This window comes from Martes martes (assembly GCF_963455335.1).
Source record: "Martes martes genome assembly, chromosome: 16".
Taxonomy (NCBI): domain Eukaryota; kingdom Metazoa; phylum Chordata; class Mammalia; order Carnivora; family Mustelidae; genus Martes; species Martes martes.
This window is the reverse complement of record NC_137904.1, coordinates 40,116,855-40,179,014: the sequence shown is the minus strand read 5'-3', so window position 1 is coordinate 40,179,014 and position 62,160 is coordinate 40,116,855. Positions and strand designations below refer to the sequence as shown.

At 47.3% G+C, this 62,160-nt stretch overlaps 1 protein-coding gene across 3 annotated transcripts; it reads left to right on the top strand.

Moving 5' to 3' along the window:
• Positions 1–5,337: 5,337 nt before the first annotated feature.
• On the top strand, positions 5,338–40,042 carry KAT7 (lysine acetyltransferase 7). Of its 3 annotated transcripts, none has more exons than XM_080825325.1 (15): positions 5,338–5,738; positions 8,120–8,362; positions 10,871–11,047; positions 13,891–14,130; positions 18,488–18,570; positions 21,825–21,911; positions 23,352–23,450; positions 26,529–26,639; positions 28,276–28,467; positions 31,228–31,317; positions 31,537–31,677; positions 32,764–32,857; positions 35,391–35,537; positions 36,167–36,273; positions 37,307–39,033. In XM_080825325.1, the coding sequence occupies exons 1-15, from the start codon at positions 5,444–5,446 to the stop codon at positions 37,406–37,408; spliced, it is 2,208 nt and encodes a 735-aa protein (XP_080681451.1). In that variant the 5' UTR covers positions 5,338–5,443; the 3' UTR covers positions 37,409–39,033. The 3 variants fall into 3 exon arrangements, with proteins under 3 accessions (XP_080681451.1, XP_080681449.1, XP_080681450.1); XM_080825323.1 differs by having other exon boundaries at positions 5,562–5,738; positions 8,215–8,362; XM_080825324.1 differs by lacking the exon at positions 21,825–21,911 and having other exon boundaries at positions 5,562–5,738; positions 8,215–8,362; positions 37,307–40,042.
• Positions 40,043–62,160: the final 22,118 nt, after the last annotated feature.

Below are 62,160 nucleotides of genomic sequence, written 5' to 3'. Positions count from 1 at the left end.
GGTGAAAGTCATACTCTCCCAGCCCCCTCTATACACACTTGTCCTACATCATCTGCTCCAGGAGGGGAAGGACCACATCTGCTTATCCACGGTTGCACTCAGCTCCCAGCCCAATCCTAGCATTTATCAGAGGCTCAGTAAATATTTGTTGAATGAATAAATGAAAGTGCCTGCAGTCCAGAAAATCTCAACCCGGGATCACTGGGCACGTTCCATTCTGGGGAATGAAGAATTTGGTTTTGCTCAAAGAAAAAAAAGGAAGGCAGGGCACTCGGCTGGCTCAGTCAGTACAGCAAGTAGCTCTTGATCTTGGGGTCATGAGTTCAAGCCCCACATCAGGCTTAGAGCTTACTTAAAATAAAATAAATTTTAAAAAAATGAAGGCCCATCCATAAGGACAATTCCCCGTCTTTTTGATAAGTGAATTTGGGCTTGGAGAACCCAGGGAGAGACAGTCTGCTAAAGCAAACCCAATTACCACCCAGGAACATATGTCGCCCTGAGGCCTTTGCTGCCATAACAACACTGTGTAACTATAACTACAGCCCTGGAGGGCTTTGGCCCTGTCAAATATGGAAAAGGATGTCTTTATCACACGCAGCCTTTGTGCGCAGACTGACTTCCCTGGGGAGCTTAGATCAGGGAAGGGAGGTAGATAAGTGGAGGAAGGGGGGAGGTGAAGGGCAGGAGAGGGAGAATTGCTATTGAATCAGGATTAGGGTGATTTTTTTTTTAAGCAATTCTCAAAATGTAGTTATTTGACTGTTTAGTTTTGGTGGTTATTTATAACCCCAGCTGCAGAGGCGGGGAGCTGTGCCTGAGCCTGCTGGGATCTGTCCCAAGCCTTCCCCGGGGGGGTGGGGTTGGGGGTGGGTGGTAGATAAAGGTGATGGAGAAACCAAATTCACAAGGGGCCAAGAAGGTAAGAGAAGTTCCAGACCACCTCCAAGAAGAGTGAGACAGAAGTGACCCTCGGTGACTGTGCTGACTCCATGTTGAAGGCAGCTGTGAATGGAAAGATTTGAATATGAATTACGGTCCCATCAGCAACCTCTGAGGGTCTCCCCAAGGGCCAGAGACTAGGCTAACACTTCTACTCAGAAGTCACGAGACTGGCCTGGCTACACTAGCCCCTTCCAAGGGCAGGGCAGGCTTCTCCACCTTATAGGACAATGGTTTGCACACAAGGAAACTACCGTCTCTAACCCCTCCTGGGCACATCCCTGGTCAAAAACAGGCTTCGAGGAGAGAGGGTGGCTGGTTCTGGGCAAGTCTTACCTAACCAGCCAACACTTGGCAGTGGCCGCTGCATTTACTGAGCCCTTGAAGAGGTCAGGCAGCCAGGGCGAAGCTGGAGATGGGGTTGGGGGGTGGGGGGGAACTCGGCCAGGCAAGGCTCCCAACCTCCAGGAGCTCCCAGACCTTTGAAGCAAACAACAAACAACTCCGCTTTGCATTTGAAATACAAAACGTACCATTTTACTAGCAAAGGGAGCATTTTATTTTATTTTATTTCATTTTTTAAAGCTTTTATTTATTTGACACAGAGACACAGCGAGAGAGGGAACACAAGCAGGGAGAGTGGGAGAGGGAGAAGCAGGCTCCCCGCTGAGCAAGCTCGATCCCAACACCCTGGGATCATGACCTGTGCCCAAGGCAGACGCTTAATGACTGAGCCACCTGGGCACCCCAAGGGGAACATTTTAAAGGAAACTGAGGGATCATTTAGGGAGCTTACAAATGGGACTGAAGAGACAAGATACAGATACAAGAAAGACAAGACAGCAAGAATGCACAAATGATCAGCCCCACGCCCCCTGCCCGGTTCAGTTCCTCTTCAACTCTGGATAAGGTTATTGTTTGTTACAGAAGGATTCTCACTGGTCTCCATGCCCCTCTGATGAGTCCCCCTCACGGCTTCTAGAAAGAGATCTCTAAGTGCTAGTGTGATCGTGGGACTACTCTGCTTAAAGGCCTTCAGAGATGTCCCATCACCTCCAGTCCAGGCTCCTCAGCAGGGCTTTGCCAAACCATTCCTGCCTCTTCTCCGGCCCCTGCCGTCAGTCAGTCAGTCACGGCCACATACTGTGCTGCTCTGTCCCTCTGCACTTTCGTGCACACTGCCGGCTCCCTTTGCACGGAAAGCCCCTCTTCTCCTCGCCTGCTGGCAAACTTGTCTGTCCTATGAAACCTCATTCTTCTTTCACCTATTCTAGAAACCCTTTCCTTTACCCTCCAGACAAAACTCTCTATTTCCTCCTCTGTACCACTTCTGACCCTTGCTCATCCTTCTATTTTTCCACAGTATTTGGGGACCACGAGATTACTGGCTTGGGGAGACAGGATGTTTTGCCCCTATTGGGTGTGACCCAAAACCTGAGATAGAATTCCCGGGCTTATCACTCCATGTTTCTTGAGCTGAGGTGAGGTTGAACAGACAAAAGCAAACAATCGCTAGACCCGGTAAAGATATATTCACTAACAGTAGGATGTTAGCCATGGCTACGGTGACTGAACTATAAATATCACTAACGACAGCCATTTACAGAGTATTTACTGCAGCAGGAACTGTGCTAAATGCTTTACTACAGCCTTCTCCTTGAATCCTTACAATAACCTGGGAAGCAGCAGCTGTCAGTGTCTCCATTTCACGGATAGGAAAACTGAGGCACAAATTCAAAAACCTGTCGGAGAGCAATGCAGACAGAAAGTGGCAGAGCTGAAAGTCAGTTCCCAATCTGACATCGGAACATCAGAGCCCTGGACTGGGTACTAGTAGAGCTATGACTAAAATAATTAGGAGTTCCTATTATCTGTATGGAAAGGAGAAAGGGGAACAGAACATCAACCAAACTGTATACGGAAAAATATAAATATAGCAGTAAATGTAAAATAATGTATCACTATGCCCTACTAACTTAGAATGAATACATCAGGAAATACTTTTTTTTTTTTTTTTTAATTAAGATTTACCTATCCATTTCAGAGAGACAGAGAGAGCTCAAGAGAGAGAGGGAGTGGTGGGGGCGGGTGGGGGGGGGCAGAAGGAGAGAATCTTCATGCAGACTCCCTGCTGAACTCAGAGTCTGAGGTGGTAGGCTCTATCCTGGGATCCACGAGATCGTGACCTGAGCTGAAACTAAGAGTCAGACACTTAGCCTTCTAAGATGCCAAGGCGCCCCAATCAGGAAAAACTTTCTGAAGAAAGTAAATGTTCAAGAAAGACGTATCTAGGCAGGAGAAAAAGCCTGTGTGAAAGTGTAAAGGCAGGAGAAACAGTGGAGCTGAGCGGCCTGTGAAGTCTGGTGGATGAGGCTGGGCCCGGGCAACTAGCCAAGAAACTTTGAAACCAACATCAGTTCCTGCTTCAGGAGCTAATTGCGCCACGATGAAAATGATCCTCAAAGTAAAGATTATATTTTATTCAGAAAAATAAAGGAAGGAAAAAAAAAGCTTTGAGGGTTCCCTCTTCCCCATTCTAAATATACCTACTTTCCTCTTAAGTACACGTTTTCCTTTTCATCATCTCTCTATCCTATTGATGTTAGTGTTTTTTCATTTTTCTTCCAGAGTGCACACTTTCCAAGGACAAGAACCATGTCTAAATGAAACTGTAAATTCTTCAGCATCAGCCGCAGTGTTTGAGAATTCAGTGTAAGCGATTAATGCTGAACATCTGTAATGCTGGTATTTGTATGATGAATGGTTAAGTTAGGATAGTATCTTTATTTTTTAAGATATTTATTTATTTATTTGACAGAGAGAGAGAGAGAGATATCACAAGTAGGCAGAGCGGCAGGCGGCGGAGGCAGGAGAAGCGGGCTCCCTGCTGAGCAGAGATCCCAATTCGGGGCTTGATCCCAAGACCCTGAGATCATGACCAGAGCCGAAGGCAGAGGCTCAATCCACTGAGCCACCCAGGTGCCCCAATAAGATCTTATTCTAAAATACTAATTTCCAGGGAGGGATATTTCATCATCTTTGAGTGCTATCCATTCAGAGACTGTGGAACGGTAAACATGTTCTGATTGACTGGCAAGCATTTAGTGTGGGCGTAGCATGGTCTGGGCACACTATTAAGGATGACACACAAAACTGAGACACGCTTTTAACACAAGATCTTCTTACCCTAGTCTGGGAGCCAGAGCATCCACGACTGACCTCAGGAACACACCAGGAAGTGCAAAATAACAGTTAATAGTGGGAAATTAAATGCTGAAGAGATACAAGAGGAAGAAACGTGAGCCCTTTTCCAACAAGTTCTTATGTGCAGTTCAACCTTAGGTAGGTTATTCAGAGGTATTTATATGAAACACTGAAAGCTAAATACTAAATACTGAAAGCTGCCTGTCTTAACACCAACCCAGAATATCCCAGACAACGGCAGTGCTAAGGGTCTGGAACTTGAACTCCAGAGTCCTCTGTTTTTCTCATCAATCAGATGTTTACTTTCTGCTGCTTTGTTCTTTAGCTTGGCTGGTGGGGGAAAACTCGGGTGAAACTGGGGTCCAGGATTCTAACTTAATGACTCTGAAAGCATTTCCTCCAGCGAGGTTAAATCCTCAATGCCTGCTCTCCACTTCCCAGCTTTTTAAAAATGGCTTTTTTAGCCTGACATCCTTGACCAACTTTTCCTTCCTCTCACAACCGACCCCATTATTATTATTGTTGTTGCTATTTAAATACCCATGCCTTTTTAAAGCTCCAGCTTCACTAAAAATATTTCTTCCTCTTCTTCCCTCCCCCAACTCCTGGCTCAAGCATTTTGATTTCCAGAGGTCACTTGGGCTAAATGGAGTTCACTGCTTCTCCGACTCTGGTATCGCGCCGGCACCCACCCCCACTCCCGCGGGCCACCCAGGGCTCTCAAACCCCGACAGAACGGGGGAAGGAGGTGGGCGCTCACCGTTGAGTGAAACTGGGGATTCTTTGGAGCTACAGCTGCTGGAGAATGGTTTTACCTCTTTCCGCGACGTGAACGGCTAACTTACTTGCTGTTCGCTAAGGGCAAGGACAATGTCTCCTCTACCAGACAACGAACTTCCTGATGATGGACGCTACCCTTTAGTTCCTTTTACAAGCCCCATTCCCACCACTTTGAGATACAGAATGGCTTTCAAGATACAATTTCTTGTGCAAAATATCCCTTCCCAACTTTGAGTTTATACGATAAACAGAAATGTCCTTTAGCCAATTAGGCAACGAAGGGGTTAAACCTCAGCCACCTGATGGATTCTGGGGGTTTCCTTCCTCGACTTCAGAAATGAAAACGACCGGGAAGGGAAATTTTGCCCAAGGTAAAAATGAGAACGGCTAACTTCAATTGTCAGGCTTCAGCCCCAAACAAGAATGGCTGCCCACGTCCACAAAAGGTGCCAATCCCCTAACTAAAAATGGCTGGCCCGGATTTCTACTACTGTGCTGCTCTCTGCCCAATTCCAAAATGGCGCTCACTAGCCTCACCAGGAGGAGCGAACCTCCCAGCATCCTCTCTGGCCCTCAACGTCAGGTGACGCGAGCCCCAGCCGGAAGTGAAGGAAAAAGCGCCTCAGCCCGCGGCGCCTGCGCAGAAAGGTCTAGACGCTGTGAAGCAGGAGGCACTTGGGATCGTCCGCAGGATTGGGACTGCTACAGAGGCCGCCACGGAGCCCGCCGGAGCCACCGTTCCTACTGCTGCTGCTGCCGCTGCCCGAGTCGGAACTGTCGGGCCGCAGCCGCCGGCAATGCCGCGAAGGAAGGTGAGAGGAACGGGACAGAAGGGATGGCGGGTGTCTAAGGACAGTCGATTGAGCAACGTGACGCAGTTGGCCACGCCTCACAGTGGTTGGGTTCCAACTTCCCGCTCCCCCGAACCTAGCTCAGCAGCCCTCTCTTCTGTCCATACCCAACAGAAAAATGTGGGCCCAATCCTGGCCTCGGCCTATGCTTGCAACTATTCCCGCCCTCTGCTTGCCTGGCTCGGAGGCGTTCTTCTCGTTAATTGGTCGCTGGAACGCCTAGAAGCGTATTGATTGGCTGGTGGCACCGCCCATTTGGGTCCAACGGTCACCTCCCCGCGTGCGGGGGCGGTGCCGGGGCCGGGCCCTACGGCTCTGCGACTGGCTGTGGAGAACGATCCCTCCTCTCTTGATTGGCTAGGCTTGGCAGTCTGTCCCGTGGGGGCGCGGTGTAGCAGTAGCGCCATTGGGTGGCACGAATCCCCGCCCTTCCGGCCGGTGGTGCTGATAGGTGCATAGGCGGGGTTTTGGAGCATCCTTCCTTTCCAGGCGGGGGGCACAACAAAGCAGAGGACTGGGTGGTTGGGAACCAGCGCCCACTCCCTAGGGATCCCACTCAGGCCTGTTGCATCTAAGCTGTAATTTTTCCTTATTTGCCCAATTGGACAGCGGACAGAAAATGTGTTCCAAAAGGCTAAAACTTTCCAGAGTTAGATAGGATTTGTAAAGTCACCTAGGGACACCCCCCGTTCCTTTTCTTTGCAGCTGAATAAACAGACGTAATGGAGTGCCCCAAGCCATTCCCATTAGGCAATAATGGAGCCAGGACTACAGAGGAAATCTAATTCAATTTAACACATGTTTATTAACTACTCGCTACTGTGCTAGTTGCTGGAGTAATGGCGCTCACTAGCCTCACCAGGAGGAGCGAACCTCCCAGCTGGAGATTCACGAATTAATTAAACATGATCCCTGGCTTAAGGAGATCACAGTCAGATGGGGAAAACAGACATATAAATAACTAGAAGGAGCTAGTAAATTCTCTCCTCGGGGGGATATACAAAGTATTGTGGGAGGGAAGTGAGGGAGCAATTAAGTCTGCTGTGGAGTAAGATGGGAAGTAGATGGCGAAAGCTAAAGAGGAGAGCTGAATTCCAGAGTCAGACCAGGAGGGGATGGTCAGGGATTTGAGTATCTGGGTAATGGACTAGACCACCTTTAAGACTCACTCTTCATCCTGTGGATTTTGTGTGACTCTGGAGCCTCTGCTCATTTCTGGGCAGATTACCCTTGAAATATTTGGAAAGCTGTGTCGTATTCTTACTCATTTCTGCAGAAATCTTTCTTTTCACAGAGGTTTTCAAACATTTGTACCTTTTATTTTCTCCTAAAATGGCCTACACTCATAGGCAGTATTTATGTTAAGGCTCACCAAATGCTGGAATAGTATTGGTGCCTTGGAATAGGTCCACAGTCCCTTTTCTGCAGTTCCCAAATACAAAGAACTTTTGAAAATGTAAGTGTTTTTAGTAACTTATTTGGTTGGCAAAACCTGTCTTAAACTATCCTGAGGCTACTTACAGTTTCTGTGTGTCTCATTGGGTGATTGTTTATCTATTCTGCTGTAGAAATATTAATGTGTTTGATGATGGGTGTTTCTTGCAGGGTATATGCAAAGTATTCCCTTCCCCGAAAGCCAAAAGTTACGAATTTCAAACACAACTGGCCTTAAGGGTTTTGAATAAAAAAAAAAAAGAGGGGGCTTCTAGCTTGAAGTTTTGGAGGGTTTTCTAAGCAAATACTCTTGCCCTTTCTGGCTTAGTGAAGGGTATAGTGTTAATGTTTAATTGTTAAAAGTTATCTGTATGACTAATAATTGACAAATAATTATTAATTGGAGAGATGACAAAAATCTCTGTTCTTGAATATCTACAAGTCTTCATGTGCAAGCTACTTTTTTTTTTTTAAAGCACTTTTGGTACATGTGGAGAAACTTCATAGGTAGATAACATAAGACATAAGAATTTTAGTCTTTTTCTTTAAGTTCTCTTGGGATCAGAGTTGTGGATCATGATATTTTGAAATAGTATATGGTTTAAAAAAACATGATGGCCTTTCGTGGAGACTTCGAACAAAAGCTACTCTAAAGTTAAAAGGAGACTAGCACTGATATTTTTCCTACCACCATGGACTTTAAGTGCCTAGTATCATCGGCCAGACCATTTTGAATTGGTACTTTATTTCCAGTTTGTAGTGCTGACCGATAAATGGACTTGTGTCAGAATTAGTGTTAATGAAGTAAGAATGCTCTTTTTCATTCATTTAAGAAAAGTGCATTATTTGTAGGTTGTTCGTTTAAATGCCTTAAGGAAAGGGAATTTGGCGATGGAATCCTTCCTTAGTGTTTTCGGGATCATGGTTCATTTTATTTCCAGTGTTAACACAAACCCACAGAATAAATGCTTCTGTGCTAATGTCTGGATCTATGGTGTTACAGAGGAATGCAGGCAGTAGTTCAGATGGAACCGAAGATTCCGATTTTTCTACAGATCTCGAGCACACAGACAGTTCAGAGAGTGATGGCACATCCCGGCGATCTGCCCGAGTTACTCGCTCTTCAGCCCGGCTGAGCCAGAGTTCCCAAGGTATAAGAATTCATTCTTCCTGACCATACCTCACAGCCTGCTCGCTGGTCATCATATTATTGTGTTAATATGGAAACTGGTCCCTTGGCTTGGTGTAGGTGACAGAATCTGGTAAAATGCAGAGTGAATGACTGCAGAAGTATCAGGTCTTTAAAAAATGGTTCTGTTGGGGGTGTTGTCTAATGTGTAGACCCAAAGGAACTATGTCTGATGTAATGGCTATGTGACACATGGATGTCTTAAGTCGCTTCACTTTTTTTTGGACTACAGCTTTTCCATCAATAAAATGGGAATGCCGTCTCTTCACTTCCTGTTGGAATGGTTTAGACTTAGGGGCTTAGAATAGTTTCTTGAATTTGTTTTTGGAAGAGGTTCAGTACTTCTCAATACTTCCAAAACTTATATTTAATTCTGTAATGTAGTCAGACGCAATTATTAGATATAAATAGTTACACCCAACTGTCAGTTGTTAAATATCTAGAATTTCGCTTTGGTAGTAAAGAACGGAGAATCTCTGTGTTGGAAGGTAGTTTGAAGGCTCTCTTGTGCAATTGAGCTGTCTCGGCTTAGATTTGGAGGGTACCCCTGAATCCCTCCTGGTTCTGCTCTGGGATTCCCTGGGGAGGAAAGAAGGTTGTAGTTAATGCACAAAGCTGGTAGTCAATAGGTGATAACAGATTAAGGGGTAAGGGGGAAACTGTTATAGGCTTCGAGCACTTAAATAGTGCCCGTTTGGTCACTGCTTCATGAGCCCATTGCAAAATGAGAGAAAAACCGGTTTTTCAAGCAAGAAAATGGGAACATTCTCCACAGCTGTTCTTTATTTTATTTTTGAATTTAACGTTTCAGTTGAAGTCATGCTGTTGTCTCTTGAGTCTCAGTTTGTGTTTATTTTTTGAGCACAGTGGGAATAGCAATAAATGACTGCTGTAATTCAGATACTGTGCTGTGTATTGGAATGCCGTGATAGAAAAATCAGAGTTCCTGTCCATAAGGTGCTCACAGTTCAGTGCAAGATACAGAAATGTCAGTCGATCATGGTCGTGCATGGTCTGAGAGGCTTGCATAGCATATTTTGGAAGCTCAGAGATGGGGCCGGCAATTTGGGACAGGTCTCCAAGGTGGATCCTAAAGGATCTAGTAGGACTTTACAAGTTGAAAGATGGGAAAATGTTATTCTAGGCAGAGGGAACAGTATATTCAAAGGAAGGGTTATAATATTCTTACACATTGTAATTGGTCATTGCCCCGGACACCTAAAAGTTGTAAATATTCAAAACAGCTAGGAAATACCTGGGCCCTGGGTCTCTTCCTAGTTGTTGTATGTCATAACTGGGGACTTGACAACTCCCAGGGGCATCGTTCACAATGTAGTCTATGTAAGGTGGCCTTCTCAAAAGCAAAATGTAGGCTCCGTTATGAATTGAGCCTTCTCGAGGTATGCAATCTGATAGCCTAGCTGTGTGTTGACTTCTTTTACTGAAAAGCTTGAGAATTTTAGTTTTGTTCTTAGGAGAACCTGTGAGATTTACATATCACCTTAAAGATCTTTTGTCATCTAAAATAACGGTTTAATCTCAGCTTTGAATCTTTCTCTAGTTTTTTTTTTTTTTTTTAAGGTTTTATTTATTTATCTGACAGAGAGAGACACAGCAAGAGAGGGAACACAAGCAGTGGGAGTGGTAGAGGGAGAAGCAGGCTCTCCACTGAGCAGGGAGCCTGACGCAGTGCTTGATCCCAGGACCCTGGGATCATGACCTGAGCCAAAGGCAGACATTTAACAACTGAGCCACCCAGGCACACCTCTCTAGTTCTTCTTAAAGTGTCATCAAATTAGAGATGTAACGAGGCTGCCAGGTGCTTCAGAATAGGTTTTGGTATCTAAAAAAATTTAAAGACTGTGTTCTTGGCCTCACTTTTCATAAATCTATTATGACTTTGCTTCAGGGTATCAGCATAATCAGGAAGAACACAGAGATCTCTAAAGAAAGGAAATATTTGTATATTGTTATGCCTTTAGTAAAATATGTGTTTTATGGTGGGTTGGACTAAGGGAAGAAAGAGAAGATGCAGCTAATATTCAGAAAGCACTAGACTAGGTACCAGGGATCATATCCAATGAAATTTATATGAAGTATCTCACTTCTTACAGTAAACATGAGGAATGTGCAGCTAGTGTTTTACCTTTTTTATAGACCAGGGAAAAGGCTTGAAGAGGTGAACTTGCCCAAGATGCTGTAGCTAGGTGGTATGGTGGAGTGGCATGGAATGGGAGTCAGTCTTGATTCCAGAAGCTAAACTGTTAATTCTATACTGTATTGCACCTCTACATCTGATCTAGGTTCTTTAGCTTATATTTTATTTAATAGAATAGATATGGTAACTATTTGTTGGATTTTGTGAAGTATGAAGAGGAGGGCATGCATGTTAATAAATCCTATGGATAAGAAATAAAACAAATGTCCTTCTTTTCTCTTTAAATTATTATCTTTTAATATTGGGGATCAGATTCCAGTCCTGTTCGAAATTTGCAATCTTTTGGCACTGAGGAGCCTGCTTATTCTACCAGAAGAGTGACCCGTAGTCAGCAGCAGCCTACCCCGGTGACTCCGAAAAAATACCCCCTTCGGCAGACTCGTTCATCTGGCTCAGAAACTGAGCAAGTGGTTGACTTTTCAGATAGAGGTGAGTGAGTATGGGATCATTTGGTCAGTAAGAGAGAGGATCTCATCAATTCCCTCTTAAGGAAGGCTTGAGGCTACTGCAGATAGATGCCCAAGACTGACAATATTCAGCTAGGTAAATGCTGTTTGCCTGATTCCTTTCTTGAATGTGTCGCTGAGGACAATTTTGTACTACAGTACTCTTAAAGTCTAGAGTAACAAGTATATTAGATGGAACCCATAATAGGCAAAAGGGACTGGAGCCCTTTTACCCATAGATGAAGAAAGCTTGCACCAGATTTTCCTATAGTCATGCTTGTCAGTCCACTTACCTCTGAATTTCTGAGGAGGAGTGACCTTGGAAATGGGGGTTGTGAGCTCTTGAGATTGTGATTCACCAGTCCAAATCAGATGCCTTAGAGCACGGGTTACAGACCGGGGCACCCAGCCTGCCAACATGTTCTGTTGGTTTGCTTGCACAGTGTTTACCTTTTTTTATTTTTATTTTTAAAGATTTATTTATTTATTTTATAGAGAGAGAGAGAGTGGGGAAGCAGAGGGGGAGGGAGAGCGACAAGCAGACTCACCAGGCTTGATCTCAGGATTCCCGAGATCACAACCTGAGTTGAAACTAAGAGACACTTAACCGACTGTGCCACTCAGGTGCCCCAGTGTTTACATGTTTAAAAGTTTGTTGCCAGCATTTGAAAATACAGAATTTCATAAAAAAACGAAGAAAACCTGGGTTACTAGTTTCTTTTAAAAACTGGAAAGCTCTGGGGCGCCTGGGTGGCTCAGTGAGTTAAAGCCTCTGCCTTCAGCTCAGGTCATGATCCCAGGGTCCTGGGATCGAGCCCCACATCGGGCTCTCCGCTCAGCAGGGAAGCCTGCTTCCTCCTCTCTCTATGCCTGCTTGTTATCTCTGTCAAATAAATAAATAAAATCTTTAAAAAAAAAAAAAAAAAACCCTGGAAAACTGAGAACATGAGGTGGTCATTCACTCACAGTATTGACTGAATTGGAAAAGTAGTTGTTTTCTTCTTCTTTTTCCTTTTTTTTTTTTTTTTTGAAGATTTTATTTATTTATTTGACAGAGAGAGACACAGTGAGAAAGGGAACACAAGCGAGGGGAGTGGGAGAGAGAAAAGCAGGCTTCCCACTGAGCAGGGAGCCCAATGCGGGGCTTGATCTCAGGACCCTGGGATCATGACCTGAGCCAAAGGCAGACGCTTAATGACTGAGCCACCCAGGTGCCCCAGTAGTTGTCTTCTTGAGGTGGACAGTCAGCTCTCTATTTGGCCTTGCTCAGCCCTTGTAGGCATTTGGCATACAACCCATGATTTATAATCTGAATTATTAGATTACTAACAGGCCAGCTTGGGAGTCAAGTTCATTCACACACTCATACCAAATATGTCATCCAGAAGGACACCCATTTTTTTTTTTTTTTTAAGATTTTATTTATTTGACAGACGGAGATCACAGGTAGGCAGAGAAGCAGGCAGAGAGTGAGGAGGAAGCAGGCTCCCTGCTGAGCAGAGAGCCCGATGTGGGGCTCGATCCCAGGACCCTGGGACCATGACCTGAGCCGAAGGCAGAGGCTTAACCCACTGAGCCACCCAGGCGCCCCGAAGGACACCCATTTTTATTTATCTTCCATCCTGTGTGTTTCCTGGAAGGAAAGTTAGATGGTCATTTTATTTTAAATATTTTATTCATTTATTTGAGAGGGGGAGGGAGAGACCACACAAGTGGGAGTGAGGGGCAGAGGGAGAGGGGGAAGCGGACTCGCCCCTGAGCAGGGAGCCCGAAGTAGGGCTCAACCCCAGGCCCCTGGGATCATGACCTGAGCCAAACGCAGACACTTAACCAACTGAGCCACCCAGGCACCCCATGGATGGTTATTTTATTTTATTCTATTACTATTATTTTTTTAAAAGATTTTATTTATTTATTTGACAGACAGAGATCATAAGTTGGCAGAGAGACAGGCAGAGAGAAAGGGAAGCAGGCTCCCAGCCGAGCAGAGAGCCCGATGCGGGCTCAGGATCCCAGGATCGAGGGATCATGACCTGAGCCAAGGGCAGAGGCTTTAACCCATTGAGCCACCCAGGCACCCCTGGATGGTCATTTATTTTATTATTATTATTTTTAAAAGATTTTATTTATTTATTTGACAGAGATCACAAGTAGGCAGAGAAGCAGGCAGAGAGAGAGGAGGAAGCAGGCTCCCTGCTGAGCAGAGAGCCCCATTCGGGGCTCGATCCCAGGACCCTGAGATCATGACTTGAGCCAAAGGCAGAGGCTTAACCCACTGAGCCACCCAGGTACCCCTGGATGGTCATTTTATTTTATTTTATTTTATTTAAGATTTTTATTTATTTCTTTGACAGACAGAGATCACAAACAGGCAGAGGCAGGCAGAGAGAGAAGGAGGGGAAGCAGGCTCCCCGATGAGCAGAGAGCCCCATGTGGGGCTCGATCCCAGGACCCTGGGATCATGACTTGAGCCGAAGGCAGAGTCTTTAACCCACTGAGCCACCCAGGTGCCCATGGATGGTCATTTTAAAGAAAAATTTCTTCTGTCCAGTTTTGATTACCCATGATGGGGGGCTTATGAGAAACACAGATAAATGAAATGTACTAGGATAAATCCCAAACTGAATTTTACTCAGAATGTAAAGTCACACAAAGGAATGATGTTAGTTTCTTTTCATTTTCCTTGTAGCTTTACAGCAGATAAGTGGCTAAAAGTCACTGGTTAAATGATAGAGGATCTGGGAAGCCCATAAATATCTTCCAAATAGTAAACCTCTGAATAAAAGAACCCCACTCATGAGCTTCTACCAATTGCTTTTGCTTTAGAAACTAAAAATACAGCTGATCATGATGAGTCTCCACCTCGAACTCCAACTGGAAATGCCCCTTCTTCTGAGTCTGATATAGACATCTCCAGCCCCAACGTGTCTCACGATGAGAGCATTGCCAAGGACATGTCCCTGAAGGACTCAGGCAGCGATCTCTCTCATCGCCCCAAGCGCCGTCGCTTCCACGAAAGCTACAATTTCAATATGAAGTGTCCTACTCCAGGCTGTAACTCTCTAGGTGAGTGTGACCGGCTTCATAACACCTGTGTTCCGTGGTTCTCGCCCTCTGGAATTAGGATCATGAGGAGATGTTCTGTGTTCTCCTGTGATCTAGCTTCTTGGGTTCTTCAGTGGCGCTGAGAGCATCACTGAGTTGCCCACTCAAGTAGAGAGTATTTTTGCTTCTTGGTTGCAAGGACAAGAAGTGCGACGCACCGATCAGTTTCCTGCGAGCTTCTCCCGGCGAAAAGGTTCCTCCTTTTTCCTGCAGATACAAAACAGAAGACCGGTTGTCTCCAAATGGCTCATTGTGTGGTGCACAGTTCGTGCTTCATGAGGAGTGTAACAATGCAGAGTACTGCTTGTGTGGCCAGAGCTGCTAAGAAAATGAGAAAAACAGAGTTCTTATTGCGTGTCCGTGAACATAAAAGGGCGCAGATGAGATGCTGGACTTTTCTGACTTCAGTGGTTTTAGGCTTTGTATACTTGATAAGTATAAACCGGACAAGTATCTCTTCTCAGATAAAAGAGTATCTCAGTGTTTTCTTACGACCTTTACCTCTTACTGGCAGATTCTTATAATCGTTTAAACCAGTGGTCCTTAAGGCGAGCTTCAGTGCAGATGTTGGGATTGAGCTTTCGTTTAGAGCTGGAAGGCGCTGATGGAGATTACAGACTTTTCTCCACTGGGTCTACCTCTCAAATTTGTGAACTTTTCAGCGGGGCTATCAGGTTCTGAAAAAAGGTAGAACAGAGTAAGCTGTTGCTTTACAGGCCCACGGTATGTTTTCCCTAGCATTTAATGTATTTGGATCTTTTTTCCTGGTCTTAGCACCAATATCTCTGATAATCTCAACTCCTCAGAATGCCTAGAGCATAAGTTCCCCTGAACATCACACCAGTTATCACTCAAAGAAGCTAATCGTTTTAGGCCTAAATGAGTTTTTTTGGGTAAATGATGGAAAAACTAAGCATAGACATCATCTTGTAAACACTGGTATTTGAGTGCTAGTTAATGCTTCAAGAGGGTGAGGGGATCTACTTGCCAGATGGCAAAGAGACTCAGGCCCTGCTTGTCACTCTCCCTCCTCCCCTAAATTGTCACTTTCATGTGCTCTGTTTGCCACATGCCAGACACTGTTTTAGGTTCTGGGGGTGTAGCTGGGAACATGTCCAAGTTTCTACCCTCTGGAGCTTATAGTCTTAACTGGGGAAGGCAAACCAGGTGGATACATAATACCTCAACTAGAGATATTTCCTTGAAGGAAAATCAGGGAGTGCTGAAAGGGTAAGGTATTGTGTGTATATACAACCACACACACACACACACACACACACACACACACACTCACTCTCACACAGCCAAGTGATAAGGCTGTGGGGCAAGAGAATGGTTAAGCAGTTTGAGACACACTTAGGGGCCAGTATGCCTAGGGCAGAGCAACCAGAATGGGCAGAAGGAGATGCGGTCAGAGTCGGGCCTAACTGTATGTTATTTATGCTCAGTACTTAACCCCCCTTAGTGGGGTAGATGAGAGGATAAATGTAAATCTGTTGCATCAGAGGAAAGTTTAATTTGACTTTTGGTGTTAATGTACTGGCAAAGTTTGAAAAGTACGAACCTGAGCTTCCAAAATTATTTTTGATAAGGGGGTGCCTGGCTGACTCAGTGGAGCCCGTGACTCTTCATCTTGGTATTGTGAGTTCGAGTCCCATGTTGGACATAGAGATTAGTTAAAAAAAAAAAAATTGCTGAGGGGAGCCTGGGTGGCTCAGTGGGTTAAGCCTCTGCCTTTGGCTCAGGTCATGATCTCAGGGTCCTGGGATCGAGCCCCGCATCGGGCTCTCTGCTCAGCAGGGAGCCTGCTTCCCCCCTCTCTCTCTGCCTGCCTCTCTGCCTACCTGTGATCTTTCTGTCAAATAAGTAAATAAATAAATCTTAAAAAAAAATTGCTGAAATTATTTTTGATTCTGTTCTACTCTTTATGTTCAGCAAAATAGCATCATTAATTTTTTAAAATAATTTCGGTATAAAAGTAGTCTGTGCTTGTGAAAACTTAAAACCCTGCAAGAGCCTTGAAATGCATAAAGTTTTCCTTCTCTCAGATCCCTGGATATAAAACTATTCTTGGTAGCTTTTTTTTTTCCTAAAGATTTTATTTATTTGACAGAGAGAGAGGGATCACAAGTAGGCAGAGAGGCAGGCAGAGAGATAGAGGGGGAAGCAAGGCTCCCTGCTGAGCAGAGAACCCAATGTGGGGCTCTATCCCAGGATCCTGAGATCATGACCTGAGCCAAAGGCAGAGGCTTAACCCTCTGAGCCACTCAGGCACCCCTCTTGTAGCTTTTTATGAATGCTTCTAGTAAGTTTGTGTGTACATGCGGGCACACACATGTGTATATATACATATACTTCTATTTTGTTATCCACAAAAGGGAAAGTACGATGGTTTGGCATTTTGGATATTTTACATTTCTTGGTTTCATCTGTTTAAAGAATACAGAGAATTCTATGATATTGATAGTTTATATAAATTTTTTACATTGTCCCATATGGATTGATCTTGAGTTTATTTCTCATTTTATTTATTTTAAATAATACTGTAGTGGATAGCCATGTATGTGTGTATTTTGGTATCTTCCTAAGAAAACCTGTAGGAATAAATTTATAGCAGTAGAACTGCTAGATCAATAGACTAGTTATCCTTTTTAACACTTTTGATATAGACACATTAGATCGGTTTCAAGTTATATATTCCAGAATAAGACATGACTTGAATAATTTACCCAGAAGTTATAGATGTATAATATCTTAGAAAGAAATACTTATAGAAGTATTTTTTTAAGAAATATCTATAGAAAGAAGGCTTTCTGTAGTATCGATGCTTTACGTGTTTGATCACTGAGGGTAGTTTTTTCTGTGCAAGAAATTTGAATGGATCTCTAAAATCATATTTTTTTATAATACAGTCCTGGAGAAATGGCAGCCTGCATATCATATGTTAACTCCTCTCTCCCCCAGTACTTGGATTAATTTCATCCTTTAAAGCTTATTCTATAAATCATGTATGATTTTTTAAGTGCCAATGTCTCCATTACCCAAAGGTTTTTTAAACCTCTTGGTTAAAGAGATGTGTAAAAAGGAAGTGACATTCAGTTCCCTGTGTGTTTCCCAAAACCACATGAAAAATAGAAAAGTGAAGAGATGACCCTTTAGATAAAATGAGCTTTCTGTATTGTTACTTACTAACATTGTCCCCTCATAAGAGTGCCTTGTGCTAACTTCCCATTTATTTATTACAGTGTTAGATTAGTTTCAGGTATATAGTAGTGATTCGGCATTTCATGTATGAACCAGTGCTCATCAAGATAAGTGTACTTTTGATTCCCTTTATCTAGTTTACCTCTCCTTCCCCTCCCCGCTTTGGCAGCCGCCAGTTCCCTGTATTTAAGAGTCGGGTTTTGCTTTTTTCTTTGCTTCTTCCTTTGTTTTGTTTCTTACATTGCACATATGAGTGACATCATATGATATTTGTCTTTCTCTGACTGACTTATTTCACTTAGCATAATACCCTCTAGGTCCATCCGTATCACAAATGGCAAGATCTCATTCTTTTTTGTGGCCAAGTAATATTCCACTGTGTGTGTGTGTGTGTGTGTGTGTGTGTGTGTGTGTGTGTTTATAGAACACCTTTCTCTTTATCCATTTGTCTATGAATAGACACCTGAGTTCCTTTTATATCTTGGCTGTTGAAAATACTAACTGCCTATTTAAAAGTCTGATTACAGAAGAAGCCTGAATCTTTAAACAAAATCAGTCCCCCTCCAAGAAAATAAATATATTTAATCTGGTTCAGAATTATCAAAATATGCTTATTTATTGATTAGAAGAGTCCATTTTCTTTATTTTCCATAAGTTTCTTTTGATTATTGAGAACTCAGTTCAGATTGGATAGCATTGCATAATAGAAAAGAAGGAACACTTAGTATACACATAACTTGAAAATTTAGCATAGGAAAGTTAAATTTCACTGAAAGGAAATGTTCATTTTTTTGTTCCTTTATTATAAATGTATGGCTTTATGACTTTTTTGGAATTTGAGAAATACATTATCAGAAGAATAGAAGGAACTACAGTTGATACTGAACATACACAAGTATGTTCAAAGATTGCCAGATCCATCCTGTGGAAGAAAAGAATTTATCGTGGGTGCAAGTTATGGCCCGTCACTTACCTTTGGTGGATTCAATCTATGATCAGATACATATTGGATAAAAAAGATACAGCAAAATAACATGGTTGATGTACAGAAAACTATCATTTGATGAGCTTAAGTCTTTTATCTTGAGATTGAATTTTTCCCTCTTTTTAACAGGACATCTTACAGGAAAACACGAGAGACATTTCTCCATCTCAGGATGCCCGCTCTATCATAACCTCTCAGCTGATGAATGCAAGGTAATTGTAGTCATTACTTGACGTGTACTTACCCAGCGAGTGCTGCCATAAGGTTTGCCAGGCACTTGGCTAAACCCTGGGGATCCAGTGTGAACAAAATAGGCAAGATCCTTTTTCTTATATTCTAGTGGAGGAAACATAATAAAAATACAGTTTAAAAAAATAGTTAAATATTAAAGAATTCTAGGAGGTAATGAATGCTTTGAAGGGAATTAATAGGGAGATTATGTATGGAATATTTGGAGTATCATCTTCTAGTGCCTTGATACTTTATTTTGAAAATTGACTTTAGTGACTGCCAGGCACCTTTTCCATTAGGAACTAATTTGCATAAATATGTGATCTCAATATTTATGCATTAGGTTCTCCTCTCATGAATCTGTGAAGACATTTTGCTCTTTAAAGTTTTTCAGAATTATTTTCCTATTTCTTTGTTTCCATGGAATATTTTTCCTTTTTGTTATTCTCAGTCATGCCTACTCTTGGCTAATTCTTGTTTTAAAATCTTGAGGACTATAGTCCTAAATAACCTTTGGGATTTGGGGTAATGGCTTTGGGAGAGACCAAGATCCTCTTTTACATGTTCCTGTATGGGTTGCTGCTACCAAGGATGGAACTAATAATAGGGAAGCAAGAGTCAAAACGTTCTTAATTAAATGGATTGCGTGGGTAGTATTTGGATAGGTTAACCAAGCTCATTGGATCAAAGTATTAACTGTCGTTCTTGTGGCTGTTATTTTCTGACAATGCCAAGGTCACAGATTTATTCCTGCCTGAGCCGGTTTTGTCCTATGAAAAATTAGCATCCCTAGCCAACATTAGTTCTTTCTGAGTCAGGAATTTGGTCTCTTAATTCACGACTAGACCACACCATGGGACATTTCTTTTTTTTTTTTTTCTTTTTAATTTATTTATTTGTTAGAGAGAGAGAGAGCAAGCGAGCATAGGCAGAGTGGTAGGCAGAGGCAGAGGGAGAAGCAGGCTCCCTGCCGAGCAAGGAGCCCGATGTGGGACTTGATCCCAGGACGCTGAGATCATGACCTGAGCCGAAGGCAGCTGCTTAACCAACTGAGCCCCCCAGGCGTCCCCCATGGGACATTTCTTGATGTGTTTACTCTTTCAGCAAAGTAGTGTACTTTGAATGCTTATATGGATTTTAAGGTTGATGAAAACGTTCTTATTTTTCTTCATTCCAAATCTCTTGTGTAAGGAAGGTCATTTCTTCTGCTCCGTGTAAGAGCGAGTGGTAGGTCTTCCCATTATCTTGCCATTTGCCTGAGACCTGATCAAAACAGGAACAGCTCGGCCAACATGTGCATCAGACGCCGACAAGGCACTAGATCTTTCTTTCTCTGAAATGAACCATGATCTCTTTTTGAGAGTTGTCCTCTGCCTCTTGTCTTTATAAATATCATGATGGGATACTGTGGATGGTCTCACATAGAAGTCTTCCTGAAGTACAACTTGTAAATTGTTGGCTTGTGGCAATGTGAACAAGTTAAGCAATTTATTTTTTAAAAAGAGGAAGAAAAAATTCAGTTTGGGGAAGAAAATTCTGAAAAAAAAAAAGGAAAGCATTTCCTGAGTCTTTCCTTTGTTATGCTTTCTTAGCGGTGAGGCTCCACATAATCCATCTCTACTGCTGGAACCTGGTGGCTCCGGGGAATTTCTGAAAGATCTATATTTTTATTAACATTTAGAATCCCAAACTGAAAAATTAGACTAATTCTTGCATTTTCTGAAAGCTCTGTAATTTTTAATGTACTTGCATATATGTGATTACCCTTGAGTTTCCTGGTAAATGTTTGCAGTCAAGGATATTGCCATTTTCATTCCGTTACAGATTGCCATGACTACATACCGTGACAGGTACCTGAGGATTCTCTGAATGAGATAAAAAGACTGCGTTCAATGAGCTAACTTTCTCATGGGGGAGGCAAAGCGCATATGATGAATAAATAGAGAAGAATTTCATGCAGTAATAAATGCTGTGAGAAACAACTACAAAAAGAGATACAGAGTGGCTGTTTTGGGGGTGATGGCTGTATTTTGGGGGGGGGGGTGACGGGTACGGCACTGCTTTTGAGAAGGTCGTTAAGGAAGACCTTCCAGAGGAGTTGGCGTTTGACCTGAGTCGTGGCGGAGGGCAAAGAGACTGTTGTGTCCGCATCTAGGAGAAGAGATGTAGGTGGAAGGATGGGCAGGCACAGACGCTGTGAGGTCGAGATCAGCTGCTGGGTTGGAGGGGCCAGAAGTAGGCCAGTGTGACCGGCGCATAATGGGAAATGAGGAAGGAGGATCCAGATCCCAAAAGACCTGTAGACCTTGGCACAAGGAGTGTGTCTTTAATGTGACGATGGTGGGAAGCACTTGGAGGGCTTTTAGCAGAGGTGTAATATAATTTCCTAAATGCTTTTTAAAAATCACAACTGTCGTGTGTGGAGAATGGACTGGTCGGAGGCAAGAGTTTGGTGCAGGCCAGCTAGTTGGAAGGGTGCTCCAAAGCTCAGGCAGTGGATGGTGGCCACAGTAGGAGCTGATCGGATTCAGGATGTATCTCGGAAGGGAGCAGCCTGATAGACTTGCTGATGGATGTCATGAGGAGAGAGAAAGAGAAGCAGCAAGGACGACCTTCAAGTTTTTGACCTGATGAGTTGTTTAGAAAGTGTTGCTGTCTGTCGGCAGAGGGAATGTTTGGGAGTTGCAGATCTGTGGGAGAATACCAGTCGTCGTGTTTTGGCTGTGCTCAGTTTTGGTGTGAAGCAGAACAGGCGGTTGGATGTGAGCCCTCACTTTCAGAAGGTGAAGCGGAAACTGTTGGAGAGCTGATGTGATTTGCCTTAAGATCACATAACTGCAGAGTTCAGTTTCCCCGGAGACTTGACCCCCCGGCTATCCAGGCTCGCCTGTGCACGTCTTCACCCCGTTCTTGCGCTTGCTCACGGTTTCTTGGTTCTTACCCATTGTGCGGCGGGAAGGGTCCGGGCTCCCAGTCCTCAGACTTCATTAAAATCTTCGCCTTGCCCCCACGTAGCCCCGAGGATTGCGCTTCTCTGATCCTCAGTTAGTGGCCGAGAAAGCAGACGGTGAAGCCTGCCTTCCCTGTTCTTGGAGAGATGGTGATAATAAACGTGAAGACCCTTTGAAAGTAAAACCGCAGCGTGAATTCAGGGGATTTCCATGGTATTCTTATGCTTTTACGTAAACCTAGTCTTAGAAGCAGGTGGATTTATTGACGTTGTTGATGGTTGCAGGTGAGAGCACAGAGCCGGGATAAGCAGATAGAAGAGAGAACGCTGTCCCACAGGCAAGATGACAACAGGCACGCAACCAGGCACCAGGTACGGGCCTCGCTCAAGCTCCGGCCGCTCGCAGCCTGGGGGCCAAGTCTTGGCTCTCCTCGGCCCGGGAGCGGGCATTAGGTCTCTTCAAGTCTCTTGTTCCCCATGGTATTTCTGAGTAACTCATCTTAACTCACCTTCAGTGGTACACTCAGGAGCATATTTGCTTTCCAGATAGTAAAATTTCATGAAACGAGAGCTTCTGCCTCATAAATAAAGGAGTTGTGGTGCTTATGAAAATAATGGTTATTGCACGTAATCCTGATTATTTCCGAGATGGCACTTGCTGCTCCGTGTCGCATCTCCTTTTTAACCTTTTGTTACTTTCAGACCCCCTCGCTGTGCTGGTGTGGTTCCAAGGTCGCCAGTGACTTGCGCTTATTAGCATTTGACACTTGGGGATGGTGTCCTTTTTCTTCTACTTCTCTCTTGCCTTGGATTCCAAGATGCTGCTTGGCCCTAATCTTTCTGATTCTCTGAACATTCCTGCTTATTGATGACGCTTAATTCCTTGTTCCTTTGTGACTGCCTTGGGTCTTTGCTCTTGCCGTTTTTCTGGCTAACTCCGTGCCAAGAAGGGATTGTGTTTATCCTTCAAGGCCTTGAACACTTCTCAGCTGTTGTAGAAATTCTTCCCAGACCTCCTACCATTGAGGCAGTTCTTCTGTGGGTGTTCCGTATGTTCTCAGGATGCTGGTTTAGCCCTTGTCGCATCTTATATATACGTAGCTCATCATGCGGTTGTCTGTTTTTGTGGTTAGATTATAGGTAGCTAGCAGAGGAAGCCTGGTGAGGAGGGAGAGGTTGGGATTTGGAGCAAAACATCTGGATTTGAATACTGTGATTCTGTGATACTAGCTGTGTGGTCTAGGGCAGGTCAGCTACCCTCCTTACACTTTATTTCCTTGTTCATAATAAGGAGTGAATAATAACTACGTAGTAGGGTAGTCACCCGACAAAATCCCCTTCCCTGGTGCTTGGCAGGTAATAAGCATGCCGTAAGTTGTAGCTGCTCTTCTTTTCATGGTCTATCTGGGCTTCTAGTCTGACTCACTTTAAAAGTCTTATTCATTCTTGTATCAGTGCTTGGAACACAGTAAACATTCAAGAAATGCTTATTGAATTGACATACCTTTATTTTATTCCTGCCGCTTTGGTGGAGACATCCCTCCTTAATTTATGTTCTGTTTGGTTTAATACTAAAATAAGTACATTCCTGAACCCATATTAACTGACAGTAACCATGGTGGTTTGGGAACCCAGTTTGGGATTTTAAAATCGCCATAGTACTCGCGGGGTGGCGACAGCCAAACACATTGGGCGTGTTTTCCTTCCCTGCCCAGGTTGTAGTTTGTCTTGTGTTGTTACTTTTCATCTTGAAACTGAATGACATAACGCATTTTCTAGCTAGCTTTTCAGTGTCCTCTTCTTGCCTTTCAGGCACCAACAGAGAGGCAGCTGCGATATAAGGAAAAGGTGGCTGAACTCAGGAAGAAAAGAAATTCTGGGCTGAGCAAAGAGCAGAAAGAGAAATATATGGTGAGAAAAAGTTAAATAATTAAGACGAATTCTTGCATTCGCATTTGATTGCTTTTGGTTTCTAAGCCCTGCCTTTGAGAATACCCTGGAAGGGCCCACCTCTGGCCCTTAGAGTTTGCCATAATCGCGCCCCCCCCCCCCCACCCCGGACTGGGTTGTTAAGAGTGGAAACAGGAGGCTTTGAAAGACAAAATGCCATTAGAATTTAGATAAAAAAAAAATTCAGTCCTGTACTTGTTTGTAAACCTCACTTTAGTTGTAAAGGTTAAATTTAGCCACTCAAACAAATAGCAGGATGTTGGAGATGTCTGTGTAAGGGAAAGTATTCAAACTAAATGATGGTCTGTGTATTTTAATGGGTAACAAAATTCCTGCATGGCAAAAAGTATTGGGTGATATATTCTATAAGAAGATTTTTTGGGTAGTATTTTAACTTTTTTTCTAGTTTTAAAAATAATGATTTTTTTTTTTAAGATTTTATTTATTTGAGAGAGAGAGAGCTCATGAGCTAGGGGAGAGGGAGAGGGAGAAGCAGAATCCCGCCATTCCCACTCCTAAGCAGGGAGCCCAGTGATGCTGGGCTTGATCCCAGGACCTGAGCCAAAGTCAGATGCTTATTAACTGACTGAGCCACCCAGGTATCCCCAAAGTAATACACATTTGTAGTAGGAAATACAGAACACAAAGAGAAGTATACAGAAATAAACATCAGTCTTACTACCTAAAAAGTAGCCATGTTAGCATTTGGGGATATTTCTTCTTAGCCTTTTACATAATGCCTAATTTATGTAATTTGGATTTTACTGTAAGCACAGCTTTGGATTCTATGTTTTCACTTAAATAACTTGAACTGTAATTTCCTCATTTCATAAAAATTCTTCAAGAAATTTTTGCATAAAATTTAACTGTTAAGTAAAGATTTATTGTAAACATGATTTATAAATATGTGTGACTGGAGCGCCTGGGTGGCTCAGTGGGTTAAAGCCTCTGCCTTCGGCTCAGGTCATGATCCCAGCGTTCTGGGATCAAGCCCCGCATCGAGCTCTCTGCTCAGCAGGGAGCCTGCTTCCCTTCCTCTCTCTCTGGCTGCCTCTCTGCCTACCTGTGATCTCTGTCTGTTGAATAAATAAATAAAAAATCTTTAATAAATAAATAAATAAATAAATATGTGTGACTGATATTTATAAATGTGTTAAATGCTTCCTAATGAAAATACCAAAAATATTAGAGAAGAAAAATTCCAATAAAAATCACCCTCTGAGATAAGAAGCCCCTTCCCCTGCTGTGTGTTTTGCTATGAGATCTCTCGGGCTTTTCCTGATGCGTATTTTTATCTTTTCATGGAATTAGAATATTGGCTTATTTAGGCATTAAGTTATTTAATGTGTTGCTTGTGGATGCTTAGCACAACTTCACTAAGGCAAGAATATGCCAAACCGTGTATTTACTTTTTTGGTCCTCCTCACTGCCTTGAAAATGATAATATTATGAATCAGATGGATATGGCCCAGGAGGAAATTCGGGTGGTGAGCGGATCTGTAGCTAACCGCCTACACCAGACTGTTGGGTTTGTAGGGGGGAGGGTTCTAGTAGTGGACTGCCAGGTGCAAAGTTGTATGCCTCTCTCTGCCTTGTTCAGTATTTCTATCTACCAATTGGATAGATGTGGAAGGAGTAAACATGATAATAGCATTTACTGAATGCTTATGTGCGTAGGCACTAGGCATGGTTATGTTGTTCCCATCATCTTTATGACAACTCTTTGTGATGATGCGGTGTCTTAACTATTTCACAGATAAGAAGACGGAGGTTTCGAGAAGTAACTTGCCCAGAAATCATATGGGGGGTAGAAAGAATGTCTGAAGTAAAAGCTCCTGAAATTGAGTTTATAAACACCTGCTTTCCAAAATTTGAGCTAGGTTATTTGGACCCAACCTTCCTGTTAAAAATGCTGGCTGGGGTATTTTTTTATAAGCTTAAAAAAATGTTTATGAAACTAGAAGAAAAAACTTCATATTTAAAAACCTGAATCTTAGATGTAAAAGATACAGGTCAGATGGGCCCAGAGGAACCGGAAGAAATTGTAATAGGGGCTGAGATACTGGTGAATAGTTTTTTCATATGATAATATACATGCGAATTCTGTAATGTTCTCCTGGGGGTGAGCCATCCACTCCACTTAACAACCATTATCTTCTATTCTCTGGGTGGGAGGTGGAGTCTGGGATGGAGTGGGAAGGGCTAGAATCAGAGATTTTAAAAGGGAAGTTTCCCTTGTGGCCTTTCTTTCCGGTGCCAGGATATTTGTCATGACTGCAATGGTGAGATTTGATACTTACTGAGAACTGGCTTTCTTTTATGCTTCTGATTTTCTGAATATTGTCTCCTCCTCCTCGCTTAATATTTAGCACGGTGTTTTTTAAAGGGGCCAGCTTAGTTTCCCACGTGCTGGGGCTGGAGATCTCAGGTGGCAGCTTCAGGCCTTGGGCGCACAGCGTCATGGGCGCAGCGACTTCGGGGAAGGGACTTAGCAAGGACCACTTAGTGTGGATACCCCATCCTCGTTGAGGCTTTTCCTTTCGGTCTAAAATGTGAGACTCTGTAAGTCTCAAGAGATTTTGTGTATTTTGTTTTGTTCTGCTTTGTTTTGCTTTTAAACACGGGAGTATCCACCAAGGCTCCTTCCAGATCTCAAGATTCTAGGAATTTGTAGTGCCTTTAGCTTTGTTACATTTTATTTATTTGTATTGTCATGCACATTTTCAGATGAAGAAATGGAGGCATAGAATTCTGACCCTCGAGGTGCTCATTTAGAGAGAGAAGAATGAAACTCCTTTTTGAAGGTGTAGGAGCATTTTCTTTCCAGATTCACTAGGGTGGATAATGGTTGTTTTTGGCATTAACCTGGTAATAGTGTGTCTTATGCTCAGTTCCCAGTGCCTAGTATAATGCCTGGCATATAGTAGGCACTAAATAAATAGCTTATAGTTGTGCTTGGCCCTCTGGTTGGCATTGACTGAAATGAAATAGATTAAGTTCTTAGAAGCAGGAAGACTCACGCTCTGATTATTTTCCTAGGAACACAGACAGACCTATGGGAACACTCGGGAACCTCTCTTGGAAAACCTGACTAGCGAGTATGACTTGGATCTCTTCCGAAGAGCACAAGCCCGGGCTTCAGAGGATTTGGTGAGTATTAAAACCTTCAAGCTTATGGACTGCTTGTGAAAGTCTTGTAAACTGCCCAGAAAAGTGATAGTGATCGATCAGTTGATGGGAAATAATGAACATCTCTTTCCCTTCCCGCAGCTATCCTTTATCAGAATGATCCTCCTTCCCATTCATATTTAAACTTAATTTCCCCTCCTCCCTTTCTTTTCCCTGACCACTTTTCCCTCTCGATCTCACCTCCCTGAAGGACCTGTTTGGTGGGAGTGTTGAGGCCCCGGTTAGACAATAACGTGCCCCTTGGTCTCAGTCGGGCAATTTGCAATTCTGAGAGCCTCTTATTGGTGGCTAAGCCTCTCTTGTTCTCTTAACCCCCCCTCCCAGGAGCTAGCCTTTGCAGGCTTTGCTAGGCCCTCCAGTCTAGCTCCAAAAGAATTAAGAGAACAGAGTAGAGGAGTAATGGAAAAGGCTGTGGTCAGACGTTTTATCTGTGAAGCTGGTTTACTGTTTTGATTTTTATTTACAGTTAGTTTCACTCGGTTTTCATACTCTCGGCAGAATTTTTAACAAGATTGCTTTAAAAAAATTGTGGTACCTGTGATTTAATAGATGAAATGTGTTGAGGGAAACTTAGCTTGTAGAGTGAATATCCTCTTTACCTTTTTTTTTTTTTAAATTATGTCAAATACTTGATTCACAAATCCTCAGAGAGACTTGTTGGAACCTTGGAGGAGGCAGGGTTTGGTCATTGCTTTTCTCCTTCCTGCTCGGGAGCGGAGTATTTCCTATCACAGCTCTCCACCTGGTTAGGCTTGAAAATTTGTCCTATAGTCACGTCCTAACCACTGAGTGGGGAGTGATATCCAGAAATATTTTCTGCCTCATCTGGAGTAGAGTCCAGTACTAAAGCACTGTCCATGTTTCAAAAATATGTTTTCAGGGACCTGCTTTGAGAGGATGGCCTCGTATACCTGTGGATTTACGTCACACAGATCCATACAGCTTTCGAGGCAGATAGTAAAGCACATTCTAGATAATCTTTCCTGGTTGGTTTTACAATGTTTGGTAAGGGCAGGGCATTTGTCTTTGTGGTAGATTGCCTTTATCAAGTGGTTTGGTACGAGCTGATGAGAAACAAAATTTTACCAAGGACTTGGTACTGAGGTTCTGGAGGTGAGGCCCACCCACAGCATGGTAGGGAGCAGAGGAAAGCTGCGGTCTGTTGAGACCTACGCTTCCAGGCAGTGTAGATAGTGAGTTTTCTAGAAGCCATCCTGACTATCTGTGTCCAGGTGGCAGCCCTCTTTTGTGCAAGTTTCTCATACGTTAGAAGTCAGTTTTTTTTTTTTTTCTTTTAAGATTTTATTTATTTACTTGGCAGCGATCACAAGTAGGCAGAGAGGCAGGCAGAGAGAGAGGAGGAAGCAGGCTCTCTGCTGAGCAGAGAGCTGGATGCGGGGCTCAATCCCAGACCCTGAGATCATGACCTGAGCCAAAGGCAGAGGCCTTAACCCACTGAGCCACCCAGGTGCCTCTAGAAGTCAGTTTTGTTTTTTTCTCCTAGCCTAGCATGGTGGCATGCGAACAAGCATACTAGAGACTTTTTGAAAACACAGATGATCAGTTGTAATCCTCTGACTTTCTGATTTCTTTCTAGGAGAAGCTAAGGCTGCAAGGCCAGATCACAGAGGGGAGCAACATGATTAAAACAATTGCTTTTGGTCGTTATGAGCTCGATACGTGGTACCACTCTCCCTATCCCGAAGAATACGCGCGCCTGGGACGGCTCTACATGTGCGAATTCTGTTTGAAGTACATGAAGAGCCAAACGATACTCCGCCGACACATGGTATGCCATCTTGGGGTTCTGTGATTGTCACGGTGGAGCTCTGGATGTTGACCTCTGCCTGGTGACCTCTGCCTCTAAGCCTCTCTCAGTGGTTCATAGGAATGGCACAGAGGCATAGGAAAGGGCAAGCCACATTTCAGGGTGTAGCCTGGCTTGGGGGGGCAGGTAGCACCCGAAGCAGCTGATATCCTGGGACCACATCCTGTCACACACACTGCCTTGTCTTTTTTTCTTGCTGCCTGGTACCATTTCTCCCTGGGATACGAATTACCTCTGCCCACAGTTTTTATGTGTCCCAAACTCAATAAAAACAAGTGGACTTCATTAGACAGGGCAAGGACAACGTGACTCACTTCATATCCCTAGCAACCAGTGGGGGCAGGAAGTGCCCTGTAACTGCTGAATGAATGCGTATTTAAAGGAGACAAATTATGGAATTAACAGAATGGCTCCTTTGGTGCCTTCTCCTGAGTTTAGTGCTTTCTGGTTCCTGAATATTGTCCTTCCTGTTCAGATAGGAAGAAAGACTTGTTTTATTGTTCATATATATGCTCACTAGGTATTTTGTAGCTTTAAGCCATTTTTTTGTTGCCTAGCTGTAGAGTGAAAAATCTTGTCTTAAATAAGGGAATTTCTGGGAGCAGGGATGGGGAAGAGAAGAAGGAGCGTTTCAGGCGGGCACCTTCGTTTTCCTGTTTCTATCGTCCCAGTGTAATTTGGCTCTGAGACCTTTTAGGGTGTACCTCCTTCCATCCCCTTCCACTTTTATTTCCCAGGTTTTCTGTGTGCTGAGCTTCTGCGGCCCAGGCTTTCCCAGAGTTCCCATTCTTCCCCTCATTTTTTTTTTTTTTTTCTTAAAGACTTTATTTATTTGACAGACACACAGTGAGAGAGGGAGCACAAGCAGGGGGAGTAGGAGAGGGAAAAGCAGGCTTCCCACTGAGCAAGGAGCCCAATGTGGGCTTGATCATGACCCAAGCCGAAGGCAGATGCTTAATGACTGAGCCACCCAGGCGCCCCGTGTCCTTCTTCTCTTGTCCCCAGTTGGTTTGGGGGATAACTGCATTTTGTGTTCTCTGGAACACACACACTGTAGTGTTGCAGCCTAGAACCGCCCCGCTGAGTTCAGCCTTCCATACTCCTGCACACTTGACTGGGGGCAGGGGGCTCTAACGGATGGAGGACTGGTGGGGACACTGGGCCACAGGGGTGAGGGTAGCAGAGGACTGGTCTCCGTGATGGTAGACCATGGAGATAAACTAAAATCCGGTTCTCCTATGTGAAAGTAAGGCTGGTATTTTTACTGATATGAACTGCTGACCATTTAGGTTTTACTTCTTTTTGTTTCTGGTTACTTAGTGGCGCTAACCAATATAATAGCCCAGAAGGGCAAGACATAGTAGTAGGTGGGGAAAACAGGGTTTGGATAAATCTGAGGGTTGGGGCACCTGGGTGGCTCAGTGGGTTAAGCCTCTGCCTTCAGCTCAGGTCATGCCCAGGGTCCTGGGATCGAGCCCGTCATCTGGCTCTCTGCTCAGCAGGGGGCCCGCTTCCTCCTCTCTCTCTCTGCCTCTCTGCCCACTTGTGATCTCTGTCTGTCAAATAAATAAATAAAATCTTAAAAAAAAAAATCTGAGGGTCAAGTAAACATTTTGAATATTGGAGGATCTGTATTACGGGGACGTACAAAAATCGGTTTTCAGGTAATGGAAACCTGTTTTTTCATTTACACTTCTGATTCCCATTGCTTCATGAGTAATCGCTGAAACGGGCCACCTTTGGCCATTTTTGGCTTCTGTTTCTAAACAATGGTTGCATTAGTTGGGTTGTTGTTGGAAAGAGCCAGCATGAGTAAGCAGGTGGATCTAGCCACAAACTGGGGGCAGAGCTTTCTTGAAGCGATTCCAGTTAGCGTTTGGATTTACATGTGGCAATGGGGCCTGTCTTGAGTTGACCAGAAGTCAAAATAAAACTTAGTAGAAAATGTTCCATATACATATGCTTCTTAAATGATATTTTTTAATGTGTTTGCATAAAACCTTATAAGAATTCACATATTTACAGCAAGGGCTGACTGGCTGCATTAAATCCTTTTGCAATTGAGGGTGAAGAAAGGGGGACTTTGTGCCCCCTTGTGGCCAGCTGTCCACCCACCTCCGCAGTTTCTTGCTCCAGAATCAGGCTACCTTGTCTGTTTTTTAAGCCGCGGAAGGGCGTCCTCATTTTCCTTATATAACAAAGGGAAAACTTAGGTGTGGGGGTTAGTCTTTATTGTCGTGGGTGTCTTTTCTAATCAGAAGAAAAGACTGACAGTGAGGCGGTCGCAAAGTTTACTGGTAAAGGCGAACATGAAGTTTTCCTGCTTTTCCTTAGCAACTCTTAAGCTGCTGGAAATAAGCTGCTCAAGAATTTCCTCTTGGCGCAGGGCATTTTAGAATCGAGGGTATTTTTTATTTATCTGGCTTTTACTTAGTAGATGATTTTAATCTCCTGGGTTGAAACAGGGCCAGAGTATGATCTAGAAAACTTGTTCTAAACTGCTATAAAAATACCATAAACACATTCCTATGACTTTAGAAGCCGTTAATTGTTTTACTAAAAAAAAGGAAGAAAAAAAAACTCTTGCTGTACGTTCTCAAGTGTGTCCAGTTGTCTGTCATCTCCGCTAACTAAATTTGACCTGTGATTCATTTTCCCATTTGAGCAGCAGTCTTGTTGGGGAAGGCTTGTTTCCCTGATACGAATTCCATTCTCTTGCAGGCTAAATGTGTATGGAAACACCCACCTGGCGATGAGATCTATCGGAAAGGCTCCATCTCCGTGTTTGAAGTGGACGGCAAGAAAAACAAGGTAAGCAGGTGCGGTGGTGGAGGGTGTATATTCACAGGTCCCAGCAGCAATTTGTTCTGCCTCCCATCTCCCCCTTGTAGAGGTGATAGCACTCTGCTGTTGACCAAAGCACACTTTCTGCCTCATCAACAATGACGATAGGATCTTCAGGTTTAGGCCTTTATCTGATAAGTTGAGGAATCACTGGCCCATGCATGAATTCTCTTTCTCTGCTTCCAGATCTACTGCCAAAACCTGTGCCTGTTGGCCAAGCTTTTTCTGGACCACAAGACGTTATATTATGATGTGGAACCCTTCCTGTTTTATGTTATGACAGAAGCGGACAACACCGGCTGTCACCTGATTGGATATTTTTCCAAGGTCAGCAGGATCTGGAGATTAAGAAGCTACTGGCCCCAGCAGGGTGATTGATGTTGGCATTTGGGGACCCAGATCACTGACAGGAAGAGGCCGGACCCTGGGCAATGATGACAGCCCTTCCCTTAAGGGTTGGGTGGGAAGGTGTCGCAGAAATCCATGTATCAAAGATTGTTTAATGAAAGTATGCGATTCTTTATTAAAAGCTTCTGGTTTATTCCTTTCTGGACTTGTGGCTTAGAGCTGCCTATTAATTACCGGCCAAGGCCCTGCCTACTAACCCCGAAGCCACATTTTGTAGTCAGGCCAACGCTCCTGGCTTTGCTCTCTGTTATTAGCCTAAAACCAGGAATATATTCCTTTTGCCTGGTTTTCTAGCTGGGCTTATTCTGTGATAACGCCACTGTGCTTTTGAAAGCTGAAGGCCAGGTTTTGCTTTTGACTTTTTAGTAGAAACTTTCTTGAAATGATTCACATGCCAGACACTTCACTCATTTAAAGCCTGTACCTCAGTGGCTTTTGTATTACCAGAATAGCGCAGCAACCGCACAGCCCCCCCCCCTCCGTTTTCATTACCCCAGCAAGCAGCCCTGCCCGTTGCCCCTCAGCCGCTGCCAGCCCCCGCCAGCCCCCTGGCTCTACGAGTTTGCCTGTCATGAACATTTTCCATAAACGGAACTGGACAGTATGTGTTGGGAGTGTTTTTTCGCTCCCTTCCAAACTGGAGGCTTCCTGGTGGGGATCCCTCTCTTCCACTAGCCAGCCCCCTTTTGAAAAATTACATTTACAGAGGGTTGCCCTGACCAGCTCCACAGTCAACCCCTCCTGGCCTTGCTCTGATTAGAAAGAACTCTGTCAGCCCGCCCTTAAATTGATACTGGTCTCCGAGCAAGGGGGAGCCTGGCATGGCTGGCTTTGGCCATTGTTGTAAACAGTGTGGGTGGAACAGCTGTGAGTGTGACAGCCACTCCCCGGGACTCCCTGACCAGACAGTTTGCCAGCAGCCTTATTTTGTGTTTGTGGGACTCCTGACACCTTGGGTTCCAAGCTCTCCTGACGTGCTCTCATCTGTTTTGCTCCTGACTGTAGGAAAAGAATTCATTCCTCAACTACAACGTGTCGTGTATCCTCACCATGCCTCAGTACATGAGACAGGGCTATGGCAAGATGCTCATTGATTTCAGTAAGTGGGACTGCTGCGGCCTGAGCTCCGCAAGCCGCGGGGGCGACAGGAGCAATTGGGTCTCTGGTTCCTGGCATGCAGCAAGAGGACGGATGTGTGGACAGAATCTGAAGGTCCCGGGTCAGCTGGTATACGTGGAACCTTCAGTGAATGCAGGCCTCAGTGGCTACCTGATGGTGGGGGAAGTAGGGGATAGGACAGAAGGTTCCTGATTATCCCCATTTGAGACAAGGAACAGCACATATATGCTGAAGGCTTCAAATCTGTTCCTGGATTAGGGATTTCAGTTTTGTAAGGACTTGTCCAGTGGCAATCTGTGTACCTGATAAAGGCCTTGGACCTCTTTAGTAGTGTATTCTGTATTTGGGAATTTGCCTACTCGAATTTATTTTTAATCCCCAAATCTGTACTCTTGGCACATCTATAGTCACTTGTGTACGTGCACACAGCTGCAAAAAGGAAGTCACCACATTTTCTCTGCTCCGGTCAAACAAGCAGGTGCCTTGTTTCAGCTCTCCATGTAAACACATGTTTTTTTCAGTCTGTTAGTGCCATGCTTTTCATATTTTTGTGCATTTTTTTGCTGATTTTATTTTAAATTTTTTTTAAAGATTTTATTTATTTGTCACAGAGAGCGATCACAAGTAGGTGGAGAGGCAGGCAGAGAGGGGGGGAAGCAGGCTCCCTGCTGAGCAGAGAGTCGGATTCAGGGCTCAATCCCAGGACCCTGAGATCATGACCTGAGCCAAAGGCAGAGGCTTAACCCACTGAGCTGCGGAGGTGCCCCTTACTTTAATTTTTTAAAGGATTATTTTATTTATTTGAGACAGAAACAGAGCATGAGGCAGGGTTGGGGAGGGAGGAGGGAGAGGGAGAAGCAGGCTCCCCACTGAGCAGGGAGCCCAGTGTGGGACTTGATCCTACAACCCTAGGACCATGATCTGAGCTGAGGGCAGACACTTAACAGACTGAGCCACCCAGGTGCCCTTGTTGCTGATTTTATTTATTTATTTATTTACTTACTTACTTTTTAAAAGATTTTATTTATTTGTCAGAGAGAGAGCACAAAGCAGGGGGAAACATCAGGCAGAGAGGGAGAAGCAGACTCCGTGCAGAGCAGGGAGCTGAAGTGGGACTCCATCCCAGGACCCTGGGATCATGACCTGAGCCAAAGGCAGCTGCTTAACCCATTGAGCCACCCAGGAGTCCCTTGTTGCTAATTTTAATGGCCCCTAGTGTAGTGCCAGAACGGCAGGTTGTTGTGCTGTTGGCCGGGAGTTCGATGCTAATGAGTCAACCGTATATATTTTAAAAAGTATTGTTAAACAGAAACACCTAAGACAAGGTAACCGTAATGACAGGTTGATGAAAATATGACCAGAGGCTTAGAGAAACCTAACCCAGGTTCCCCTAGGAGCAGTGGTTCAGTGTTCACTAACTCAGTGCTTGCCGTGACTTTGCAGAACATAACACCTGTGTAAATGATGCAAGTCAACTGTATTTTATTCAGTGTTCCCTGTCCTACAACACTCTAGTCAGAATTATAATTCTTAGAGTTAGCCTTCCAGTCCATTGCCTTCCAGCTGTGGGAAGTGATGAAATCAGGAAGTGGCACAGCCCACGGAGGAGGGGACCCTATATCTTGGAACAGGTGACGCCTATTTTATGAACTTGATTTTATGTAGATTTTCAAACGTATATAAAAGTGTGGAATAGTTAGATAATAAAAGCCCTTGTAACGTATGATTAACGTTTCATGGTCAGTCTTGTTTACCTCTATTCTCAACCTGTTACTTTCACATCTCTAAAAGATAAGTTCTATTTCATGTTAAGAAAAAAAATCCAAACCTCCCCAAGTTACTTAATACCCTGAGTTACAGTGTTCAAATTACCCTGATTTTGTGATTTTTTTCTTCCTTTTAAAGAAAACGCACATGTAATTATTTTTACTTAGCTCCAAATAGAATTGATACATTGGGATTGATAGATGTGGCTTGTAAATCCCTTTTAATCTGAAAAGTTCCCACTCCCATCTCTTGTATTTCTTTCCTATTTATTTATTGAAAGCCCATTAGTTTTCCACCAGCGTTTTGCAGAGCGTGCATTTTGCGGACTGTGTCTCCATAATATTTAACGTTAGATGTTCAGATGTTAGAACCAGAGGCTGCAGGATACTCAGTACTGAGATAATCTATTACTAAAATTGAAAAATTTCAAAATACATAAAAAGTGACATAATGAAATGGCTCCCATCTCTGTTCCAGCACACACCTACCGATTACTGTTGTTATTAACATTTTTATCTTGTGAAGCCTTCCCGAGTTTTCTTAATGTCTGTTACAGCTAAAGGCGAACACACCATTCTTCCCTTTTGGCTTAGCCCAAGGCAGCACTCTGTACAGTCACTGCCCCAGCTTGAATGTCTGACCCCTAGTTGGTACCATGAAGCAGCCTGTCCTTAAGCTTTCTGTGTTGGCATAGCAGTGTTTGCGATTAGGATGAAATACAGTGTCTGCATTTTGTTCCTCGGTAGGTTACTTGCTTTCCAAAGTGGAAGAAAAAGTCGGCTCCCCGGAACGTCCCCTCTCCGACCTGGGGCTCATAAGCTATCGCAGTTACTGGAAAGAAGTGCTTCTTCGTTACCTGCATAATTTCCAAGGCAAAGAGATTTCTATCAAAGGTTGGTTTTTGGCTCTTGAGGATAGTTGGTACCCAAGATGTTAATGGCACTGGACATTCCAGCTTTTCTCCTTGGCCCTGCTCGGCTTGGTCACCTGCAAAGAGAAAGCCCCCCTCAGTGCTTCATCTGAACAGGAGAACAGATGCCCCCTGGATGCGGGCCACTGCAGAGACCCTCCCAAAAGTGCTGGAGGATTCCAGAGCATTTGGCCCTTTGGGAATGGCTATATGATTTTGGTTTCACAAACCTGGAGTGGTTAACACTAGTTCTTAAACGAAAGTCCAGAAGGAAGAAGAATGTGAATTTTTTTTTTTCCCAATTCTTTGGGAAATGTAGGACCTGATAAGATATGCCTGTATATTTATGTAAGGGTGGAAGAAAGTAGGTCTGTTTTTGACCTTGATTTCTGTACAGGTCAGAGTGATTTCTTGCTGTTGTATTTCTCTTTCGTAGCTATTAGGACCTGTCAAATAAGTGCTTAGTAAGCTTTTTCTGAGCAGGTTGGGTTAAGTATCTGACTCCAATCATCTGGATTTCCTCTAAGCGGGGTGAGGGGCTTGGGTTGGTGGGGGTTAGTGAAGGTGTGGGTCTGTACTTTGGCCTGGTTCTCAGTAGCGTTTCTGTTTCAGAAATTAGCCAGGAGACAGCTGTGAATCCTGTGGACATTGTCAGCACTCTGCAAGCCCTTCAGATGCTCAAGTACTGGAAAGGAAAACACCTAGTTTTAAAGAGACAGGTAAAGTTTTTTGTCAGCTGCTGGCTCAGTGCTGAATGTCTCTTGAGACCTAGCTGAGCAAAATGGGGCTTTAATACCCTAAAAGTAGCCTTCTCTCTCTCCCTTTTTTTTTTTTTTTTTAAGATTTTATTCATTTATTTGTCCGAGAGAGAGAACAAGCAAGGGGAGCAGCAGGCAAAGGGAGAAGCAGGCTTCCCGCTGAGCAGGGAGCCCGAAGCAGGACTCAATCCCAGGACCCTGGGACCGTGACCTGAGCTGAAGGCAGACACTTTACCAACTGAGCCACCCTGGTGTCCCTAGCCTTCTCTTCTTAATGGAATTTGCCTACATGTACCTTTTATTGGGTCTCTTTCTCTTTTTTTTGAGCATGCAGTGATGCCTGTTGGGCTTACTTCTTATCTTATCCTTTATCTGAAGCTTTGAGTAAGCTCCTGTCTCCGATTTGGATGACACAGGCAAAGGAGCTCAGTTAAGCCACTTTGTCACGCAGCACTTCTGTCCTAACGATTTTCTTAGATTGGAGCAAATTTCCCACCTGTTTGAGGGGAACCCTCACAAACTCCAGGGCTTGTGCACTTTTTTCTCTTTTAAAAATGTTTTAAAATGTCTTTGTGGAAGTGCACTTAAAAGATATATATATATATATATATATATATATATATCTGAGTATGAAGCCTGATGCTGGGCTTGATCTCACAGCCCTGAGGTCACCACCTGAGCCAAAACTAAGAGCCCCCAACCTGCTGAGCCTCCCCGGTGTCCCTCATGTAAGTGCTTTTAATTTGTTTTAGTTGACAAACCTATAAGGGAAGGTGAATAATTTCAGTTCTTTTTGAGGACAGAGACGGCAGCAATGGGTTTTTGTAGGAAAGTATTTTTTAAATCAAAAGATAATTTTTTATACCTATTTCTCTCCATAGTGTATCATTAAACCTTTGGAGATTTCTCCTTCACTAACAGGCATTTTGGAATCCGTATATACAGACATTTTCGTTGAATGTGTAAAGTCATTTCTCCTGTTGTTCTCCCGCAGGACCTGATTGACGAGTGGATAGCCAAAGAGGCCAAAAGATCCAACTCCAATAAAACCATGGATCCAAGCTGCTTAAAATGGACCCCTCCCAAGGGCACTTAAAGTGACCTGTTACTCTGAGCCAGCGAACCCCAGCAGTAGGAATCCGTACCCTAGGGATCTGTCTGTCATTTCTGTTGCTCTTGTGATTGGCAAGTACAGTATCCTTTGGGAAGGCCATCCCCCTCAGGACTGTCCTGGCTCCGACCCTCGTGTTCACTGCAGACGCTGGTTCTGAGGAACTGCTGTTTCGGCCTCAGTGAGGTTGCCTGGATGGGATCTCTGTTAGACTTGAGAGCAGATCCCTCGTAGCACTGACCCAAGGTGTTCTGTTTGGTACTGTACCTGTCCAGTCACTGGTTCTCCTCATGTCCTCTAGCCCCACGAGGTTGTGTTGTGTCTTCTAAACTTTGTACTAGTGCTTCTTGCTGCCGGGTCACCAGACTTCCAGACCATGGTTTGCCACCACCAGGACCTTTCCAGTTCCTCCTTACATGTGGTTTTTTGGGGGGTGGGGGAGAGCAGGGAAGAGGTAACATTTCTGACTGTGTGTACTGGGAGGGGTCCATTCCCTTCGGATTTTAGCTCACTTTAAATTTTTTCCACCATTTTTATTGAAAGAGGCCGGGTTTTGATCATTGTCAAGCTGACAGGAGACCAGTATTTTTTTAGCCTCTCCCAGGGACTCGTCTTGGCAACTGCACATGATTTATCCGAATGAAATGGAGAGGAGAATTGACAGGTGGTGATTCTGTACTTTGATTTGAGTTCACCGGTGAGCCGCGTGTTGGTGGAAGGGAACGAGTCCTTTTTTGCCTCACCAGAAAGTGCCCAGCCCTAAATGTTTTCCTCTCTTGTGATCCCCTGCCCCTTTTGTCATTTGCAGGGGCCAAACAGTGCCCGGTTCTCCCTCTCATGCTGCATGCTAACCGGTTCATTAGACTGCAGAAACCTCCCCCTCCCCACGCCCCCCCCCCCCATACATGTCGCTCGGATCTGGCACACCTGTACTTCTGCCTCAGTTGCATTGATTTTTGCCTGAACCTCCTCAGAGAAGTAGGAAATGATTGCACCTGACTTCCGGCTCTCCTCTCAGCCCTTGACTCAGCAAGGCAGAGTGCCACGGCCACCCCCCACCCCCACCCAGCATTTGCTTTTCCCACCGCACCTCACCCTCCCTTGAACCGAAGTGCTCCTGCCCTTCCAAGAACTCCTCCATTTCCTTTTTGGGATTTGACACTGTTCCCTGCCCAGGTCTCTGCTCTCCTATTTTTGGTCTCAAGCAAAGGAAGAGCCGCTCCCTCTAATTTCTCCAGCTCATTATAAACCGCTATCTTGGGGCAGCTCTGGTTGTAGGACATGTGCTCCCCTTCCCGACTTGGTCTCTTCCAACACTGCTGTCCGCGTGTGGAGCCCTCCCCACGGTCCCGACTCTGGTCATTTGTGCCTTTCTCTCGTCCTCTCTGTACACTACTTATACTCACTGTGGGTTGGGGAGAGCTCCTTTTAAGCATGTTCGGTGGCAGCTCCCTGCCAGTTTCAGTGTCACTGTTAACGTTTATCCAAAAGCAACTTCACTGCGGGTTTTCTTAAGGGGTAAAGGTCTTTGACCGAAGCTAACCCTTCCCCACATGTGGTAGAATGTGCTGTTCTCTATCTACTCCTCAATAAAGCATGTTCTCTGCTCAAGCCTGTTGCACTCGGGAGCTCTTCCTTAAGTCTGGAAACGGGGCAGCTGACCTGCTACTGATGGCAAGCATGCTTGGCGTTTATCTTCCCCAGCAGTGAGCTGGCTATTGACGGATGTGATTTGTGGCTGTGAAATTTTGCTCTGATGCAGGCTATAGAGCGATTACTCTTAACTTGTCTAGTCGGTGAGATGAATTCTCTCTGCCTCACTTGGTTGCAACTAAGAGGTACGCATAACATTGACAAGACCATATTCCTTTTTTTTTTTAGCTATATGCCCAACGTTGGACTTGAACTCACAACCCCAAGATCGAGAGTCGCATGCGGCTCCAACTGAGCCAGGCTCACGCCTCTGTGTTTGTTACTCAATCTTAAGCTCATTTTCCTGTGATTTCAAGGGCAAAGGCATGGCAGGAAGTTAGGATAGACGGGGTACAGCGGATACTTGGGATGGGGTGTGGGCTGGTTTATCACTGTCTCTGAGTTCATTTGCCATTAGTGAGCATTGTAGCCTCCAGTCATGGATTCTCTGCTTGAGAGGATTTCTGAAAGCCCCCTTGTCTTGTAGCACTTACCCAGGGCAGGCAGTTGGGGCCAGCACTTATCTGGACACTGGAAGTTGTATTTGCTGGGGTGGTTTTGCTTACCAGGGAAGGGTTGAGAACCCATCCCAGTGAATAAACTAAAGGTTCTCTTTTGTAAGGTTAGAGTCCTGTATGCCACGTACTGGGGGCAGAGACTAGGTTGAAGAGAAGCTTGAGGTTACAAAAAGACCCTTTTTACACTGTTAGGTTGATGTATGCCCAGATCTCCCTCTTCTACATACTTGTATCATAGGGAAGTTCTGCCTCACGTTCCAGAAATATCAGGCTAGGTGATCTGAACCATGTGACAGGGTGCTGAGAGGTCAGGGCACCTGAAGTTTTTGTGCAGCATTGGGCCCCCAAGATTCCCTATTGCCACCTGACTTTCCTTACCAAAAAATAAAAGGAAGGTTTTTCTGTTTACTTCCTTAGCAGTGTAAGACTGTCCCCTCTGACTCTACCTGCAGGAGAGCAGCCCTGCTGTTAGACTCCTTCCTTAGAGCAAGTCCAGAGCTATTCCTGGTGGAGCTTCTGAAACCCTTGAAGTAGAAATGCCTACTTTGTATCTGGAGGAAGAATGGAACCCTGGCATGTGCTAGTTGCTTCCTGTATGCTTGGCATGCTGGTTGCCTTCCCACTGCCTCTGACCCTCATGTCAGCCCCGGCGCGGTGGAAACACACTAGAGTAGCGCGGGGAGTCCGGGAGCCTAAGGTGACAGCAGTGAGGGCTGAGAACTCCCTTTGGTCTGTTCCCTCTGAGCACTTCACCCTCCCCTCTGCTCTTTGCTTTCTCTACTTCTTTAGTTCTGTAGTGATTAATCATCCTTTCCTTTTTAGTTAGATTTCCTGGCTTCAGCCACAGGCCCGTGTGCTTCTAGAGGCTTCCATTATCAGGGAAATGATGAAACTGGTGGAAGCTTTCAAATGAAAGATTTTAGTCCATCCTGTAAGTAGCATTGAGGGGACCAGAGACCCAGGAAGCAGCCACTGTTCCCCAGTCTGACACTGCTGCTGATTTAGGAATAAGCAGTTCAGTAAGCACTGTCGCTTGACTGGTTCCTCTCCTCACCACACCTCTGTAAGGTGGGTATTCTCTGCCTCTTCCTCATGGGAAAGCTGGAGGCTCAGAGGTCTTGCCTCTGGGTTATGGAAAGCCGGCCCTGACTCAGATTCCAAACCCATTCATGATGCTGTCACGAGGCCTCTGACGCTGCTGTGTGTTCCGTGTCTCTCGAGGCAGAATGGGGAGGCAAGGAATTGTTAACAAGATGGTTTGCCCTTTATGGAGCAGGAGGACGCTTTTGACTTGGCTTTGTTTTGTCCCTGCAGTTCTGGGCAGATTGCCTGCCTCCGGTTAGGAATGGCCTCGAATGGCATCCATGGGAAGGCAGTTGGTTCAGGTCAAGGTTGGGGCTCCATGTGAAAGGCCAGTAGAAAAGACCACAGCTTGCTTCCAGTACACATTCCTTCTGGAAGATGGAGTGGAGTGGAGCGCGTCTTAGAAGTATATTAGTAACTTCAAGGGAGGTTTTAAACCTGGCTGCATTTGAAGAGCAATCGATAAGCCGAAAGGCATTCCAGAAGCAGGGTTTGTGCGAGTGGTGCCCAGGTCAAGCAGTGTAGCTCTCAGCAGTGATCCTTTCTATCTTTTTTCTCTTCTGACCTTTTGAGAAGAGTCCTAGCATTGGATCCTCTCGAAGGCACATGAGGCAAATAAGCCACATTTGTTTACAGTTCAGAAAATTTGAGCCTTTGAAGTCCATTCCTACACTGGGGTCAAATAAGAAACCTTGGTTTAGGGTACCTGGGAGGCTCGGTTAAGCGGCTCCCTTTGGCTCAGGTCATGATCCCAGGGTCCCTGCTTGTGGGGAGTCTGCTCTCTGCTCGCTCTCAAATGAATATATAAAATCTTAAAAAAAAAAAAACAACTTTGGTTTGAAACAAAGTGTACATGAGCAGGTATGAACCCTGCCTTCGCTCACCCCAAGGCCCTGAACGGGCTTGTATGTGCAGACTTAAATAAGAGGTCCTTTCTAGTGAAGCCGAGTGACCACCAGGGGAGCAGGCCTGACTCACTGTGGCTCTCCACTTCCTCCCACGGCCTCACAAGTGTGCATATATACAAAATGTGGCTCAGGGTTCTGCATGTTATTAGAATAAAGTGAAACCTCCTTTGCTAAATGTATGGCGTGTGCTAGGAATTCTAGAAACTATCTTGCTCTTTACAGGGATCCTGGAATGCTAGTACTAACTAGACCCATGGGTTTTGCCCCAGAACTTTCTGCTACAGACTTTTCTGACCGCCTCTTCCAGACTGTTTCCTGCTGCTGGGGGCAGTGTAATTGCCCACTTCCTTTGTGGCATCTTCCAACAAAATGCCAATGAATGTCACCAAGAAGGAAACAAAGGACTCCGCCATGGTGACAAATGTCCCAGGTGCTGGTTGTCTCTCCAGTCTTGTGCAATCCCTGTCCATGCAGGTCCTGCTGTGACCATTTGGGGGCTGGGGGGTTTGTTTATTTGTGCCCAGAAGTGGAGAAAATAATGTGCCTATTGCGCAACATCAGCTCAGGGGCCCCTCCCAGATCCTCTCCATGAGATGTAAACACCTTTATCCTCGACAAGTCCGGGTCATTCCAAGAAGCTACTCTTTCCTTAACCGGGTGCTGGTTTCTGGTAACAGCTCACCGTGTGTGTATTCCGGAGTTATTAGGAGGCTACACTCCAGTCTCACTCACACAAACCTAGTGTGGTAGGTCCTCTCCAGAGCAGGGCAACCAGCAATTTCTCCCATTTCTGGGTATGTGTTTCTGCTCCTCCCAATAAGATTTTTTCCTTCTTGAGTGTGGGCTGGACTTTTCACTTGTTTTGATTAATCGAATGTGGCGTGATACTCTGGCAGCTTCCACTTTGGCTGGTGGAAACCAGCGGAAATGTTTCCAAAGCAGGTTGAGCTATTGTGAACAGTGAGGGCTGTGTAAGAGAGACCACGACGGGGAGGACCAAGAAGCTGCAGCCGATAGCACCCGAATCCCAGACCTCTCCCCACCGAGTGCGGCCTCAGCGGTGACCCACAGTTAGCTAAAGAAATGCAGCTGAGTCCTGCCAACCTCGCAATTGTGAGAATGACTGTTGTAAGCTGTTCATTGTTTGGGGATGGATCCATACACAGCAATGGGGAAATGCAGGAGGAGAACTTCTGAAACGAAAGAGCTGGAATTCAATTTGGCCCCAGAGGTTCCGTCAGCTGATTGCCTGTGACTGGGAACCAGATGGGCGGGCAAGGGCCACTGCCCTGTGTAACTCCAGGGGGCACTCTTCCTACTCCATACAAAGGGAGCCTGGGAACCCCTTCAATCCCTGTTTGGCCATTCAGCTTGTCTCGCTGTCACTCAGATTGCTTCTAAAGTCCCTGCCTGGCCTGGGAATCTTAGCTACCTCCTTACAGAAGTGGATCAGGAAAAGTGAAGGATATACTGCCCTCTAGACCTGGCTGGTCACCCCTACTCATCCACACGGCTTCCCAGTGCTGCTTTTTTTTTTTTTTTAAAGATTTTATTTATTTATTTGACAGAGATCACAAGTAGGCAGAGCAGCAGGCAGAGAGAGAGGGGGAAGCAGGCTCTCCGCTGAGCAGAGAGCCCGATGTGGGGCTCCATCCCAGGACCCTGAGATCACCACCAGAGCCGAAGACAGAGGCTTAACCCACTGAGCCACCCAGGTGCCCCCCCCCCCCCAGTGCTTCTTGAATTAAGGTCCCAGATCCTGGCTTTCAAGTCTGTCCATAAGCGGACTCAGCCTACCTAGCTTTCATCGTTCCATGGCACCTCTCAAAGTGCAGCTGCCTTAGTCTATCCCCTTTCCTGTTTTTGCTGGGAAATCCAACACTTCCAACAGCACCCCCACCCCCAGGTGTGTCGCATTGAACACAATAGTGTGGGCAAAAAGGATACTGTAGTCCTTGAAACTTGGAAGACACTCAGTTAAAAAGTATCAGTGTGTTTCTTGACATCAGAGCTTCTCAAAACGTAAAACGTCCTCCCTGTGGGAGTTTTCCTAGAGGAAGACACAGTAACATTTCCTAAAATGATCTCTGGAAGGAGCCTCCCAGATGACTGGTACAAGGGAGTCAGGTTCTCGGAAATTTCCTTCCTACCAACTCATTTGGCCCCACTAAAAAGAAATTCCTTGTGAAGTGTTTTTTTTTCTTTCTTTTTTTTTTTTTTTAAGATTTTATTTACTCGACAAAGAGATAGCACAAGTCGGCTGAGCGGCAGGCAGAGGTAGGGCTCCATTGAAGGACATTGGGATCATGACCTCAGTGGAAGGCAGAGGCTTAACCAACTGAGCCACCCAGGCACCCCTTGGAATTCCTTGTGAAGTCTTAATTCTGCGTGAGACTTGTCTGTGTGATTATGGTGTAGACCAAGTAAAGCAGGGAAAGGTTGGGTGTTGGCATGAAGGTACCTGGGCTCAGATCCTGGCTCTACCATTTCCTGTATAACTTTGAGGACATGGCTTATTCTCATCGCAGGGGGAGGACAATAATTGTGGAAGGAAATCTGCCTTGCAGAATGCCAGATTTGTACACCCAATGCTTATTTGTACAAAAAAGATGTGGACCTTGCATTCTGGAGGAAACAGATACCAACACATGTGATTTCTAATTGTGATCAGTGCCACGAAGGGAAAAGGACAACGTGTGTGAGCAGAACTAGAGGGGACCCTGCCTGAGGAAGGGCCTGTATTCTAGGGCCTGAACAATGACGAATTAGTCCAAGGAGGAGTGAGGGATGGTGGCAGCGTTCACAAGGGGACGCCTAGGTACAGACCCCAATATAAGGGGGTCCTTCATGTGTGTGAGGGCCTTCGAGAAAGCCTGGCTGGAGGGGGAAGGACCTGAGAACACAGGGCCTTGGAGGCTTTCATGAGCCTGTTAGGTTTATCCCAAGAAGCTGAAGGGGATGGCATGACCCAATTTCTCATTTTAAAAGCTCAGGCTCCGGGGCGCCTGAGTGGCTCAGTGGGTTAAAGCCTCTGCCTTCGGCTCAGGTCATGATCTCGGGGTCCTGGGATCGAGCCCCACGTCGGGCTCTCTGCTCAGCAGGGAACCTGCTTCCCTTCCTCTCTCTCTGCCTGCCTCTCTGCCTACTTGTGATCTCTGTCAAATAAAAAAAATCTTAAAAAAAATAAAAAAATAAAAAAAGCTCAGGCTCCCAGTGAAGAATGGATAGGCCAGGTCTGGCAGTAAGATGGGAAGCAAGGAAGTCTCCCGGGGTTTCCTCCTTCTGGGCAAAGCCAGACTGATTTGTATTAAGGGTGGTAGTGGAGGGGTGCCTGGGTGGCTCAGCGGGTTAAAGCCTCTGCCTTCAGCTCAGGTCATGATCTCAGGGTCCTGGGATCGAGCCCCACATCAGGCTCTCTGCTCAGCGGGGAGCCTGCTTCCTCCTCTCTCTCTGCCTGCCTCTCTGCCTACTTGTGATCTCTGTCTGTCAAATAAATAAATAAAATCTTAAAAAAAAAAAAAAAAGGGGTGGTAATGGAGGGGGAAGGAATTGGAGATGGATTTGGAGAAACCAAGAACCAGGGCTTATATATTCCATGTGGGGAGCGGAGGGTAATTCCCAGGTTTCTAGTTGGAGCAGCAGAGTACAGAGAAGCACCATTTGTGGGGGTCCCCACCACGGTGAGGAGTGGCCTTGGGGCAGTAGGTGAGGAGTTCAGCGTTGGGACACGCAGAGTCCAAGAGCTACAGGATAGGCGTTCCAGAAGCGGTAGCTGCTATTATTTATTTCAGGCACTTGTGTGAAGTGTTGCTCTCTAGAGACAGACTCCCGGAGGACAGGAAGTGTGAGTCCTTTGTCAAAATACTCTCCAAGGACCTCTCACCGGGCAAGCATTAGCAGTGGCCCTGGGATAAAGATGAATGGGATGTGGTCTGTGTACTTGAGAGAAACGGAATTGGAACATTTTATGTTAAGTGTCATGGAGGAATGTTCAAGGGGCTTGGGGAACTCATAGGGAGAGAATGGGTAGTTCCCAGCTTGGGAGGGCTTTACGGAGACATTGACTTCGAAGTAAGAACTGCCCAGAACAGCATGTGCAGGAGCCAGAAGCTTGAAGGACATGGTGGATTGGAGAAAGATCCGTGGAGAGCAAGGCATGGGCTTTGCACATCTCAACTCCCTGTTAAGAGCATTAGGTCTTCAAGGACCAATGTGTCCCCAACTTCTTCCATCCTCCCGGGGCCGTCTGAGTTCCTGGCCAAGTACCAGCACAGAGAGGAAACTCGCCAAATATTTGGTGACTCCCATTTCTTTTAAATGTCCCAGTCTTCAAACACAAAAAATCCTCAGTCTTCGTGCATCCTTCAAGTTTGGTAATGACTGAACCAACTCTTGGTCCCACAACACTGAGTGGGGTGAGGTGGGGAAGGCACCAGGGGTTCCCCGGGAGTGAGGGGTTCGGGAGTGGATGGAATAAGTGCATCCGCTGGGGTATTCTGCCCTGGTGAGGGCTTGCACCGCTCCCACCCCTGGATGGCTTGCTGGGCGTGGGTAAGATGGGAGAAGGAAGACCGGGGAGGCCTGAGGTTTAGTCAGAGCTCATGCAAGCAGCCGGTCTTAATATAGAGGCTGTTTCATTACAAGGCAAGGACTCTTGCTGGTTGTGCTGACACCTGGCCACTCCTTAGTGGTCTCTGACGTCACTAAAACCTTCCCCGCCACCCAGGTGAAGGGCCTGCCCTCTCCTCCAGGGCCACCTTCCCCTCCTAAAACAGCCTGGCCACCCCACTCCCAAAGGATCAGACATCCCTGTAAAAAACGTCTAACCCATTTCCTCTTTGTGGGGAGAGGGACCTAGAGGCTAAATGTTACGCACTCTAGTGAATTCACGAATTGTCCTCTACTGCTGAACCCACCCCACTCCCAGCTCATTCCTTTACATAGCCCTCCATGCTGATGACCAGCTTTGCCCTCCACGATTTCATTCTAGCTCATGTGCCTCTCTCCAAGCATCCCAGGGTCCTCTGCATCCTGCCCCATGAACCATGGGGGCAGTGACAGTGGTGTCCCCGTCAGACGGGGGGCTCCCTGAGAGCAGGAAGTGTTTGGTGCCCCTGGAGCTCTTCCCAGTGCTCAGAGCATGTCTGACTGCCTGTGTCCCAGAAGCAAAGCAATTGAAGAGCCACTTTACGCATGAGAATTGATGAAGGACCCGGGACCCAAATCTCCAGGTCAGAAGACAGGGATTTGGGGTGTTGAAATGGTGACTCTGAGTAGGGAGAGGGTGTCTGCTTTCCGGTGGGGGCTGTCCTTACCTGTATCCCAAGCCCGTTTTCCCGCCTGAGGGTGGGGACCAGGGCTGTTTACTATTTCCCTTTGCAGTTCTGGAAAAGCACCACCACCCCTGCCCCGGCCTGCTGCTCTGCAGTCCACGGCAGGGTGTAGCACCCAGACCATCCCTGCCCTCTGCTCTGTACCAGAGAAGAAACTATTCACTGTTTGTCCATTTATTGAGCCCCTCCTGTGTTCCAGGCACAGGAGACATAGAAGTGCGTGGCACTCGGCCCTGCTCAGCAGTGAGATGGGAGCTGAGCGCGGGGGGAGAGCAGGGTCACTGCAGCTCACAACTGAAACAACGGTGCATGTGTGCATCACCATGGCTTAGGACTGAGAGTTCTAGAAGGAACCGCAGTGAGTTCAGGGAAGCCAGGTGGGACACACCAGTGTTGGGCACAGGAGACACACGAGAAGAGAGTTGGCCTGGCCGGCTGTCAGCTGTATTGTCCGGGGAAGGAGATGGGCGTTTCATCCTCCAGGAAGGGTGCAGTGGGGGCGCTCACTCTGACCCGCGGTCCTCGTCCTCTCTGCCTGGGAAGAGTTCTGTACGTGACAGTGGTTTCAGGAGTCTTGTCTGTCTCCTCCACCCTTGAAGGGGCTTCCCTAGTCACTCCTCCCTGGGCCCTCCATTTCCCTAACTCGGCCTGTAGATATTTGGGGCGATCAAATTACAAGTCCATCTGCCACATCTTCCAGTTCTCAGCCGGAAGCATGTCTGGAGCTTGGATGAGCCACCCCTTAGCTATTCTCTCTAAGAGGAGGGAAGTGGTGATCCTGTATTTGCAAGCCCACAGGCCTTCCGAGAGATGCAGAAGGTGCTGTGGACGAGGTCATGGGAGACCCAGTTTTAGCCCCCGCTGTCCTCGGCTCACTGTGTGACTCCGGGCAAGCTTTCCATCCCTGAAAAATGGGATTCCTGCCCACACTCTGCGTGCAGGGACATTCACTTCCATTTAGGTACTGAGATGACCTCCATGGCCCTTAGAATGGAATGGCTGAGACATTTAGGAAAGAATCTTGGGCGGGGGGGTGGGGGAGGACTTGCCATCTTTAGTCCCAAGAGCCTATGTTGGAAGGAGCGGGTGTTCGACCAGGGAAGCTGAAAGGGTATTCTGCTGAAGGATGTGCTCTGGGGGAAGAGGTCAGGCTTTACTGAAGGCGGACTGGAGCTCAGTGTCTCTGATACCCTCAGGTGCCGGCTGACTTGAATTTCTGATCTTCCCCACACCTCCACCCCTGCCTGTGTCTCTTATCTACCTTCATGCCGGCTCATTCATTTCTTGAGTGTACCCTTGGGCCCCTTTGGGGTTGTGGCCCCTGCCAGAAGGTGTTAAGCTGATAACTGCTTAGGATGTGATCCCTCCTGGAGTGATTCACACTTATGATTGTTGAGGACACGAAATACCTCAAGGCTAAAGGCATGACTTTTAACAATCATTGATCACTGCAGGAATAAGGGGGATGTTCCTGGGCCTGAAAAACATACATGATTCTCTGTGGTTTCAGCTGGTCCTGAGAGAGGCGGGGGCAGAGTGTGCCTGGGTGCTGGGGGTGGAGAGGGTGCAGCTTCTGGACTCCGGCTGTCTCAAGCCTGGATCATTGAAGGGACCACCTCCCTGTGCTTCAACCGCTCTCTTCTATGAGACATCTGCCCAGTGGCTTGTGGGGAACTTGCTCCGTCTGTCCGTCTGCCTGGCCCCACCATGGAGACGGGCAGAGAGGCATCGGTCACTTTCCTCTGATATCCTTGCAATCCATCAGAGCTCACCTACCTTCTGTAGATAGTCGCGCCCTGTCCACAAGGCCCTGCACCATTTGTCCTTGCGGATGCTCTGGTGGTGGAGCTAGAAGAGATAGAGGAGAAAGAGGGCAGCAGAATTAGGCTGTGCTGGGACCCAAGAAGGGCAGGGCCAGGACCAGAGCTAGAACGCAGTCATTCCTCAAGCGTTGTGGGAGTTGAGGGAAGGACTGTGGATCGGTTCATTCATTCACTGAGTCATTCATTGATTCCCACCCCTTTCTCTGGCATTCTCCCTCCCTTTGCCCTTCCCTCCGCAGACACCTATGGGCACCACTCATAGACAGAAACTGCTCGTGTTGTGGGTGCAGAGGAGGCAGCCCACACTTTACTGTCCATGGTGGGAGGGGGTCTATTCTGGGGACAGCACCCACGTGACCTGGCGAGTCAGGGCAGGGCAGAGCGCCAAGGACAGCCTGGCGCCCAGGCCATGGAGACCAGCTCCGTCCGGGTAGGGCAGGCAGTCAGGGGAGGAGAGGTGGGGCCCGGAGTCAAGTCAGTGAGAGAGCGTCCCAGGAGGAGGATGTGGTGAGTCGTCAGAGCATTGAACTTGATCCTGAGAGAGCACTGAGGGTGTGGTGGGTAAGAGTTGGTTGGTTTTCTTTTGATTTTTTCCCCCTTTTCACCAAGGATTTTGGGCAGGGTACTAGCTGCTCAGATTTGCACTTTCCAGATCCTTCTAGGTGCACAGTGTGGAATGGATTGGTTAGCTTTTTCCAATCCCAGGCTTTAGACCCAAAATAATTTTGAACCTTTGGCAGAACTGGATTCATCCTGTCTCCTCCTTAACCCTGCAGCTACTCCCCCCACATGCCCAGACCCCCTCTCTGAGGAGACAGCCAGCAAGCCCAGCGTGTGGCCAAACCGTGCTGGCCCCGCCCCCTCCAAGGCCAGCATGAGGTGCCCCTGGCCAGAGGGTCTCCCTCACCGCGCTGACTTGTTAGCAGCCTGGCCAGCTCAGCCTTCCCCGGGGAGCAGGCTGAGGGAAAGATCTGGACAACGCTTACCTGTTCTTCTGTCTGGCTGGATGGGAGGTATTCCTAGGGGAAAGAGAAAGAAGGAATGAGGGCCGCACTGCTTCCCCAGGGGCTTGGTGAGGCGGTAAGGGCTCATGGTTCTTTGGGGTTCGGTGCCTTTGGTGGGTAGTTGGCAGAATTCCAGTCCCTTCCCATCATCCTCATATGGCTGGGCTGCTTGGCTGCTCATGGGGGGAGACAGTGTGGAACCCTGGGAAGGGCACAGACTTTGGAGTCTCTGGTGCCTGGCACTGCTTGGACATCCTTGGAAAAGTTTGTAATGGGTCTGAACCTTAGTTTTCCTGCTGGTGATAAAGGGGACGTTGTTGCGAGATGTCATATGTGAGCATTCTAGGTGCTCAATAAATCTTTCTCTGCTCTCCCCATCCCCTGTTCCTCATGGGGTGCTGGATTTGGAAGAGAAATGGCCCAGTCGAGAACACATTTTGTGGAGAAGAAAACAAAGGTCAGAAGTGTTTGGTCATAAGTCAGCTTTCTCTGTTTTTATGTGCCTATTTTTTTTTTTTTAATTACAAAAGCAGTCTTTGAGTACATGCCCACTATAAAAAGAATCAAGCCATAAGAGGTTTGTACAGTAAAAATTAAAGTCCCTTTCACTCTCTCTCCCTCACTTCCCCTTCCCAGCCTAGACGTAATCACTGTTGACAGTTTCGTATTTATTCTTCTAGAAATTTCCCTATGTATTTGCTTATACAAGTGTGTAAGTAAGCAGTTTTTAAAAATTTTTTTAAAAGAAGTTATTTATTTGTTTTAGAGAGAGAGGGAGAAAGTGCAAGCTGTGGGTTGAGGGGGTGAGGGAGAGGGAGACTCTCACACACACTCCCGCGCTGAGCCTGTAGCCTGATGTGGGGCTTTACCTCAGGACCCTGAGATCATGACCTGAGCTGAAACTGCGTCAGACGCTCAGTGATTGCACCACACAGGTGCCCCTCCATTGATGGTTTTTATATTATTTCCAAATTCTTGCTATTACAAACAAGTTGGCAATAAACACTCTGATGTAAATATCTTAAGATTCCTGCATCAATAGCATTTCTATTTTGTACATGTTCTGAAGTGAGACTATTGGTAAAAGGTATGTGTACTTCCAGCTTTGATGGAGATTGCCAGCGTGTCCTTGACAGGGTATAAAAGTGCCGGTTTCCTCAGACCCTCACTGACAACAGTTAAATGTGTGTATAGATATAGATATAGATATAGAGATAGAGATAGATAATATAGATAGTGAAAAAGGAGGAACTACCCTCTGTCCAGATCCCCTGGGACATGACTTCTGCATTAAGAGTATCTTCAGGGAACACGGGTTCATTTTAAGAATTCTATCTGAGCCAAACAGAATCGACTAGAAAGCTTGGCCAGTGGCTTGGCTCACATCTAGACACTGATTCCCAGCTTCACCAGCTGTCTCTGGAGTCATCCCTCGGATGGATGGCAAGGGCACCAGCAGGCCGGGAGGTGTTCCCTCACCTTTAGGGTGACTGCACCCCCACATGCCTGAGCCAGCCCCGGGTTTAACACCTGTAGCCCGGCATAATGAATTCTCCAAAGTGTCAGGTTTGACGATCATTCCTATGGCATGGGTGACCCCTACCAGCCTCTGGAGGCCTGGGCTTGAAGCTGGGCCTCTGCTTGGTGTCACCAAACCCGCTCAGAACCACTCCTCGCCGGACAGCACCCACCTTTATCACTCACCTCTCACGCGCTTCCCCATCAGCCCAAAGAACTGGCTGGCTTTGCCCCTCTTCACCTGCTGGAGCTGGAGGTGAATGCCACCATCCTGGGGAAGCGGAGAGGCCATTGTTAGAGCTGTGGCAGAGGCTGGGGCTGGACATGGGACAGGGTGGGCTGCCTGAGTGACAGCAGTATCATGCCCCCTGGCTCTGTGCCAGCAGGTGGCTCTGGTGCATTCTTTAGCCAACAGGGCGCCTAGACACAGTCATTCATAGCCAGTGTTCCACCGCCTGCATTCCTGGCTCGGGGCCCAGCACTTTCTTGTATTAACTCATTTAATCCTTGCTGAAGCCACACCAAGCTAGAACCTATACAGTCACCATTTTACAGATGAAGACACCGAGACAGAGAGACATTAGTCCTCCCAAGCTCACCAGCTAGGGTGTGAGAGACGGAGCCAGAACTTGAACCCGGGTCACCCGGCTCAAAGGCTCAAACACTGCAGACACAATCTCACTTACTCTTCACACATGCCGCATGAAGTGACTGATTTATCCCCCACCTACAGATGGGGACACTGAGACTCGCGGAAGGTAAGTGACTTGTCCAAGTCACATAGGAAGTGGCAGAGGCAGAATTTGAACACAAGGAGTCTGACTCCAGAGCATGGTTCTGCTCCGTCTTAGAAAATGTCTCTGACATAGACAGGAGCGGGCAGCTGGGGAACTCACAGTGGGCACCCCATAGGCCAGGCGGGAGGGCTTCCCCAGCACCCCTGCTCTCACTGCTGCTGTCCTCTCTTCCTCCCAAACTCCCCACATGGTCCCGGATCTACCCTACCCCACAGCCTGGGCCTCCCACGTGGAACATGGCATGTGGCCTGGGGTGGAGGCCACTCCTCTGGGCAAAGACATTGTTGTCCTTGAGCTGATGGGGCGAAAAGTCCAGGCCAATGGTGCTGAATTGAAGTTCTCGTTTTTCCATCAGGCTTTGTGATATTGGCCAAAAAGTGTGGCCTCACTTTCTGGCCTTAACCTGAACCCCCAAAGGGCTTCTCAGCCCTGCTGAGAGGGAGAGATGCTTGCTAGTGGAGAGGGTGACAGTGGGTGACAGTGATTAGACCATCCTCACGTCTCTGTGTGCCCAGCACCTGGCACAGAGCTTAGAACACAATGTGTGGAGGATACTAAAAGCTGAAGAGGGGCCCTTTCTAAGTCCTGGGCCAATTCAGTCACTTCCAGTCTGTCTCCTGCGCAGGATGTCAAGGGCTGGGGCAGCTGTCTCAGGCTGGGGTCACCTAGACTGGCTAGGAACCGGAAAAGTCTCTTTGGAGATTTGGACCCACTGCTGAAAAGCTCATGAAAACCACTTTGCCGGGGTAAAGGCAGCCTTCAAATGCAAGCTGGAGAGAATGGCTACTTATGAATGAAGTCTTATCTTTTTCCCGCCCTCCCTGGGGTTTCTGGACCCTGGCTTCCCTTGACTCAGGAAAGACCCCTTCTCCACCTGAAGCCTGCCTTATGCATTTAACCCAAATGCCTAGCTCCAGGGATGACGGCAGGTGGGGGAGCCCCCAGGGCTGAGGCAGTGATCTGCTCATTCTGACGGCTTCCTTGTTCCTTCCTTCTGTCACTTCACTCCTTCTGTGTGAATGGGTCCTCTACTCCCAGCCCCGTGTCTCAGGGAACAGAACAGCCATGAGACCCAGCTGCAGGGGCAGGTGCTCGCAGGTGGAAGGCCCAGCAGCACCTGTGGAAGCGGATGTTTCTCTCGTGGCTGTGTGGAGAGCTCCCCGTCACACCACTTGGCTTTGCTGGGCCTGGGCCAGGTCCCATGCCGTTAGGCACAGACTCTGCAAAGACCCTTGGGGATCATTTTCTTCTCCTCCCGTGTCACAGGTGGTCAGAAAGCAGCAGTGACCTCCCCAAGGTTGCGCGGAGTCCATGGAGAAGCTGGGACTTGAACCTGGGTCCGTGCACCCTGTGGTCGTCTCCACTCTTCACGCTTCCACATCAGACAAAGCAGGAAGGAAACTCGCCACCAATGGCTGTTCCTTCGATGGCTCTTCCAGTGGCCCCAGGGTCCTGACCAGATGCCATGTGCCTTATTTTTGGATTTCTCCCCAGTGACCACATTCAGGCCCGTTTAGTAGAAGACAGTGGCCATCAGACCAAGTACTTAGCATGAAATAAGAGAAACGTGGGAGATGTTAACAGTGATCCTGCCCCAAGTTGACCTCCTTGAAAGGAAATTCTGGAAAATGTCCTCTGATGCACAGACAAACCAAATCTGATCTCGGACAAATGTGCCTTTAAAGCTGCATAACGTTGGACAAACTGTTTGACCTTTCTGTGCCTTGGTTTCCTTAACTGTGCAATGGGGATAGTAATGGTACCTTCCCCACAAGGCCGATAGGAGGATTAAACTGGTCAATATTTATGAAGCATTTAGGACAGTGCCAGGAGCATAACATATGTGACATACAACACAAACACACACACGTACACATACATACTCACACACTGTTGCTCCCTTGTATGCTTGCCCCTTTGGATGTCTGCCCAGCCAGGGCCCGTGGCCTTGAACCTACCTGCAGAGGGGAGTCCGACAAAATGGCTAACAATGTACAACCCGCTCTCTGGGCGGCTGTGGAAGGGATCTCCCACTCCCTCCACCGAAGACCAGCCCGTGCCTCACCCCCCAGTACCTCCAGGGTCAAGGTTATCCAGGACCCTGCTTCCGCTCCGAGTGCCAGTTCCTCGTCAGCTGTCACAGTGCCTGCAGAAAGCCCCATCAGGAGAAGCAGGGGGAGGCAGGGTAGCATAGTGGGTACTGCTCTGTCCTGGGACCCTCCCGGAGCTCCTCGCGGCTTAAAGATGCTGTTTCCAGCACGCCTGGGGCCTCTCTCTGGCTCCTTTCGTGTGTTTGGGGGGTGGGGGTGGGTGAAGCTCCACCTACTCTCTGTCCTTCCAGTTACCCCGCTTTCCTTTCTTCAGCTTATCTGGCCCCTGGAGCCACTTCCTGTGACTCCCTTCCCTCCCTCCTGCTGGCTGGAAAGACCAATGATACCAGAGAAGGGACCAGACCTCTTCCACTGCTGGCCCAGCACTTGATCCCAGGGCTTAGCACTCTGATGCAACACTGGCCTCACCTTTTGGCTGCGTTCCCTTGGTGGCAGGTGCACAATGGGGCACTGTGTGGGGGCCTGGCGGGAAGCCTGAGGGGGCCTGGTTGTCCCGGACATGGGGAAGGGGAGTGGGCGGCTCCTCCCCTCCCGGTGCTCTGCTCCCCTGTAAGAGAGGCCTCTCCTCCAGACCTCAATGTTTGACCACTTGTCTCCCTATCACTGCGCTCCCCCCCAGGTTCCCCTCCATCTAGGGACCTCCACATGTACATAGAAATGCACATCTTGCCCTGAGAGAAATAACATAGTGCTTAAAGGAGTAAAGCTCCTCAGAGGGAAGAATTGGGATTTGCCAGAAAAATGGCCTTCTGCTCAAGTGTCATCAGCTCTACACTACTTCCCACTGCTGTCAAAGTGATCTTTTTAGAGCCCTAACCTGGCAAGTCTCTCCTGGCTTACAGCCTTCCAGTGTCTCCCCATGGCCCTTGGCATAATGTTCGGGCTCCATAGCATGGCATTCAAGGCCCTTCTCCACTTAGGTCCTCCCTGTCTCCCATCCATCCATCCATCCATCCATCCAACCAACCATTCATCCGTCCATCCAATCAACCATCCATCCATCCATCCATCCACCCATCCATCCATCAGTCCATCTGTCAGTGTAGAACAAAGGCCCTGTGGTCAGAGACCTGAATTCCAATCCTAGCTCCACCATTACATAGCTGTGTCACCTTGACACATTACTTAACCCCTCTAAACCTTAGAACCCTCATCTGTACATGAGATTAACAATAGCACTTATTTCCAAAGTTGCTGGCGGGTGAAATGAGATCACGTGTGCACCACACTTAGCACAGAGCCAGGCAGTAAATATTTGACACCATTAACTGTTATTACTGTAACTGTTATTGCCTGGGTGAGGCCCTGGGCCACAGAGGATGAATAAGATGCCAGCCCTGTCCTCCAACATCTCCCAGTCCAGGGGAGACCCCTGGCTGGCGGGAAAGCTCTGTTCCGTTTGGTGTGTGCCTGCATAGAGACAAGAACAAGAGAAGGACATACCCCCTCCCCATTGACCCCAAAGCCATTCCTTGGTCCCAGACACGCTGCACCGCCTGCTCCCAGGAGAGGCTCAGACTCCCTGCCCTGTGCCTTGACCTTGGCTTGTTGCCTCTGCCTAGACCTCCTTTTCCACCTGGTATGGCCCCACCCTCCTTAAAGGGCCCACTTCATGGTCACCTCCACAGTATGTTTTTCTGCGCCTATTTCCTCACTCCAGCAAGAACTGATTGGTCCTCTTCCTCCGTTTTCCCAGTATCCCACTTACATCCCTTGCTAGCTGAGTGCAGAGGAGGGGCGCGAGTGGCAGCCGAGAGGGAGAGTGGATGGGAAACCCAGCCCTTGCTCTGTTCACTGAGCCTCACAGCCTGGTGTGAGGCTTTGTTCCCCCGGAGGAAGGTGCTTTGCTCCATTTCTCCCAGAGGGGACCGCTGGGCTGAGAACAGCCCCTCCTGTTCTGCTGGGTTACGCCCCAGCTATGTGAGAGTGGGGCTGTGATATATGTGCTTGGCGCACAGTGGGTCCTTAAGAAATGTGCAGTCACTCAGAGTCCATGCCAGTGGAGGCAGAGAGGGATACGGGCAAGCACGGAGGTTTGGGGGAGGACACCCCCCCCACATCCCCTCCACTCCCACCCCGCCCAGCAATCTCTTTGGTGGATCCCAAGCCTGATCCCAAACCTGCACGTGCTAACATGCGGATTCCTCTGGCTCAGCCCTCTTCTGGCCCCACCAGCCCTGGTTTCTGGGTCTGTCTCAACACTCCAGGTGATGGTCACTCGGCCTCCCACTGAACTTCCCCAAGGGCGCGGCATTCCACTTTGGGCTTTCCAGTGTTGTTGACAAGCTCTTCCTTCCAGGGAACAGTTTTGCTTTTCATCTTCATTTTACAGATGTGGAAACTGAGGCGGGTTGGGTTTGCTCTAGATGCCTGTACTAATTGGTGGCAGACTAGCATCCCAGACCCCGGTCAGCTGCTTCCCACCTCACACTAGGGCCTCAGCCTCTAAGGGCAAGCAGCACAGGGCTGGAGGCAGAGTGACAGCATGGACCTCTGGATGTGTGTGTGGGGGTGGGGTGGGGTGGGAGATGGCTTCCTGTTTTGCAGGTCCAAACAGAGTGACCTTAGGACTTAAGAAATATCCCTGGGCCTCAGTTTCTCCATCTGAAAATTGGAGCTGCTGCTCATTGGATGGTGGTAAAGATTTCATGAGTTCCCCAGTTTTAAAGAGCTCAGCACAGTGACTGGCACATAGTAGGCGCTCAATTAATCCAGTGACTGGCACATAGTAGGCGCTCAATTAATCCTCACTTGTTTTCTGTGATTATCCGACCTCTGGGACCCTGGACCTCGGCGTGGACTCCCGGCCCCGCCCGCGCAGAAGCCGCCCGTCGTGGGACAGGATGTGGCTGGTGCACAGCAGGGAGGAGGCAGGAGCCACGGGGCAGAGGAGAGGGCGGCGGGAAGATGGGAGAGAAAATCCCAGAGGTCCGGAAGGCCGGGAGGAAGGCAGGGCACCGGCTGGAAACCGCGGCTATTTGCAGCGCTGCCTTCGGGCTGCGGTCTCCCGGCTGGCGCTCGTTGCCCCGGCCGCCCAGCCCGCCGCCCCGCCCGGTGCCCTCGGCCACCCGGGCACGGCCCCGTGCTCGCGGCCTCGGCGGGAGGGCTGGGGCGCGGCAGCCAGAGCCCGGACGAGGTCGACGGCGCCGAGCCGGGCGCGACCCCGGAGGGCTGCATGGAGGCGGGTGCCAGCCGGACGCGAGGGGCAGGGGCGGGCGCGGGGGGCCGTGTGGCCCGCGAGGCGGGTCGCGGCCGCGGCGAGGCTGCTGGGGCGCCGGGTGGGCGCGCAGGATTGCTAAAGGCTGCGGTTTGGCGAAGACCGCGGAGCCGAGAAGAGCAAGGGCGCAGGAGGGAGGGAGTTTTTTAAAGCTGAGGGAGAACAGCGAGGAGGGAAACACGAGAGGAGGGCGGGCGGCGGGCAGGAAGCTGACGTTTCCCGAGCGCCCACTCCGTCCGCAGCACGAGGGAGGATGGGCGCCGGGCTACTGGCTCCGGGGCGCCGAGCGCCGTGGCTCAGGCGGCCCAGCGGCGGAGGGGTAGGGCCGGGATTCGAACCCGTGCGCTATTGCCGCGCGCTCTCTCACCTGCACGGAGCCCGCGGACGCCGGCGGGCGGGGGGTGGCGGGGCCCGACCGCCGAAGAAGCGGGGCTGGGAGGGGAGGCCGCGGGGAGAGGGCTTTGGGGAGGGGTCGTGGCCGCCCCGTGGGGACGCTTGTGGGGAGGGGGCGGGCGTGGGCGGAAGATCTGTTCCACCGCCCCCCACCCCCACCCCGATGACGCCGCGGGGGGAGGGGGGCTGCAGCTGTCTTTCCCGCGCCCCTTCAGCGCCCCCATGTGGAAGCTTCTCCTGAAGTCTGGTCTCGCCTCCTACGACTCGGAGTTGGCAGGTCCAGGCAGGGCAACGGCTGGGTCCTGGCCCCCACGGCCTGGCCTTTGGCTCGAGGGACAGGAGGTGAAGGAGGGGGTGAGCCTCCTCGGGCCGTCAGCCTGGTCCTTCTAGGGGAAGGCAGTGGAGCGGAGTAGCCGGGAGAGCGTGACTGGCGCCACCCCTGAAGAAGGACTCCCGCAGTCGTTGAGGCTACGCTGGTGCATTGGGTCAGGGATCCCGGACTTACTAAGCACCTCGCAACGCGGGAGTTGCCCCAGAGCAGAGAGGAAAGAATCACACAAGCATTTATAGCAATTTTAACTCAGTGTGGAAAGTGCCATGGAAGGGGCATTTGGGGAGAAACCAAGATTCCTGGGCCCCCTTGACTCCCACGGATGGAGCAGGCACCCTTCAGACGCTTGTCCTTAGACAGGACACTCTGGGCTTGGGAACGTGGGTCTCTGCACCCAGAGCACACGGGAGGCCAACAGAGCAATTGCCCTCTGTCCCCAGAGGTTGTGGGGGCCAGACACCTCTGTCCAGAGTCACCGAGGACATTTGGGCCCCAGCCTGCCTTGTTTTTGACATTTAGACCCTCAGTTAGGCCCGGAATATTTCTGGAAGGGCCTGAAGTTATTGCTCAGTTTCAGAAAGAAATTCTCAGAGTCTGGAGAATGATTCAGAACATTCCCTGACCTCACGCTTATGGTCAGAAACCTCCCCCACCATGGAAGGCACATCCTGGCCCTAGGGCCCCTCTCTCTGTAGGAACTGGCACCCACTCACATCTTTTTTTTTTTTTTTTTCAGTTAGGCTCAGCAAGGAAAGAGAAATACATGGTGGGAGGTATTTGTCCCCAAGAAAGATTCGAGTCAAGAGTAGAAGCAAAGCATAGCACAGCAGCTAAGAATGAGACTTTGGGGGGGGTGTGTCTGGGGGGCTCAGCCAGTTAAGCATCTTCCTTCGGCTCAAGGTCATGATCCTGGGGTCCCTGCTCAGTGGGGAGTTTGTGTCTCCCTCTGCTCCACACCCTGCTCTCCTCACCCCGCTAGTGCAGCGCTCCCTCTCTCCCTCTGTCTCTCAAATAAATAAATAAAATCTTAAAAAAAAAAAAAAGAACGAGATCCTGGGTTCAAATTCTGACCCCCCAATTTTTCCCTCTGTGTGATGTCAGGCGTCAGGATTTAACATTTCTGGGCTTCATTTCCTTTATCCCCAAGGTGGGGATCATAATATATTCACTTCAAAAAGTGCTGTTTTTTAAAAAAGATTTTATTTATTTATTTGACAAAGAGAGACAAAGTGAGAGAAGGAACACAAGCAGAGGGAATGGGAGAGGGAGAAGTAGGCTCCCTGCTGAGCAGGGAGCCTGATGCAGGACTCAATCCCAGGACCCTGGGATCATGACTTGAGCGGAGGACAGAAGCTTAACGACTGAGGCACGTAGGCGCCCCTGCTGAGATGTTTAAATGAGATAATGCATAAAACAACTTCATGCAGCTCCTGGCACATTGTAAACCTTAATAAACGGTGGCAATTATTATTGCCATTAATAATATAATTAAGCAATAACACTCATCCATGTTTTATGGGACAGCCCAGATTAAGCAAAGTGATTTCACGCATTCCCTGATATTTTGCCATCAGGTTGAGAATCTTGTAAGGACGGGGACTGGGCTTCTCTTGTTGGACTAGCAGTCCATTCCCTGTGGCCAGGCCACTTAGACCAAGGTCAGTGTGCCTGATCTTAAAGATAGGGTTCAGAAGCCTGAGAGCTGAGGGATGCATGTGAAGGCCCCCTTGCTGGGGGATGGGAGTTCAGGCCCTGCCCCTGCCTCAGCTGTGGAAGGCGAGTGGAGAGAAGTTTCTGTCCAAGTGCCTGCTTCTTCCAGAACCCTTTATGTGCCTAAAGGCACCCAGAAGTCTGACCCCATTAGTGGGAGAGGAGAAGCTCATGTTGTAAATCGGCCTTTTCTTCCTGGATCTCGGTTAGCGAGTGTGGGAGAAAAGTGAACAGCTAATTGAAAATATAATTATAATGCACTGTCCTTTGTCTACCCAGTGGAGCCTCCAGACCCCACTGTCTGCGGAACAGTTTGCTTCTCTAGTCCAGGAGGGCTCTGGAGCCAGCCATCCGGAGACAGCACCCACGGGTTGGGTAATGTGGCTGGCTGGGGCTCGGCGAGAGGCTCAGGACTGAACCTCGGTCCGGCTCTCCCTGACCGCTGTCCGGCACCTCTGAGCTGACCGAGCTCTCAGAAGTATGCTGAGTTCAGGGGGAGCCTGAGCGGGCTGCTAAGGAATTGGGGAGGGAAGAGAGGAGGCCAGTCTGGGGAGTGCAAATATTACCCCGCAGACACTGGGGAGTCACTCTAAGCTTCAGAACAAAGGATTTATGTGGGATTTTGGGTTTTTTCCCTTCATGGGTTCCCAAAGCCTTCTCCCCTCAAATGAGGGGACGAGAAGGAGGGGCTGAAGTGGGGAGAAGCTAGAGACCGAGAAGCCTGTTAGGGAGGTGATGGTGACAGCCACAGGAGGCAGGGGCTGGGACATGGGGGGGGTGTGAAGGGAGGGTATCCCCAGGTCTGAGCTCTGGAGGGACAGAGGGGGGAGGCACTGGGATGATGAAGAGGAAGGAGGATAGGTCCTGGAAGGGCGGGAGGAGCTGGTGAGTATCAGTTTGGACAATCTGACAATTTAAAGTATTTCTGTCCACGGGGTAGACCAGGAGGGGCTCGGAGCTCAGGAGACAAGGTCAGAGAACTTTCAGGAGGTCAGTGTAGAGGCGAGTGAAGCCAGGGGAGAGCAGGGTAACACAAGGAAATCAGGAATAAAAAGGCCGAAGCTGGACATCTGAGCATCCTCACTATTTAAGAGGCAGGTGGTGGATGGGGTAGGGGTGAGGTGGCAAGAGAGACTGCGAAGGAGAAAGTAGAAAGATGGGTGCCCGGGAGAGAGGAGAGGTACAGACATACAGACGAGAAATGCTTATGAAAGATACTATGGATATGAAAGAACGTGTATGTTTAACGCCTGGAAAAAGTACTGCAGAATCCACGCAGGTGGCGGGCGGTAGTACATCCGGGATAGGCAGCAGGTAAAAGCGAGTTCCCATAACCTATTCGATATCCTAACATTACCTGACTATTTTACGAGATCTGTGCATACGTTGCTTTCACAATTTTTTTGTTTTGTTTTTGTTTTTATTTTCACAATTTAAAACAAGATAGGAAACACTCAAACTGTCCATTAGCAGGAGAATGGATAAACCAGTTGTGGCATGGAAATACACAGCAGTGAAAATGAATGAATTGGAATGAATTAGATAAAACTTATCAGGTGTTAAGTCAAAAAAAAGCAAGCCACAGGAGGATCTCTGCATGGAATTTAAAAACATGAAAAATATGGATCCATATTATAAATGGGCCCATATACATGTAATGTATATATATACACACACACAATACATAATCATGTAAAATACTCATGGGAATAATTGGTACATGCAGGGGAGAGCTTCTCTCTGGGAGGGGGAGGGAATTGGCGAGGGGACACAGGTGGTTTCAGTTTTCTCTGTAATGACTCATTTAGTAAGCTGGGTAGTGGACATTCAGGTTTGTTGTACTATTACCTGCACATTTCTATGTGCCTGATATAATTAATACATTTTGAAAAGCCAGAAAAGTAATAGGAAAAGCCAGGGGCAGGGGAAGAAGGGTTTTAGGAAAGAAGGGAAGGACGGGGGCACTTGGGTGGCTCAGTCAGTTAAAGCAGCCAGCTCTTGGTTTTGGCTCAGGTCGTGATTTCATGGTCCTGAGATCCAGCCCTGCGTCAGTCTCCACGCTCAGCGCAGTCTGCTTGTTCCTCTCCCTCTGGCCCTCAACCCATTGACGTGCATGCTCTCTCTCTCTCTCTCTCTCTCAAATAAATAAATAGATAAATAAACTCTTATTTTTTAAAAGAATTTATTTATTTATTTGACAGAGAGAGAGAGAGAGAGAGAGGATAAGCAGGGGGAGAAGCAGGCAGAGGGAGAGGGAGAGCAGGCTTCCCTGGGAGCAAGCAGCCCAATGCAGGACTCG

Excerpts from the sequence above, each read along its gene's own strand:
- KAT7 (XM_080825325.1), top strand. The coding sequence starts at position 5,444 with ATGGCGCTCACTAGCCTCACCAGGAGGAGCGAACCTCCCAGCATCCTC. Across the intron at positions 18,571-21,824 it reads TCTCAGCTGATGAATGCAAG|GTGAGAGCACAGAGCCGGGA; the intron begins GTAATTGTAGTC and ends TGATGGTTGCAG. Across the intron at positions 35,538-36,166 it reads CAAAGAGATTTCTATCAAAG|AAATTAGCCAGGAGACAGCT; the intron begins GTTGGTTTTTGG and ends TTTCTGTTTCAG.